At 42.1% G+C, this 59,057-nt stretch overlaps 2 protein-coding genes across 4 annotated transcripts; one reads left to right on the top strand and one right to left on the bottom strand.

Moving 5' to 3' along the window:
- The first annotated feature begins 1,040 nt into the window (after nucleotides 1-1,040).
- On the top strand, nucleotides 1,041-13,132 carry klhl40 (kelch like family member 40). Its single transcript, XM_062984166.1, has 6 exons — nucleotides 1,041-2,583; nucleotides 4,870-5,030; nucleotides 8,103-8,210; nucleotides 9,465-9,650; nucleotides 10,690-10,836; nucleotides 12,883-13,132. The coding sequence occupies exons 1-6, from the start codon at nucleotides 1,426-1,428 to the stop codon at nucleotides 12,992-12,994; spliced, it is 1,872 nt and encodes a 623-aa protein (XP_062840236.1). The 5' UTR covers nucleotides 1,041-1,425; the 3' UTR covers nucleotides 12,995-13,132.
- Nucleotides 13,133-16,775: 3,643 nt separating this feature from the next.
- zbtb47 (zinc finger and BTB domain containing 47) lies at nucleotides 16,776-55,590 on the bottom strand. 3 transcript variants are annotated; one of them, XR_010007182.1, is made up of 7 exons: nucleotides 55,236-55,590; nucleotides 29,670-31,127; nucleotides 27,253-27,400; nucleotides 25,519-25,634; nucleotides 24,069-24,213; nucleotides 17,297-22,342; nucleotides 16,776-17,163 (listed from the first exon to the last, which is right to left on the bottom strand). XR_010007182.1 is itself a non-coding variant. In XM_008112235.3 (6 exons), exons 1-6 carry the CDS (start codon nucleotides 55,236-55,238, stop codon nucleotides 21,933-21,935), a joined length of 2,280 nt encoding a protein of 759 aa, XP_008110442.2. In that variant the 5' UTR covers nucleotides 55,239-55,590; the 3' UTR covers nucleotides 16,776-21,932. The 3 variants fall into 3 exon arrangements, 2 of the variants coding, with proteins under 2 accessions (XP_008110442.2, XP_062840235.1); XM_008112235.3 differs by having other exon boundaries at nucleotides 16,776-22,342; XM_062984165.1 differs by lacking the exon at nucleotides 55,236-55,590 and adding an exon at nucleotides 34,277-34,793 and having other exon boundaries at nucleotides 16,776-22,342.
- Nucleotides 55,591-59,057: the final 3,467 nt, after the last annotated feature.

The raw sequence follows: 59,057 nt of genomic DNA, 5'->3' as shown, positions 1-59,057 counted from the left end.
TCTGGCCCAGGTGTTTATGGCCTTGATGGTGTTGCCTCCATTGAGCTTGCTTTTGAGAATTTTTCTGACCCTTTGTGTGTATTCTTTGCTGACCACAGTTTTCACAGGTTCATGCTTGATGTTGTCCAGCTGTAATATGCCCAGATATTTATAGGCCTCTGGCTGGTGACACTTTATTGTTTGGCCATTAGGCATATTTATGCCCTCACTTTCAATGATTTTTCCCTTCTTCAAGGCCACTGTCAAACATTTGTCCAAACCAAACTCCATGCTGATATCAGTGCTAAAAATTCGGACAGTGTTAGTCAGAGAATGGATTTCAGTTTGCATTTTCCCATACAGCTTCAGGTCATCCATGTACATCAGATGTGAAATTTTGTGAGATTTCTTAGATTTTTGATAGCCGAGATTTGTCTTTTGTAAGATTGTTGACAGAGGGATTATGGCAATAATGAAATTATTATTATTATTATTATTATTATTATTATTATTATTATTATTATTATTATTATTAAATAGTTGTGGTGGAGTACCGAGCAATTGTTAGTGAGAACTTCTCTCTATGAATCTCTAGGTCTAATGTGAAGGTCTGACTGTAAAAAGTTGATTACACATGGCATCTTTACTCTACTTGTACCTTGTGGCATTGAATATAACTGTTCTTCTGAAACTTCAGGATACTTGGAACAGCCATTTGCATATATATATATATATATATATGGCAATGAATCAAATTTATGATCAATAGTCTCCGCAACTTGGAAAAGAGAGAGATGTCCTCATGCCACAACAAATAATCAGAGGCATTTCTTCCCTGTTTATTCAACTCTGACTTTGCAGTATATTTTTAGCACATTAAGCCTTGCGCTGGATTTAGAAGGCGAGAGCAGGGATGTGGCATCTGTGGGAATGCACCAATGTGTGCGTATGTGCTGAAGAGGGGGGGATCGAAGGATACAAACTCATCAACGGATCCCATAACTGATTTCAGGGCTTTCGTTGCTGTGATTTACTCCAAGGTGTAAGATGTTACTAGAAGGGCTACTCAGGAGTCTTGGGGTGGGGGCGAAGGGCCTTCAGGAAAAAGAAACCTACCTCTCCGCAGTGAATCATGGTGACAGCGTCTGTCATAGATCTAGAATTACACTTACAGCTGTTGCTCCGTGTGCCGTCCCCTCCCTGGTGGGCCAGTTTGTCATATTAAAAGGTGATCGGCTTACACATGCTCCCGAATGGATTCCCTAAGCTTTGGCTATATATATAAAAACCCCATGCGCTGTGGAAACTGAGCCACACAGCCAGCTGGACCAGCAGCCAGGCTCATATTCTTGGTCAGCGCTCCATCCTGAATCGAGAGAGAGTTCTCCTGGGTTCAAAAGAGCTGGAAGACGGGGTCAACGGAGAAGACTGGACGAATTTCCAACCATGACCGTCTCCTTAGAACAAGCGGAAGAGTTGCGTCTCTACCAGCAAACGCTTCTCCAAGACGGTCTCAAGGACTTGCTGGACCACAACAAGTTCTTGGATTGTGTCCTGAAGGTGAAAGGGAAGGAGTTTCCATGTCACCGCTTGGTCCTGGCAGCTTGCAGTCCTTACTTCAGGGCCATGTTCCTCTCGGATATGGAAGAGAGTAAGAAAAGGGAAATCAGCCTAGAAGATGTGGATCCAGAAGTCATGGGCAAGATCCTTCATTACATCTACACCTCAGAGTTGGAGATCACGGAGCAGAACGTCCAAGATATCTTCTCCGTGGCCAACATGTTCCAGATCCCTTCCATTTTCACGGTCTGCGTCTCTTTCCTTCAGAAGCGGCTTTGTCTCAGCAACTGCTTGGCCATTTTCAGGCTGGGTTTGATGTTGGACTGTGCTCGCTTGGCAGTCGCCGCCCGGGATTTCATCTGCGACCGCTTTGCCTTGATCTCCCGGGACGAGGAGTTCTTCCAGATGTCCCCTGATGAGCTCATTGCCATCATCTCCAGCGATTCCCTGAACATCGAGAAGGAAGAGTCCGTCTTCGAGGTGGTGATGAAATGGGCCACAGCCAAGGACCGGGAGAGCCGCGTGAAGGCCTTGCCGGTGGTCTTTGAGAGCATCCGCTTCCGCCTCATGGAGAAGGATTACTTCAGGGACCACGTGGAGAAGCATCCTTTGGTCAAGTCCAGTCCAGAGCTTCTCAAGAAGTTGCAGATAGTGAAGGACGCCCATGAAGGGAAATTTGCGGTGGTCAAAAGAGTGAAGAAAAAGGGGGAGAAGAAGACCGGGGACAATGTCATCAATGGAGGAGTAGAGGAAGAAGGTGTTGAGAAAGAGGAGGAGGAGGAAGCAGAGGAAGGTCTTCCAGGAATCTTGAATGACACCATGCGGTTTGGGATGTTCCTTCAAGATCTCATTTTCATGGTCAGTGACTCGGGGGCCGTGGCCTATGACCCGTCAGCCAATGAGTGCTATTACGCCTCGCTTTCCGCTCAGATCCCAAAGAACCACGTCAGCCTGGTCACCCGGGAGAACCAGGTCTTCATAGCAGGGGGGCTTTACTACAACGAGGACAATAAAGAAGACCCAATGAACTCCTATTTCTTGCAGGTAATGGATAACTCTCCCCAATGTACATGTTTCTGCTTCTGAGCCAAGAGCTGTATTGGTCTCTTGTTAGAATGGGGAGTCAACCCCATGTGATTTCAACTTTTATGGCATGGCTTTAGTTTGACTCTCTCTTTTATGTATCATATTGGGAGGAAGGGGATGACTCTGATGAATATCTATATATTGCATATATTCCAACATTTTACAAATGAAAACCAGGTTGCATATAACACAAGTGATATAAGAATGCAGTCAAGTTGGGAAAACTTTATAATGAAGAAGAATGCATTAGCACTGCAGTTTGCTTTTGCCAGATCCTACTGGGAAGGGCAAGATGATTCCCTCTTCTCCTCATCTGAAAGCTACATCCATACCTTGAATTCAGGGCCCTTCCACACAGCCAGAATATTAAGGCAGATAATCCACAATATCTGTTTTAAACTGGGTTATCTTGGGTCTACACTGCCATATAATCCAGTTCAATGTGGATTTTATACAGCTGTGTGGAAGGGGCCTCCGTTTGCAGGAATGGACAAAAGTTAGGGGAAAGTGGGAAAATGAAAGATAAACTTGGACATTTCGGAAAAACAGATGAGAAAATGGGATGACAGGATCAATCAGGATTGTGCCTCCCAAATTGGGATGGTTTGATAGTGTAATTAGTTGGTTAAAAATGGAACAAATCCCTTTCCAGATTGGAGAAAAGGATTCTCTAGCCCAGCATCCTGTTTACAATGAGAGACAAATGACTTTGGAAACTGATGTGCTCCCCAGCATATGGTGTTTAGAGAGATTTTCTGGTTTCAAAAGACCTAAATATCAAATAGGTTCGACTGGCCATAAACACTAGTGGGCTGTGGCTTGATCTGACCAAGGAGCCCAGTATCTCGATTTTAAAAGTGCTTGATTTTGACTCTTTTTCTGGAGGTATTTAAGCAGAGTCTGTCTGGGTAGCCATGTAACTGACATGCTGTGCAAACACTCTGCGTTGAGAAGGCATTTCAACTTCCAAAGAAGTCTTTAATACTTCATGATCCCAGGAACCCCATAATGTTTTAAACTAGGGTTAGCAAATCTGTATTTTGGGGAACATGGGACGGACTATCCCAGAGGGCAATGGACTCTCCTTTATTCGTGGTTTTTAAACAGGACTCTGATGACCAACTCTTGGAAGTGTTTTATCTGAGCTCTCTTCATTATATATATTTCAGCATAAGCTTTACTAGTTATGCAACTCATTCAATGACACTAGGTAACAAAATTTGAAAAATGTTCTGTTCCGCATTTGAAAGTGTTATTTCCTGTTTAATTGTGTGGTACTTACTTTGAAAGTAGTTGTTCTACTCCTGAACCTTTCAATGTGCCATTTTTAACCTTTTGTACAGACCACAAAGACAGAGTTTTTGCAGTTTAATAAACTTTTCCCATGTTTTTATGATAGAACCAATTAGGAAATGACATTGATAACCCAGGAACAAAAACAAAGTTACATAGTGTAAGCTTTGAAAGATTATAATCAGGCACAAGAAATATTGTTAATTGCTATCAAGTTGGCTTTGATTTATATGATTGAGACATCTCAAAGGTCATCTCGGACCTAGAAAATACTTGGAGAAACCATGGAAAGCAGTCCCACAGATATGGGGGTTATATTGTTTTATTAAAAATGCCACTTGGTACTGGTGGAATCCCAATTTCAAAGTTTGGGTCGTCCAAACTTGTAGATGAAAACCAAATGGAAAGATGATTTAAATCTCTCCCATTTGGACATATTCCAGCCTGGATCAGGGTTCCACAAAGAGAAGGAAAAGGAGCAGTGTTTAACCTAATCCCACATCCTCAAAATTATAAGGTTTAGGTACAACCTGGTGGCACAGTGCGTTAAAGTGCTGAGCTGCTGAACTTGTGGACCAAAAAGGTCCCAGGTTCAAATCCCGGGAGCGGAATGCGCACCGCTGTTAGCTCCAGCTCCTGTCAACCTAGCAGTTCGAAAACATGCCAATGTGAGTAGATCAATAGGTACCGCTCCGGCGGGAAGGTAACAGCGCTCCATGCAGTCATGCCGGCCACATGACCTAGGAGACGTCTATGGACAACGCCGGCTCTTCGGCTTAGAAATGGAGATGAGCACCAACCCCCAGAGTCGGTCACGACTGGACTTAACATCAGGGGAAACCTTTACTACCTAAACACCTTCCATGTTCCACCGTTGGGATTTTGGTCGTTCTCCTCTCCCATCTGGTGTGGATGGTACTATGGTTGCCTTCTTCTTCTTCTTCTTTGCAGTACGATCACTTGGATTCAGACTGGCTTGGGATGCCACCTCTCCCATCGCCGCGCTGTCTCTTCGGCCTCGGTGAGGCAGAAAACTCCATCTTTGTGGTGGGAGGAAAGGAGCTGAAGGAAGGCGAGCAAACGCTGGATTCGGTCATGTGCTACGACCGACTGTGAGTACCAAACAAAGTCAATGATAGCACCAAAATACATTTTGTATGGTCCAAAGTGATCACTCTCCCAAGCTGTGTCACATCATGGCTTAGGCTCTGACTGACAGTGGCTTTTGACTCCAATATCAGTGGAGTGATGGATCTACTTTGGATTTTAGTCTGAACTTTAAAGGATAGGTCTTGAACATCTCTTGGGGCATTCCATTGGGTTAGCATCTTCAATTTGTTGTTGTTGCAGGCATTCAAGTCTTATCTGGCTTGTAGTGACCCCATAGGGTAGGGGTTTCTTGGTCATTACTCTCCTGAAGAGTTATGAGACTGTGACTTGCCTAAGTTGGGTTTCCATAGCCAAACAGGGACTTGAACTCTGGCCTCTAGAGTCTTAGTCCAATACTCATGCCATTACAACATAGTTCATGCTAAAACTCAGACTGTAATCTGATTGTTTGTCCCAGTTCTAGTAGACCAGTAGTTCTCAACCGGTGGGTCCCCAGATGTTGTGGCCTTCTACTCCCAGAAATCCTGATAAACTGATTTCTGGGAGTTGTGGGCCAAAACACCTGGGGACCCACAGGTTGAGAACCACTGCGGTGACCCATTGAGTTGATGATGTTCACATAATTATTGACTTACTGTCAATAGATATGCTTTAGCCAAAAAGGATTCACCATTCCACCAGTATTGGAGGCACCATTTCACATTGACCAACAAAGCCAGCCATGGCAAGTGCTAAAAATAAATGGAATGAGTCCCTGCTAGAGTAGACCCATTGGATGCATGGCATTTACCTATATGCTGCTTTAACATTGAACTGTTGACTTTCCCATTCATTAGTCCCAACCTGAGTAGACTTATAAACTAGTAGTGCCCGGCCACGCATTGCTGTGGTATCGTCCTAACTGGGATTACTAGGGGAATCCTTTTTTGGGAGGTGATAGCTGGCCCTGATTGTTTCCTGTCTGGAATTCCCCTGTTTTCAGAGTGTTGTTCTTTATTTACTGTCCTGATTTTAGAGATTATATTGTTCTGTATTATTATACTACAGTAATTATTATATATTATATTTATAATCCTATAATATCTGCTTAGAACTTGATTATACTATGAGGCTGCTTCTACACAGCTGTATAAAATCCACACTGAACTGGATTATATGGCAGTGTGGGCTCAAGATAATCCAGTTCAAAGCAGATACTGTGGATTATCTGCCTTGACATTCTGGGTTATATAGGTGTGTGGAAGGGCCTTGAGTCTACACTGCCATATAATCCAGTTCAAATCAGATAATCTGTATTTTATAGGCATTGTGGAAGAGGCCTAACTGAACCCTGGCTGTTCCTTGGCGCCAATGTGGCCGAGGGGGTTGCTAGGAGATGAAGTGGGTGGGGCTTAAAGGGGGCAGGGCCTACCCTTCAGACCAGCAGCCAGGGTGAAAACGGCTCTTCCTCATCATCTAATTTGGACTTTATTTTTCTAGGTTTTTTTGTTTGAAAGACATAGAGTGGATGACTATGTCTTTTGTGACCAAATTTGGTGTGATTTGGTTCATTGGTTTTGTTGTTTGCTCATTCCTACAAACGTACATTACATTTATATATATATACTAGCTGTGCCCGGCCACGCGTTGTTGTGGCATTGTCTGGTGTTGTTGGTGAGAATTTGTTGAGGTAGTGGTGGTATTGAATGTCTGTTGTATGGTTGTCTTTATGTTGAGTATGCATTTGGTTGTTTGTGTACTGTGAAAGTGGTGAGGATAGAGGACACTGTTTATGTTGGATTAGTGAGACTCTACTTTATATTTGTAATCTTACATTATCTGCCTAGAACTGCCCCTTCTACACAGCTGTATAAAATGCACACTGAAGTGAATTATCTGGCAGTGTGGAGTCAAGATAATCCAGTTCAAAGCAGATAAATAAGATTATAAATGGGTAATATAGCTGTGTGGAAGGGCCTTGAGTCTATACTGCCATATAATCCAGTTAAAATCAGATAATCTGTATCTTATAGGCAGTGTGGAAGAGGCCTGAGGCCTAACTGTGCCTGTCCCCTGGACTGAGTAGGTTGCTAGGAGACCAAGTGGGTGGAGCTTAGCCCTCTAACTGGCAGCAATTGGATAAAAACAATAATTCCTTTCCCTCTAATTAGGACTTTATTTTTCTTTTCTTTTTGTTGTATCAACCTAGAGGCGTGGATGATGGGTTGTGTTGTCAAATTTCGAGGTTGGGGGGCCTGTAGTTTTGTTGTTTTGTCCGCTGCCCTGATGCCATCACTCTTTTATATATATAGATAGATAGTTAAGGCAACACATACGTAACTTCCATTTATCCCATGGGTCTACTCCAATCAGACCATTTGAAGCAGATCCCTTCAACATGATCTCCTTCACACATCTTGGACTATAATCCAATCATTCTGGGGATAATGGGTGTGGTAGACCAATGCCTCTGGAGGATATCAGATTGAAGGAGACTGGCTTGAATGATTCATTTCAAATTGCACCATACAAACGCCGACTTCAAGAGCATGCTTTCACCTTCAGCGTTGGTCCCGGGTGCTGTTTGAAACATTACTATAATCCCCTTTAATTAAAACGAAATGCCAAGTGATCCCAGAGCAGATTCCAGCAGCTCAAGGAGCACACAGCAAATAGCGATAATCAAGAAAACGTTAATGACTGTAAAAAGCAGCCTAGAAAAGCAATCACAACATGGTTTTTAAAATACATAAAAAGGGGACATCTGAAATTAAGAGCCTGGGATCAAAATAACGCTTGGCGTCCAGATGCAGAGCTTGGAAACGTTACTTTTGGAGCATGCTGGTTGGGGATACTGGAGGCTGTGGTCCAAAAAAGTAACTTTTCCAAGCTTTTCCTAGAATATGTAAGGAAAGATAGAAAAGAAATATGCCCAAAAGATGACCAATGTCATCTAGCATTTTTGGATTGAGAGAACTATTGGAAAACTAGTGCAGGGACCATAATCCAGATTGAGAGTGTGGTGCTGACCGAATTGAGAAGGATCTCCTTTCCTGTCTAAATTAAGGAAATCATACGGTCTTTCTTTCTTCCAGGTCCTTCAAATGGGGAGAATCGGACTCCCTTCCTTACCCGGTCTACGGCCACGGCGTGGTGTCCCACAATGATCTTATCTACGTCATAGGAGGCAAAGGAACGGATAAGTAAGTGCCAGGGAAATGGAATAACATTGACAACAAAAACAGAGGCTGAGATTCTGCTGGAGACCTGCACTTGAGTAGCACTTCATCAAGAAGTCCAGTCTCTGTACAGTGGTGGATCCACTTTGGGTTTTAGTCCAAACTTTAAGGGTCTTGAGCATATTTTAGGAAACAGCTCAGCATCTTGAATTTGTTGTTGTGTGCCTTCAAGTCATTTCCAACTTATGGTGAACCTAAGGTCACCATAAGTTATCTTGGCAATATATTTTTGGCCATTGCCCTTTTTGAAGAAATGACTTTCCAAGGTTAGTTTATGTGGCCAAACAGGGTTTCAAATCCTATTCTCCAGAGTCTTTGTCCAATGTTCAAATCATTACGTGTTAAAACCAAGACTGGTCTCCTATTGTTAGACCAGTTCCAATATACCTATTGAGTTGATGAAGTTTACCTACTGACTCAATATTTAACAACTGCTAATTGGGTCTAGTCTACTTGGTCTAGAGCAGAGGTTCTCAACCTGTGGGTACCCAAATGTTTTGGCCTTCAACTCCCAGAAGTTCTATCAGCTGGTAAACTAGCTGGGATTTCTGGGCAGTGTAAATCAAAACACCTGGGGACCCACAGGTTAAGAACCACTGGTCCAGAGAGTGGTTCCCAACCTTTGGTTCTCCAGGTGTTTTGGTCTTCAGATCCCATAATTCCTAACAGCTGGTAAGCTAGTTGGGATTTCTGGGAGTTGAAGTCCAAAACAACTGGAGTACCAATGGTTGGGAACCACCAGTCTAGACAAATAAGATTGAATTCATCATTTCACCTGGTACTGTAGGTATAAGACACCACTGGAGAGGAGAAGGCACAAGAGATACCCAAAGTTCTGAACCTATTTGGAAGACAGATTCATATAGGAAGCTCATTTGGAAGGTATAGACTCATAGCACCATGGATAACTCTTTAAATCCAGGCTAACAGCTATACAAGATTCATAGAATAGAATCACAGAGTTGGGAGGGACGTCATGGACCAACAAGTGCAGCTAAAGTATCTGCAGCAGATTCACTCCTTTACAACTGTTGGAGATACCACCCATCATTGCATTGAGTGAGATCAAAAATTGTTGGAAAAAGTCAAGATTTTGCTGATAGAGAGTAAGCTTTGGGATGGTTCTGAGGTTGAGGGATGAATGACCGAGAAGGTCCACATCCTGATCTTAGAACATCAGTGGTTGACTAATGGTCCCTATCTTTTTCTCTCCTTTAGAAAGTGCCTGAACACTCTGCTGGTCTATAACCCAAAGAAGTTTGAGTGGAAGGAGTTGGCACCCATGACAACCGCCCGTTCGCTCTTTGGGGCCACCATCCACAACGACAAGATCTACGTGGCTGCAGGAGTGACCGACTCGGGGCTGACGAATGCAGTGGAAGTTTATGACATTGCGGCTGACAAGTATGTATTGTGCCCATCCTGGAAGGAGAGCCAGAGCTCATGGGTTCATAGTGCTGGGGTTTTTTGATAGGCAAGGACAATGATGCCACCTGCCACTCTCCACAGTTGTGCCTCTGTGGGTATTTCCAGGCAGTGTTTCACCATTCTTTATGATCTCAACTACTATGCAAATAATTTTGGGGTAGCAAATACACTATAGATGGGACTCAACTCAGCTATACCAGCAATTACTCTTTGAAAGATAACACGATTTTTGTTCCTGGGTTATAAATGTCATTTCCTAATTGGGTCCATCATAAAACACGGGGAAAGTTTATTAAACTGCAACAACTTTGTTTGTTTGTTTTTTGCGGTCTGCACAAAAGGTTAAAAATGGCACATTGAAAGGTTAAAAATGTCAGCCACAAAAACAAGTACAGTAGAGTCTCACTTATCCAAGCAAAACGGGCCAGCAGAACTTTGGATAAGTGAATATCTTGGATAATAAGGAGGGATTAAGGAAAAGCCTAGTAAACATCAAATTAGGTTATGATTTTACAAATTAAGCACCAAAACATCATGTCATACAACAAATTTGACAGAAAAAGTAGTTAAATACGCAGTAATGTTATGTTGTAATTACTGTATTTACAAATTTAACATCAAAATATCATGATATATTGAAAACATTGACTACAAAAATGCCTTGGATAATCCAGAACCTTGGATAAGTGAGACTCTACTGTACTTTCAAAGCTATTGCTGCACAATTACACAAAAATTACTTTCAAACCAGGAACAGGAAACTTTTGAAATGTTGTCACATAGTGGGCTTAATTATGGAGTGGATAGACTACAGCTCCCATCAATTTAGATGTACTGAGATGTCTACTATGGAGTAGGATTATAGATTCATAGCATTGGAAGTGGTCTCATGGTCCACCAGTCCAGCCCCTTGTTCAGGATCTCTAAGCTAAAGTGTGTCCGGCAAGTAGTATGGATTATGAACTATGGCTTAAGCTTTCTTTCCTGAAACTCCCTCTCTCCTCTGCTTTGATAGATGGGAAGCCTTCACCGAATTCCCCCAGGAGCGCAGTTCTGTCAGCCTGGTCAGCCTGTCTGGGACCCTCTTCCTCATCGGAGGCTTTGCCACCGTGGAGACGGAGTCCGGAGAACTGGTGCCAACGGAGCTCAATGACGTCTGGAGGTGAGGAATGTTCAGTGTTGGCCTTTGCTGGCACTCAGAGCACCAAAGTGAAAGCCTTACATACTTTTTAATAAATGGCACTGGCATTATCATTGAAGAACTCATAACTGGCCCAGCAAAAGGCCAGGTTCACTTGGGGATTCTGGGAGCCAAAAGGAACCCTTTCCAAACTCTCTGTGTCCAAAGTGGCTAGCTGGAATGCACTGGAAACAGAGAAGTGGGTTATGTTCCATTGACCTTTAGCAAGTATGGTAGTACAGTAGAGTCTCACTTATCCAAGATAAACGGGCCAGAAGAACATTGGATAAGCGAAAATGTTGGATAATAAGGAGGGATTAGGAAAAAAGCCTATTAAAGATAAAAATACGTTTTGATTTTACAAATTAAGCATCAAAACATCATGTTGACAGAAAAAGCAGTTCAATACATAGCTGCTGGACTTGCGGACTGAAAGGTGCCAGGTTCAAATCCCGGGAGCGCTATGAGCACCTGCTGTTAAGCTCCAGCTCCTGCCAACCTAGCAGTTTGAACACATGGCAATGTGAGTAGATCAATAGGTACCGCTCCGGCAGGAAGGTAACGGCGCTCCATGCAGTCATGCCAGCCACATGACCTGGAGGTATCTATGGACAGCGCCGGCTCTTCGGCTCAGAAATGGAGATGAGCACCAACCCCCAGAGTTGGACACGACTGGACTTAACGTCAGGGGAAACCTTTACCTTTTACTACGAATTTAGCACCAAAACATTGCAACATTTACTACAAAAACATTGACTACTAAAAGGCAGACTGCCTCGGATAATACAGAACATTGGATAAGTGAAGCTTGGATAAGTGAGACTCTACTGTATATTGCCTCTGTAGTAGTGATTCTCAAGTTTGGTTCTCCAGATATTTAGGACTTTAACTTCCAGAATCCCTTTCCAATGGCTGTGGTGGTCATGGCTTCTGGGAGTTGAAGTGGAAGGCATCTGAAGAGCCAATGGCAGAGAGCCATTAACCTAGATACACTCCAGGTATTCATCATATCGGATAGCCATTCATAGACTTCTCATGAATCTCCATGAATCTCATTCTCCACTGGGCATAGTTTTATACATCTCTAATTTGACACTAGGAGCCTCCAGTGGCTCAGTGTGTTAGAGCGCTGAGCTGCTGAACTTGCAGACCAAAAGGTCTCAGGTTCAAACCCGGGGAGCGGAGTGAGCACCCGCTGTTAGCTCCAGATTCTGCCAACCTAGCAGTTCAAAAACATGCAAATGTGAGTAGATCAATAGATACCGCTCCGGCGGGAAGGTAACGGCGTTCCATGCAGTCATGCTGGCCACATGACCTTGGAGGTGTCTGTGGACAACGGCGGCTCTTTGGCTTAGAAATGGAGATGTGCACCAATCCCCAGAGTCGGATATGATAGGACTTAACGCCAGGGGAAAACCTTTACCTTTACTAATTTGACACTCTCTCCACCCTACTCATTTTCCTTCTACTAGTCTGTCACTAGAATCAGCATCTACCTCGCCCTAATTTTTACCAACTCAATTTTGGACATTCCACTGTTTTGATAGATCAAAATTACGGTCACTTTTGGTCCCTAGCCTTCTTTTTCATCCACTGCAACGACTTAATATTTTTGTCAGTTAACTTGGCCCCACCTAGTGTTTAGTCTTGCAATTACAAGTTTAAATAGCCCGAGTTTCACTTTTCAACCCATTCCATTTTCTGACAGTGGTCCCGTCCTTAATCCATCAGTAAGTGGTGTAGTTAGCTATGTAACAGAGACACAAAAAAACCTATCAGTGAACTGTGAAGATAATAAGACAGTAGGAAGAGCACATGATGTGCATGAGTGCAGTGTGCACATTGGGATTAATGTGATGTACTTTTAGGTAGATGTGCATTGATCTTGTGGTGCATCCGTCCCATTTGTCCCTCTTTGTGGCTCTGCTATATAACAGCAGCCGTCTGCTGGATACAGACATTATGAAACCGTAGGATAAAATGAGAGGACTTGCCCATCTCTTACCTGAGTGTTTTCTGTCCTTTCAGGTATGAGGAGGAAGGGAAGAAGTGGGAAGGCGTCCTCCGAGAGATCCAGTTTGCATCAGGCGCTACATTTCTCCCAGTGCGCCTCAATGTTTTGAGACTAACCAAGATGTGATCCTGTCGGGACATCTGTCTTCTGCTCCTCTTTCCCCCCCAGAAACTTCCCTTCACTTACTTTTATATGTTTGCGTTCAAACGTTTCATGGTGCAGTGCCATTTCTTTTGTTAGATAAAACCAGAAAACGATACTATATCTGCTGTTTCCTGCCTCTTGACTTAGATTGAAGATCAAACTGAGAGAGAGATAAATGGGATTTTTTTAAAAAAGGAAAATTCTAACCGTACAGGCAGTCCCCAAGTTACGCACAGGATAGGCTATTTACGTTTCTTCTTAAGTTGAATTTGTTTGAAAATCGGAACAGATACTTTTTTAAAGTGTAAAACCAGCCATATCTGTGTGTTTTTGTATATACACTTTGGATAGCACAAGGAAGGGTTAACACCCCGTAGTATTTCTTTTGCTGCCTGTGCCTCTGTTCAGAAGATTTCACCTCACTTTGAGTCCCTGTGAGAATTGGATTTTGGAAAAATTGGCTTGTTGGAGATAAAGCTTCAGTGGAGACCCTTTTTCCCCAGGAGAGGATTTCTCTTCCAAAAGGGTAGATTTCTCTATTTTCTGTTGCCTCACCCCAGTTCTTAACTATGCATCATTTTTAATTTGGTGACTGCCTGTATGTTATGTAGCACCTGCATGACTTTTTCTGGCCATAGTTTTGCTGGCCAAAACGGTGGCGAGCATTGGTGATCATGACTATCCCATGTTCCAAGATCTGGAGATGAGCCTTGTGATGTCACAGGACATGGGCTCTGGTGATGTTGTTCTTCCGGAAATTGACTAGAAGGTGACACAAGAGATTACATAAAGGGCTTCCTGTACATCTAAGTAGCAATCAATGAATCAACTGGGCTGCTGTGAGTTTTATGGGCTGCATGGCCAGAAGCATTCTCTCCTGACATTTCTCCCACATCTAAGGCAGGCCTGGAAATAGGGGAATTCCAGACATGAAAGAATGAAACAATCAGGGCCAGCTAACACCTTCCAACAAAGGATCCCCCCAGGCAGGAATCTGCCAAGCCTTGAAGCTGCAAGGCTATTCAATGCTAATCAAGGTGATTAACTGCAACATTCATATCTGCTTCAGTGAGACAACAGACTGACAAGAGTTCTTTCTCCCACCCTGGACCTTTCACAAGTATATAGACCCCACTTGCCTAGTTTCCAACAGACCTCCCAACCTCTGAGAATGCTTGCCATAGATGTGGGCAAAACGACAGGAGAGAATGCCTCTGGAACATGGCCATCGCCTGGAAAACTCACAGCACCCCAGTGATTCCAGCCATGAAAGCCTTTGACAACACAATCAAACTTTATTACCACCAAAGACCCAATTTGTTCAGCTGAGAAAGTGCACAGCAGATTCATAACCTGATAAGACCACTTAAAAGCAAGAAGTGTGAAATGCTAGGTGCATATGAACAATGGTAAAAACACTACAAATACTACAAGGCAAGTTTCAACCTGAGTCTAATACAGGAAGTTGTATTACAGAAAAACTTGGCAACAGCTAGGGTCACCTGGGAGAACCCGTCACCTAGTAAAAACTTTACATGGAATTGGGCTGATCTACCAGGTAGGTTGCTCGGTTGTGGGTTAATAATATGTAGCTGAGCCTGCTTATAAAAACTGCAGGACAATAAGATGTGATACATACATTCAACATCCTGGTTATTGCATGGGCAAAATCTTGCATTGTATGGGACTCCTGCAAATCTTCATCGAAGCACTTTGGATGGGAACACATTGCACCTTGCCTTGGAGACTAGGCGGCAATATTTGGCCACAGTTAAGAGTCAAGTTCTTAAGATAATTTGCTTCAAGGAGAGGCTCAGCATCCCTTCTTGGCCTTTGGGTTCAAATCAAGTGTAGTATCATCTAAGTACTTATGCTAGTCTTATATGCTAGCATAAGGGACCCACAGATTCCCAATCCAAACTTTAGCATAGTGTCATCTATAGTGGGATCAAAGAGCAAACAAAAGCACAACTTCCATATCCAGCCAGCTATCTATCTATCTATCTATCTATCTATCTATCTATCTATCTATCTATCTATCTATCTATCTATCTATCTATCTAAATGTAATGTGTGTTTTTCCCATGGAGTAAACAACAAAACCATTGAACTAAATCACACCAAATTTGGCCACAAAAGACATAGTCATCCAATCTATGTCTTTCAATAAAAAAGCCTAGAAAAATAAAGTCCAAATTACAGAGGACGAGGAAGAGCCTTTCTCCCCCTGTCTGCCAGTCAGAAGGGTAGGCTCCACCCCCTTTAGGCCTCACTCACTTCGTGTCCTAGCAAACCACTCAGCGCCGAGGGTTCACTTAGGCCTCTTCCACACTGCCTATAAAACACAGATTATCTGATTTGAACTGGAATATATGGCAGTGTGGATTCAAGACTCTTCCACACAGCTATATAACCCAGAATGCCAAGGCACATAGTCCACAGTATCTGCTTTGAACTGGATTATCTTGAGTCCACACTGCCATATAATCCAGTTCAATGTGGATTTTATACAATTGTGTAGAAGGGGCCTCATATAACCCAGTTCAAAGCAAATAATATAAGATTATAAATATAATATGTAAAAATTACTGTGGTATAATAAAACAGAACAATATAATCTCTAAAATCAGGACAGTAAATAAAGAACAACACTCTGAAAACAGGGGAATTCCAGACAGGAAACAATCAGAGCCAGATAACACCTCCCAACAAAAGATTCCCCCAGGGAGGAAGCAGCCAGGCTTTGAAGCTGAAAGGCCATTACATGCTAATCATTCTGGCTAACTGCAGCATTCATACTTGCCTCCAACAGACAAAAAAAAAGGATTCAGAAATATTGCATATTCACAAGCTTTAGGAAATAACATATACTAACTACAGTAGAGTCTCACTTATCCAACACTCACTTATCCAACATTCTGTATTATCCAACACATTTTTGTAGTCAATGTTTTCAATACATCGTGATATTTTGGTGCTAAATTCGTAAATACAGTAATTACTACATAGCATTACTGCATATTGAACTACTTTTTCTGTCAAATTTGTTGCATAACATGATGTTTTGGTGCTTAATTTGTAAAATCATAACCTAATTTGATGTTTAATAGGCTTTTCCTTAATGCCTCCTTATTATCCAAGATATTCACTTAACCAAGGTTCTGCCGGCCCGTTTAGCTTGGATAAGTGACACTCTACTGTATGTCTTACGGTGCAAATACACTATAGAATGAATGCAGTTTGGCACTACTTTAATGGCCATGGTTCAATGCTTTGGAACCATGGGATGTAGTTCTACAGGCTCTTTAGCCTTCTCTGCAAAAATCCCTCATTATCATCCAACCTATTCGCTTATCCGACATTATGCCGGCCCGTTTATGTTGGATAAGTGAGACTGTTCTGTGCCACCAATTCCTCAATACAGTACTTTATTTCCCATACTACCACCTTTACCACAGCGACACGTGGCTGGGCACAGCTAGTTTTGTACATAAATGTTGGGATAGGAATCATGTGGCCTCATGGATCTTGGGTACCAATGCTCTGCATCATAAATCAGATGGGATCTGGTGCACTGAGTGCAATTTGTACCTGATGTGGAATAGGAAACATCAGGGAACATCTCCAACAGTGGCACAGATGGGGTCCCATTGAGCAATAGAAAAACACAGCCTGTAAATGAGAGGGTCCAATGAAGAGTCCAACAAAGTGGGTCTCTGCAAACCAATGCAAACACAACAGGAACCAAACACACAAATGGGTCTGAAGTTATTTAAACCAACTTTAATTTTTAAAAGAAAAAAAAGAAGAAGCAAAGCACCATTTCTGAGAAAGGTTTGTAATATCTCACCGAGCAAGAGGGATGCCGATCGTCATCTTATTTTGCCTGCGCATGCAAGAAGGAGACGTTTTGGAAAACTCTCCTGGGTGAGAGGATGAGAATTTTGGTATGTTTTTGCACTTTTGGGATTGAGTCTTTAGTGAAGATTTCAGTTTTGGGGTGTAAAAAATAAATTTTTCTCTCTCCCCGCTGAACATCTATGTGAGTGACATGCATGCCCGTTAAGTGTGGTTTGCTATTGCTGTGTGCCTGCAAGTCTTTATTATTATTGTTATATTTATATGGAGACCCTATGGCAGGCCTGGGCAAACTTGGGCCCTCCCGGTGTTTTGGACTTCAACTCCCACCATTCCTAACAGCCGGTAGGCTGTTAGGAATGGTGGGAGTTGAAGTCCAAAACACCGGGAGGGCCCAAGTTTGCCCAGGCCTGCCCTAAGGCAAACCTTGCAAAGGTTTCACAGTGGATTTGCAATTACTTTCCTCTGAGGCTGAGAGAGTGTGACTTGTCCATCATCTCCCAGGATCCTAACCCAGCACTCAAATCACAACAAACTGGTAGACAAGACATGTATGTTTCCACATGTCTATACTGTCCGACGTTTCATAGATAAAAACCAAGATATGTGGCAAAACAAACCCACAGTGAGTTTAAGATGGCTAAATTCATTTCAGAAGTTATTTAAGCGATGACAGTCATTTAAGGGAGGCAGCAGCTTGCTTTTGCCTTAGCCTAATGAGAATGGCAAACGTTCAGCCTTCTCAAGTTAACCGAGAGTAGTTTGGACTCAATTTGCAACAATTGATAAAAGCGGAGGACCTAGGCTGTAGAACAGTGGTTCCCAACCTTTTTTTGACCAGGGACCACTCTCCAACATTAGTACCAAAAGGGTTATGAATCAGTTTTTGGTCAACTTTAGATTCAGTTTGGTTATTTGGAGTGCCAGTTCAGAAAATTGCACTGGATAGACCACATCAGCTCTAGTTTCTGATACAGAACATATGCCATCCAGTAGACGCCATCTAGTCTCACACAGAAAACCATATTGAATAATTTAGAGCGGATGTGGTCTATCCAATGCAATTTTCTGAATCAGCACCCCAAATAACCCCAGGAACAGGCCTAAAAATGATGGCACCAAGGCAGTCGCCACATGGAATGGCTCCGCTCAGGGAGGGAGGAGGAGAAGCAGCAGTCAGGAGGCTTGTTGTCACACATTTGGTGCATAGTCAGCCTCTGCCCTCCCAACATCACCGTTGCCTCCGCACTAGAAGAGGATTTCGCGAGACTAGTCACTCTCATTGCAAGGATGTAGCAATGGTGAGGCCACGGACCATATTTTAGTTCTTGGGACCACTGGTGGTCCACGGACTACAGGTTGGAGCCACTGCTGTAGAATGAATGCAGTTTGACACTGCCTTGGTTGAATGCTGTGAAATCCTGGGATTTGTAGTTTGGGGAGGCACCAGCACTCTGGGGCAGAGGAGGCGAGGCGCCTTGCCAAACTACAACTCCTACGATTGCGTGATATCGAGCCATGGCAGTTCAAGTGGTGCCAAAATACATTTGTTTGACAGTGGAGAGAGGATGGAGCAAACAAACCAAACAAGTATTCTCTGTGTTCCAAAAAAATGTAGGAATAGGGAGCATCTGAAACCTTTGAGTTTCAGAAGTAATATCCCAAAGCTTTGTTTCCAGCCAATGGGGCAGAGAGTAAATCTATTTTTGCATACTTTGAAACTTTTGGAGGGTTTTGGGAGCAACACTACCATGGGTTGCTGTGAGTTTTCCAGGCTGTATGGTCATGTTCCAGAAGCATTCTCTCCTGATGTTTCGCACATATCTATGGTAGGCATCCTCAGAGGTTGTGAGGTATATTTATATATGTAAACCTCATTAGCCTAGTTTCCAACAAACTGCACAACCTCTGAGGATGCCTGCCATAGATGTGGGTGAAACGTCAGGAGAGAATGCTTCTGGAACATGGAAAACTCACAGCAACCCAGTGACTCCGGCCATGAAAGCCTTCGACAACACACAAAACAACCATGTTTTCCAGCTGTTTTGTGGGGACATTGCGGGGAAAATATGACGTCGGAGGTTCGGGGACGTAAAGAGCAGCACCTTCTCCATCTCTAATGTCCTATCATCAGGAAGTCACTCGTAGTGGTTGGAAACCAGATTGCACAACCACATTGGAACAATTTCTCACTTTGCTTTGAGCAGAATACAAAAGGAGCAGATCCCAATCGTTTGCAGCGATGTCCTATTTCTCTCGCTAATAAAAATCGTACGCCAGTTATACAGGGGAGTGTTAAAAACCAAAGCCGCAACCTATCTCCCGAAACATCTCTCAAGCTGCTTCTTTAAGTAAAAAAAAAAAAGTATTCGGATTTCAATCCACCCCGCTCCCTTGTCTATATCCCAAATCCCGCCCGTTCTGTACAGAATAAAGTGCTTTATTATAGATACGTTTTCTTTTTCGCGCTAAAGGAGAATCACCGATACAAGCCGGTTCTTTCGCTTCTCGGCAAGAGGTGCCGAATGCCGCAGCATCATCCAAAGCCCGAAGATGAGCATTCGTTAAATCAGTTTGGATGCGAAGTAAAGTTGCTTTCCTTACCCCTGACATCTTCCTTCCGATACCGAAGTCTTTCGATAGGAAAGTATACTTGTTGACCACTGTAAGGCTTATCAGATACAAGCCAACATTGAAACAAGTCAATACTTCTTCCCAACGGGTTCGATACTGTGCCGTTTGTCCCAACGTCCCGCTTCTTTGCGACTATTGCACTGCCGTGACGTTTTCCGTGGAGCCACAACCTTGGTGTCTTCCTCGCCCGCTCGTGTGTTATGGCTCTTGTTCCAGGGGCCAGCCCTGCTGTAGTTCACACACAAATACACACAATACAAAATAAGGAAAGCATGGGAAAAATCCCCTCCGTTTCGGAGGTGGCGGGAGGCATGAAGCGGGTGAAAACGAGCCCAATGGCGGTGAGACATCGGTGCCCCGACATCTCGTTTTGCTCGCAAAAGAGTCTGGAATAACGTGCAAGTGCCCTACGGAGAAAAGAGCTAGTCTAATGGATTAATAAAGTGCAAAAATGGTAAATCAATAAGTCGATTTAAAAAGAAGAGCTAGATTTCTTTTGTCAAGCTGCTTCCAAAGCAGCTGACAGATGAGATCCTAGGAAAGGTCCATTCCTAGAGGAGTTTGCCTTAGTGCATTAACTCGCTAAAGTTGAGTATCTCTATAATGGGATGTAGGAAGGATGTAGACCAAGCGTTGGCGGTTTGTTTTTGCATAATGTTTCTATCATATGGAGCTTGGAAAGTTGCTTTCTAGAAATAATTTGCTACTGATTTGCTGTGAATTTTACGGGCTGTCTGGCTATGTTCTAGAAGCATCCTCTCCTGATGTTTCGCCTACATCTATGGCAGGCATCCTCAGAGGTTGTGAGGTGTTGGAAACTAGGCAAATGGGGTTTATATATACAGTAGAGTCTCACTTATCCAAGCCTCGCTTATCCAAGCCTCTGGATAATCCAAGCCATTTCTGTAGTCAATGTTTTCAATATATCGTGATATTTTGGTGCTAATTTCATAAATACAGTAATTACAACATAACATTACTGCATATTGAACTACGTCTTCTGTCAAATTTGTTGTATAACATGATGTTTTGGTGCTTAATTTGTAAAATCATAACCTAATTTGATGTTTAATAGGCTTTTCCTTAATGCTTCCTTATTATCCAAGATATTTGCTTATCCAAGCTTCTGCTGGCCCGTTTAGCTTGGATAAGTGAGACTCTACTGTATATCTGTGGAATGATGTCCAGGGTGGGAGAAAGAACTCTTGTCTCCCTGAGGCAAGTTTGAATGTTGCAATTGGACACCTCAATTAGCACTGAAAAGCCTTGCAGCTTCAAAGCCTGGCTGCTTCCTGCCTGTGGGGAATCCTTTGTTGGGAGGTGTTAGCTGGCCCTGATTGTTTCTTGTCTGGAATTCCCCTGTCTTCTGGGTATTGTTCTCTATTTACTGTCCTGATTTTAGAGTTTGGGCCACTCTAGCAACCATCATGCCAGACTACACAGAGAAGCCATTGAAATCCACAAATATGTGGACAATTTCAACATAAAGGAGGAAACCATGAAAATGAACAAAATCTGGTTACCAGCATTCAAAAAAACTCTGCATAATGTTTTCAAGCACTGCATTCTATGGAGCTTGGAAAGTTGCTTTCTAGGAATAATTTGCTCCTGTTCTTTGTTACAGAGCTTGGGAAGAGAATGGCTGTAGTTCCAAGTTACAAGAGTCGAGGACAACATTCTTGGATTCAATAAAACAATGGTATAAATCCTGTTACACTCATGGAGCCCCACTCTTGCTTACTACGCTGCTTTTGAAATGTAAATTCTTTCCACTTGTTACCGAAGGAATAACAAGTGGACGAGCACCGGCTTTGCTTATAGAGCTGGTCCTCCACACTTGAGAGGATTGAGTTTTGTGGATTTGATTAATATGACCTTTCCGTAGAAGTTCACCCACTGGGGGACTTGATTCCTAGAGCCATATTCTCTCAGATTTTTTGTGTGGTTTTTCTACTCTCATGGAAGACTGACTATGATACACTATGAAACCATGAATGGCAATGATTTTCTTCCAAACTTTTTGGCTCCAACAGAAATGCATTCCCCTTCTATCTATCCCTGGAACATTTAGCAAGACAGGTTCAGAAACAGTTTGGATCTATGTGAAGACAAACAAGCCATGTGATAGATCTTGCACCACTTGGTCTACACCCTTCTATGTGTGAACAGAGCAATAGCTTAGTTTTATGTCCTAGGTATTTTGAGCATGAAAGGTGACCGGTGGGCTCAGGCTGCTCCCACTCAGGCCTGGAAACGTCCAGCCCTTCAAGCAGAAATCAAGCGACTAAGCGCATTAAAAAGAAACACATACCAGAATCTAAGCGACTTCCCTTCTAGCTGTCAGTAATGTCCTTGACTGACACCTACTGGGCACTTATTGGATTACAGGTGGGTTTCTTGTGCACCCAGAATAAAACGGTACAGGGCCCTAGTTATCCAAGTTTGCTCTGCTGCCCGGAAAGAGAGGCGGTGGTGGTGGTAAGAGGGGCGGAGGAGGGACACTCTGCGCATGAGCATGCATGAGTGGCAAAGGGAGCGTGTGGGAATGTGGTGTTGCGTGGGGAGGAGCTCCGGCCAGCAAGTGCACCGGATTGGCACTCTCGGGAGCACCGAGGACCATGGAGTCGCTGTTGTTGGCGCCGGGGTCCGAGGACAGAGGGGTGCTGACCCGGAAGCACTTCTCCTTGTGGGCCTTGAGCATGTTGGAGAACCGGAAGCGCTGGCCGCAGACGTCGCACGGATAGGGCTTCTCCCCCGTGTGGGTCCGGCGGTGGCGCTTCATGTTGGGGCGGCTGGTGAAGCTCTTCCCACAGATCTCGCAGATGTATGGCTTTTCACCTGGAGGATGAAAACAAGAGGACAACAATGATATCCGAGTCCCCCAGTTGCAAAACCCAAGAGTCAAGGTGGCTTCCAGAAGTTGAGATGAAGGTTGGATGGTTATCTGTCAGGAGGGTTTGGATTGTGCCTTTCTGTGAAGCTGAAGTAGCAAAATGGGGTTGGATTGGATGGCCCTTAGAGTCCCTGACAGCTTTAAGGTCCTATGATTCTATCCTTTACAAATGTTTAAAGGCATTTAAAAGAGAAAAAGGTTGAACACTGTGAAAGCCACCCACTGCATGGCTACCAGTCTCCTCCCAGTAGACTCAAATCAAGGAAAAGCTTCACAAGAACCACCACTCCTCTTAACTTTCCTCCAGCAACAGCAAGGGTGTCCCTCTGGGCAGCTAAACCTGGCAATCCCAACTGGATGGCCCCCCACGAGGGTCTTCCTTCCTCCAGGGACAAACCATGAATGGGCAACTTGGAAGTCCCTGAACAGACTCAGAAGCGGAGTGGGAAGAACAAAAGACAACCTGGCAAAATGACATGACCTAGAAGAACCCCCCACCTTGTGTGACTGTGTGATTGTGGAGCAGAACAATAACTCCGCATCTGTATGCTTGCCCACAATGCCCTGCCTCATGCACAAAGGAAGAACTATTTAAAGCTACAGACAATGCGGTCACTGTTGCCCATTTTTGGTCAAAAATTATTTAATTGCTTGTGTTCCCTTTAATTTTATCAGATTTATGCAATGCTTTTGATACGAAATAAATAAATTCTATTCCAAAAGCAACATAAACAAATACCCCCTCGATGGATTGTCACCTTGTCCAACTCCCATAGCTGCAGAAGATCTAACAGTGGAAAATAGTACGGAATGACTTGAAACAAATTACATTTTGCCCAAGGATATCATAGAATTGCACTGGAGAACCTAGAAAAAGCCTAGAAAGGGCTGTCAGACATGTATAAATGAAATGGCAGATACCGGCCCTGCATTTAAAGTGGTGGAGCCTCCAGTGGTGCAATAGGTTAAACTCTTGTGCCGGCAGGACTGCTGACCGACAGGTCGGTGGTTCGAATCCGAGCAGGGTGGTGAGCTCCTTCTGTCAGCTCCAGCTCCCCATGTGGGGACATGAGAGACACCTCCCACAAGGATGGTAAAAACATTAAACATCCGGGCATCCCCTGGGCAACGTCCTTGCAGACAGCCAATTCAGACTCCAGAAGCGACTTGCACTTTCTCAAGTCGTTCCTGACACACACAATCTTTTTCAAATGGCTTGTATAGCAGGTTGACGATGTTATGATGCCCCTTGAAGTTGTTTCTGGCTGATGGCACCCCTAGGGCAAATCTGTCATGGGGTTTTCTTGCCAATTTTTGTTTCAAAAGATTTACCTTTGCAAATATACAGAAAGCCAGCATGGTGCAGTGGTCTGAGCATTGGACTATGATTCTGGAGAGCAGGGTTGGAAGCTCGGCTTGGTCAGGAAACGCATTGGGTGACCCTGAGAAAGTCTCACTCTTTCGCCCTCAGAGAACAAATCCTGCCAAGAAAACCTTGCTTTGAGGTCTCCATGGGTGGGAAAACACCTTGAAGGCACATAACAATAATGCATTGCCTTCTGTGTCTCTTCTTAAGAGGCAAATCTCGATCAGGGGAATGGGTTGGACCCCAATGTAAATCCTTTGGGAACCGTCACATTTCAAGCGGAAGAACTAATGGCAATGCCATACCTGTGTGTGTTTTCATGTGTTCGTCAAAGTACTGCTTCATGTTGAAGTCCTTCCCGCACCACTGGCACATGAACTGCTTGTGGCCAATGTGGATGCTCATGTGAGAGCGGAGCTGGTACTTGTACTGGAACCTCTCGTTGCAGTTCTGGAACAAAAAAAGACAAATTTGGAAAAATTGAAAGGTAGAAAGAAGCATACATAGGAGACTATCATGAATCCTAACAGTGCAAATGCAGAAAATAATAGTAGTAGTAGTAGTAGTAGTAGTAATAATAATACTTTATTTATACCCCGCCGCCACCTCCCATAAGGACTCGTGGTGGCTTACAAAATAGCACACAAAGATGCCATAAATAAAATACATAATATATAAAATAAAATACATCAACATGAAAACAATACTAACATTGCATAAACCAGATATACAAATTGGATAAAACGAATAGAATCAGTTAAAAGGTCAATGAAATCAATATGCAGCCCAAACTCTTCCTTGGTTCACAGAAGGATTGGTTAATCCTTTAGACCAGCATTTCCCAAACTATATTCTAGGGTTCCACAAAAGCATCATAGGGGCTCCGTGAAAAAAAATTAAAATCAAATTTAGAATAGATTTTAAAATAAAGCCATCCAAAGCCAACTATTTGGTTTCAAGTCTCCATAATAGTTAATTTGTGCTCCAACTATTACTATCAAGTATGTAGTTATTGGTTGCACATTTCAACATTTTACAACAAGAGTGATTCAAACGCGGGTGATTTTTCATGTTGATACTGTGGGATTTGTGTATTGATAGTGTTTAAATGCAATTTGTGCCATGCTTATATTGCAACTGGTTGCATCATCCAGAATGTACCACAGTGTGGAAAGAGTTAATTGCCAAGAAGCTGTGATGACCTTGATGTGTGGCTGGAACTAGGGAGTATCCAGACACAAGTGTTTGTGCTTAACGATGGCATCAGTTCAGTTCTGTTCAGTTGAGTTCTGTCTGCCTAGAGTTTGAGTCAAGTTCTGTTGGAGAACAGAACAGTCCTGTGTTCATCTGTCGTCTGCAAGTTTGTTTGTGCTGATTACTGCTGCATATAGTAAAACTTTGAAAATAGTTTTACCAATGTCTCTGAGTGTCTCTTCGTTCTGCGTTCCACTGCTTCCATCCAACTACTGCTGTGCTGCAAATACTCTGATAGATACTCCATCCTCCATAATCATAGGATATGTAATTTGGGGAGGTGCACACCCTTCCCTAATGCACTCTGCAGAACTAAACTTTAGAACTCCCTGGCAGAGAAATCCTACAATCCCACAGTAGCCAATGTGGCACCTCAGTGCTGTAACTGCACTGGCTTATCCTGCCACGCTGAGATTGCCTCTCTGGAACAAAGTCTCAGCATTGTGTGAGCAAATTCAGACCTCGTCCAACCCTTGGGAACATAAGGATGCTCCGTCTCACCTCACATTTAAACGGCTTCTCCCCCGAGTGCTGGAGAGAGTGCACCTTCAGCGACATGCTCCGCTTGAACGACTTCCCACACGTCTCGCAGGTGAAGGGCATGTCCTTGGTATGCGCTGGAGAGCAAAAGAGAGGCAATGCGGTTATTGTGCAAAGCTGATCGCAAAATACTCAAGCAAACCAAGAGTGCGTCTACATTGCTGAATTAATGCAGCCTGATCCCACTTGAACTGCGATGGCAGAGAAGGCTAAAGACCTTGTTAAGATTGGAAATAGCAATCTCCAAACTTTTCACTATTTGTTAATGTATATATTTGCTAGCCTATATTCTATGTGTATATTGATTTGCCAGTTTGATTTGACCTCTTTGGTGTGGGAAGGATAATAGACATCTGATTGTACTGAGCACGTTCAGACTCAGGACTCCGTTTTGTATTCAGTATGTGTTTGGTCTTCAATGAAAACAGGTGTATGTGTCCAGACTTCAGTAGAGGAGGATGCATGCTGTTGTTTAGACACTTCAATAGAGAAGCATGATTATGGACTTCAGTGAGTACAACTATATTTAAAGACTATGGATTATTGATTAAGAATGATACCCTGTGTAGTCAACACAAAGAAGCTACATCCTATCTGTAACTGAACTTCAATAAGAAATGTACCTGCATGCTGAATTAATACAAGATGTTTATGAGTAAACAAGATATGTTATTTTTCAAAGAAGACTTTTTTTATCTCTGAGTGCATATTTTGAACTAAGAGGTTTCAAGGGAGTGTATATCTTTGGGGCAATTACAACTGCAAATAAACAACCATCCTCTGCTAACCAAATATATATTTTTGTTGTGGCATGCCTTTGGCCTTGGCAGTTCAAAGACATGGTTCTTCAATCTAACAGCTGAGTAACCTGTGTGCCATTACATGAATGCTTGTGAATATCTCTTGTTCAAAGAGTTGACTTCTAACAAGGTCATGCTTTTCTTGACTAGTGATTTTCCAAAGGTGGTCTCCACATATTCATGGAGATTCACATTTGCCAAAAGGATATGTCCCCAGAGACTGGGTACAGTTATTTTCCAGTAGTAAAACTACAATTCCCAGGACTCCGCAGCATAGAGTCATGGCAATTCATGTGGTGCCAAACTGTACTGATTCTACAGAGCAGAAGCACCCAAGCCACATATTTTATGACTCTCTTATCTGGAGACGCAATATCCATCATTTTCCTTATCCATGCTTCAAAATGCATCCCCCACAAGTGTTTGTGGACCATTTTAGGTCTTCCAGTATGACTGTATGGTATTCTTCCAGCCCAAGTATAGTCAAAATGCAGATTTTACTATTATCTGCTATTCCAGGTATCTAAGCTGGGTCCTGGGATATATCCGAGGTCGTACTATAATCAGGAGATTCATATGCCATTGCTCCTGCTAGAACATACTGTTTCCGACCGTATTTGCAAGAGAACATACATTTTGAACACTCTCCCACGGAATACATTTGACTAATAGGAAGAAGGACATGCAAGGACAGTTATCTGAAATTTAAATATGGGCAACTAGTCAAGACCATTCATTTTGCAGATTGAAACAGGATGACTCGCACAAGCCCTGAAACCTAGCTCTGGGGGAGATTTAGGGTGAAGATCAATTGCACGTTTGCAAGGTTTGGATTAACCTTCCTGAACCAGCAACGTCCAGGATACCCACCACTGCACGTTCCCCTCCGACTCACCAACCATGTGTTTCCGCACATGCGCCATGGTGTAGAACTTCTTTTCGCAGATCTCGCAGGAGAACTTCTTCTCCGCATAGCCGTGGACGATCTTGTTGTGTTCGTGGAGGGACCAGAGCTTCTTAAAGGCTTTCCCGCATGTTGTGCACTGCAAGGATAAAGGACCGAGGGATCATTACAAGGAAAACGTGGTTTACTGTGATCCCATACAAATAATCTGGTATGTGCCCAGGAATAGTTGTTGAAAACTTGACATTGTGATCCCATACAAGCAATCTGATGCATCTCCGGGAACTGTTGTTGGTGTCCATGAGACATGTTGCAAGTAGATACAGGTTGAGTCTCCCTTACCTGAAATTCAAAATCTTAAATACTCTCAACATTTCCAACTTTTTGCTGTCAGCCGCCCACTTCCACGTTTGGGGAAAGAGGGCTAGTCTAGCATCCACTGAGTTTTTCCTTTTTGATGAAAGAAAGAAGAGAGGAGAAAGAGATGATGATTGCTTACATGAAGCTGCTATTGAAAGCAGATGTTGCAGATGTTTTCACCTTTGGTGGTTAGAAAGACTTTGCTAAAAGATACCTCTTTACATATACATATGTTTTATCTCCGGTGATGCATTGCATGACATGCTTCCTGGATTCAGGTCCCAAAGGTCAAGCATAGAGCAATCCCACCAATCACCAATTATATCCACCACAAAGTGTGATAAATATGAGTGGTTTGAATGAAATTTTATGAAAGGTGCATGTAGTTATATAAAGTCTGTGTGTGACTACTTTCTTTCTCTGTATTGCTCTTTGATATATTCTGCCTCACTGAAAACTGAATATAAGAAACTTTTTAATGTTTAAAAAAGCATACATAACAAAAAAGAATGAAAAGGACTCAGAATAGCTACTTTCCTAAAAAGGATAGAAAGTGTCCTAGGAGTGAAGAAGATACACTCCCTGGTGGAAAAACTTTATGAATGCTGAATGTGTGACTAGCCCCCTTTCCTACTTATCCCTCATTCACTATGTATATGTAAAGCAGTGGTTCCCAACCTTTTTTTGACCAGGGACCACTTGATTAGGGACCACTTTGACCAGGTACCACTTCAACCAGGGACTACTCTCAAACAATAGTACCAAAAGGGTTACAAATTAGTTTTTGGTCAATTTTAGATTCGGTTTGATTATTTGGGATGCTGATTCAGAAAATTGCATTGGATAAACCACATCAGTTCTAGTTTCTGATAGAGAACATATGCCATCCAGTAGTCGACATCTCCTCACCCACAGAAAACCATATTTAATAATCTAGAGCTGATGTGGTCTATCCAATGCAATTTGCTGAATAAGCACCCCAAATAAGGCCCAAAAACAAAAACACCAGGGTGCCCCCACTTCCAGACACCACATGGAATGGCTCCACTCAGGGGGAGGGGGGAAGAGGAGAAGCAGCAGTCAGGAGGCTTGTTGTTGCATCTTTTATGGGTAGTCAGTCTCTCCCCTCCCGACATCCCCGTTGCCTCACTACTATAAGAGGTTTTCACGAGACCAGCTGCTCTCATTGTAATGGTGAGGACAATATTTTAGTCCTTGGGGACCACAGACTAGGAAAAACTGGTGTAAAGAGATATCTCAAAATCTGAAAAAGGTTTCCTCCCACTAAGCATCCACTAAGTTTAGCAAAGTTGCTAAGTCTTTTCCACCACCGAAGGTGAAAACATCTAGGATATCTGCTTTCAACAGCAGCTTAGTACAAGCGGTCATCATACCTTCTTCCTTTTCTCTCATCGAGGCTTCTTGGGGAGAAAGCTCAGAGGTTGCCAGACTAGCCCCCTTTCCCCAAATGTGAAAGTGGAAAGCTGGCAGCAAAAGGTTTAGAGTATTTCAGAGTCTGAATTCCCAGACAAGAGAGACTCAACCTGAATTTTCTTACTACATGTCTCATGGACACCAACAACATTTCCCGGAAACGCATCAGATTGCTTGTATGGGATTACAATAAGTCAAGTTTTCATTTTAAACCTGAAATTATATGTATTACCTTTTCTTAAACAGTGTTATGGCATACACCAATGCTTTCTTGCTATGCTCCGAACACACATCACATGCACATTTTTATGCTCTTTTAATCTGGCTAGCCATTTGGGGAAATGGATTACTGGGTAAGATGTATTTTTATTCTAATGCCGCCTTGAGGGCTAGAAAATGGCTTTGTTAAACAAGAACCAAAGTTCTTTGCTCAAAACAATAACGATATGGTTGCAGCCAGTACTAAAGTCCATGCCTACGTTAAGTAAATTGCACCCTGGTCTCCATCCCGCCCTGTTTACAAAGCACCATAATGAATCTTAGTGGAGAGTGGCAGAGTCCCATTGGGAAACCATGAAAGACAGAGAGGCCATAATGTGAAGAGGAGGTCTCACCTGAATGTTCTTCTCACAGTCTGTCTGGCGATGCAACAGCAGCTCGCTCTCCAACAGAAACCTCTTGCCACACTTGTCACAGATCTGCATGCGGCTGTGTGTGACATTCATGTGTTTTTCCAGGTACCAGCGGTTGTTGAAGACCCGGGGACACTTCTCACAAGGGTAGTGCTGCTTCTCTTCCAACTTGACCTTCTGGCCAAGACTGTCCTGCTCCTTCTTCTTCTTGCCTCTTTGATCTTCTCCTTCCTCCTCAGTTTCTTCCTCTTCCTCCTCCTCCTCTTCGTCCTCTTCCAGGGTCACTGAAATGGTGGCCACCTCCTGGGACCCAGTGGACACGGACATCTTGGTGGCCTTGGCTGCCTTGCTACTGGGCCTGTGAGTGGCCCCTGACTTCTCCATTTTGATCTCAGTCATCATCTCCTCCCCTTCCTCATCCACTTCTCCTTCTTCCTCCTCCTCAGTAGTCTCTTCCACATCCTCTTCTTCCGTGTGCTCTTCCTCTTCCTCCTCCTCCCCTGCTTCAACGTCCTCCTCCTCCTCTTCCTCCTCTCCTTCTCCGTTTTCTTTCTCTCCATTCCCCTCAGTGGCAGGTCCTTCCCCTTTAGACTGCCCAATCACTGTGGCAACAGTTGCTGCTTGGTTGACACTGGCAGGTTTCCCCTCTGTCCCCTTTGAGACATTGAGGGTCTGGTTGTTGAGGTTGACTTCTACAATGATTTGTTCCCCACGGTTGTAAGATCCCCGATCAACTAGGACCTCTTCAGATTGTTCACCTTCCATCTTACAAACGGGAGGGCCAGCTCCTTCCCCCTCTTTATAGTACTTCCTCCCGGCTACAGCCGAGGTGTTCTGGTTGCCTTCCCGTGTGGTGTTGTCCTCCACCCGCACCGAAAACGAGTCATTCCCTTCCCGGGAGTAGATCTTGGGATTTGAGGAATCCAGCTCTTGCTTTATCTCACAGTAATATTGAGATGGGGCATTTTTCCCACAATTATCTGGTGGCAATGCCATATTGCTCGCCATGGCCAAACTGAGAGACCGGGTGTTGATGAGCTCCTGGCAGGAGGAAGCAATGTTGCTCATCTGCAGGACTCCTGCGGCGCTCAGGACGTCCTGGACGTTCAAGACGCTCACCAAGAGCTTGGAGGTGTAGATGAAGTTCAGGATCTGTTGGAGGCCTTGGGAGGTCAGGGTCTCCAAGGAAAGCTCTACTCGCTGGAGCTGCTTGTTCCGGGTGAAGAGGGAATGGAAGAACGGGCTGTAGGCAGCGAGGACGCCCTTGTGGGCCGGGAAGACGCTCTTCTGTTGCCCCAGCACAATGTCGACGTCACACAGGTCTGGCTGAAAGAGGCGCTGCTCGTTCAGTCTGTCCATCAAACAGGTGAAGTGGAGAGCTACATCCTCCACCAAAGAGTACTCAGCCGTTGGGTAGTCAGTTGTCTTTTCAACTATCAGCTATAGGGTGGGGAGGAAAGAAAGACAGATGAAGAATAGCTCAACCATTGTCTCCTTCATCCTCAAATCATCTAAGTTTGGCAGAGTTAAAGCTCTGCTTCCATCCTATGTCCAACCATGCCCATGAAGATCAAATAAGAAAGACTTCAATTGGAGGGGAGTCCCAAACACTCTGAGGATTCCTGTAGTTTCCTTCACATTTGCTGAGGTTGGCTTTTTTCAACTTGAGAGAACATCCTTCTAGGAGTCTCTAGATCCTCCAGCACAACTCTTTAGTCAACTTCCAGCAAAAGCGTACCATAGAATTGTGCTGGAAGAAAGAAAGGGCATTGTTTGCCAAATGCGAGTAGAGCAAACCACAGGTAATGGTTGTACTGTAAAAGTTGTACTGTACAATAATTTTTAAACATAAGAATATGGAGGCCCAGGTGGCCCTTCATATTTGGTGTTGGGATGCAGGACATTGAAGCTAAGATAACACCTCTGTAAGAATCTCTAGGTCCTCCTCTGCCAAAAGTTGGCCACAGAATTGCTTTGGAGGACTTCCAAATGCCCATGGTCAGCTTCCAGAAGAAGTTGACCATACAGTCACACCGGAGAACTTTGAGAAAGACCTAGAAAGACCATCTTAATCAAATCCACAAAAGTTATACGTGCTTTGGAGGACATCCAAATGTTCATGGTCAGCTTCCAGAAGAAGTTGACCATACAGTTGCACCTGAGAACCTTGAGAAAGACCTAGAAAGACCATCTTAATCAAATCCACAAAGTTAAACCTGGCTGTATATGAGTTTGCATAACAGGGAAAAGCTGCTTCAAACATATCTAACATTTATCTGGTGTAAGGCAAGGAACAGTCACAGCCGAGGTGTTACATGAAAGAAAAAAGAGAACAAAAAGCCACTTGACCTTCACACAGGAATTCTGGTCGCTTACGCTCGAAAGATCCTTGCACATCTTCAGCAAGGTAATTGCAACCCATTAAAATTGTGACTCATTTGCTGCTTTAAGAGATCTCATTAAGATGAGTTAAGGCACACTTGCAATAGCTGCGTCCCTCTTGTTTTTCACTTTTTCAAAACTGCCAGGGGCAAAGCATCACCTCCACAACTTTAAGAGTCACCTTTGAAGAGGCTTTCTAGGAGCAACCTGGCCACTGGGAAGATCAGCTAATGACTCTTACGAGAGAGACATGAAAAGGCCCTTTGATGGAGCAGAAGGAATTGGCTCCAGAAAGAAGGAAGGAAACTCGTTGGGGTTTCCAAAAAAGTAATAACAATGCTGCCAGAAAAAGTGAAGGAGGACTCATGCACGTCTTCATTTCAGACAGCACGGTCGGTCCTTCGTATCCTTAGATTCTGCATCCAAGAATTCAACCATCCTTGGTTTACAACTATTATCCCTCAAACCATGTTATACTACGAGACTCGAGCATCCACAGATTTTTTATATCTATGGAGGGACCTGGAACCAAACCACCGTAGATACTATCTCTTATTTGAAATGGTCATGAGTTCGAAGCCAGCCCGGGTCAGGGTAAGCTCCTGACCATTAATAGACCAGCTTGCTGTTGACCTATACAGCCGAAAGACAGTTGCATCTGTCAAGTAGGAATTTAGGTACTGCTTATGTGGGGAGGCTAATTTAACTAATTTACGACGCCATAAAATCTCCAGCAGTGTGCGGAAGATGAAGAAGTACTCCATCAAGGCCTCGGTATCACAGTGGATGATGAAGCAGCAGCTCCCCCTGTGGCCGGAATCGAGCATACCCTCATGAAGCCAGAAGCTGGAATGTTAAATTGCCTCTGTGTCTGTCTATATGTGGTTGCCTATATATGTCGTTGGTCTAATGGCAATGAATGTTTGCCATGCATGTGTACATTGTGATCCGCCCTGAGTTCCCTTCGGGGTGAGAAGGGCAGAATATAAATACTGTAAATAAATAAAATAAATAAATTGTGTTTCAGACACAACTTAAACACATAGCCTAAAGATCATTTCCAGCCTTCTGCAGCCCTTCCAAGACCCTCTACCCTTCCATAGTTGCCCATTCCTGTTGTCCATTCTCTGGCAGACAAGTCACAAAACTGCAAATCCCAAGAGCCTTAGTAGTGAAAGCTTTTCAAAGTCCAATAATTGCAAAGTGCAAAACAAATCCAGGATTGGCAAGCGTGAGAGCTGGTTAAAAGGCATGCCAACAACCAAGCACAACCTGCCTATTTTCCCCAAACATTTGCGCTTCTTCTAGTCTTTCCGGCTGGTGATGGAAGCCTTTATTCTCCTCTGCAAAGGAGTGCAGGTGCCTCACCAAACTACAGCTTCCAGGACTCCATAGCATTGAGCCATAGCAGTTAAAAGTGGTGCAAAATTGCATTAATTTTACAGTGCAGATGCACCTGTCGAAACGGCTAGAAACATATGTATAATGCTTTTTCTCCAACAGCCCACTACATTTCAGGAGGTTAAATGTTGCGCACGGGATCACGTTCCATACTTCAAGAAGGCAACCAAAACCAGTGGCAAACGAGGAGGTCCCTGAAACTCAACCCAGCATTGCTCTGCATGTGTTTCTCCAGAGAACGGTTTTACGAAAACAATATTGGAACGATAACGGCAGAGTCTTAATTACAGAGATAAGCTGCTCTCTGAATTTAGTCCTTGAGGAATCAATGGTGGAACAATTCCGAACGGGTGGGTTTGAGCTTCCTTTCCTTGCCAGCGACTGCTCTCAAAAGATCATGATGGTGGTTCTCTCCCTCAATTGCCAAGCCATGCCTATTCCTCCCTTCTTAAAATATCTCATTTCTATCCAATTTGCTGCATCAGCCAACATTTTGGGCTGACCTCTATGAGGACAAGAGCGAGAGAAAATTCAACAACTCATTTTAAAGGTTGGCAACTAGATTTCCCTTTAAAATGTTTTGCGGATTGGAACAGGGACAGATGGGAGGTGGGATGGGGGGAGAACAGAGAAACCCGATTACACCAGATTGGGATGGGGGAGAAAACCGGAGCTGTTAAAGCTGTTTGCTGAAAGCGCAGTTGGCTGTGAGTACATATTATGAAACGTGGCACGTTCATAAAAGACCAGCCCAATGGCTCGTAAAAGCCAACTTGAGTGAGTAAATATGCCTGCAAAGCGTTTACCTGACAATATCAGGTGGCAGCAGTCACAATGGAAGACTTCTGCTCTGTTCTAGGTGCCTCAACTCAGATGTTCTAGGTGTTTTTAAAAAACCAGCACAATGGTTCATAAAAGCCAACTTGAGTGAGTAAATATGCTTGCAAAGCATTTACCTGACAATATCAGGTGGCAGTGGTCACAATGGAAGACCTCTGCTCTGTTCTAGGTTGCTCAACTCAGATGTTCTAGGTGTTTTTAAAAGACCAGCACAATGGTTCATAAAAGCCAACTTGAGTGAGTAAATATGCTAGCAAAGTGTTTACCAGACAACATCAGGAGGCAGCGGTCACAATGGAAGACCCCTGCTCTGTTCTAGGTGCCTCAACTCAGATGTTCTAGGTGTTCTTAAAAGACCAGCCCAATGGCTCGTAAAAGCCAACGAGTGAGTGAATATGCTTGCAAAGCATTTACCTGACAATATCAGGTGGCAGCGGTCACAATGGAAGACCTCTGCTCTGTTCTAGGTGCCTCAACTCAGGTGTTCTAGGTGTTCTTAAAAGACCAGCCCAATGGCTTGTAAAAGCCAACGAGTGAGTAAATATGCTGGCAAAGCATTTACCTGACAATATCAGGAGGCAGCGGTCACAATGGAAGACCTCTGCTCTGTTCTAGGTGCCTCAACTCAGGTGTTCTAGGTGTTCTTAAAAGACCAGCCCAATGGCTCGTAAATGCCAACTTGAGTGAGTAAATATGCCTGAAAAGCGTTTACCTGACAATATCAGGTGGCAGCGGTCACAATGGAAGACCTCTGCTCTGTTCTAGGTGCCTCAACTCAGGTGTTCTAGGTGTTCTTAAAAGACCAGCACAATGGCTCATAAAAGCCAACTTGAGTCAGTAAATATGCCTGCAAAGCATTTACCTGACAATATCAGGTGGCAGTGGTCACAATGGAAGACCTCTGCTCTGTTCTAGGTTGCTCAACTCAGATGTTCTAGGTGTTTTTAAAAGTCCAGCACAATGGTTCATAAAAGCCAACTTGAGTGAGTAAATATGCTAGCAAAGTGTTTACCAGACAACATCAGGAGGCAGCGGTCACAATGGAAGACCCCTGCTCTGTTCTAGGTGCCTCAACTCAGATGTTCTAGGTGTTCTTAAAAGACCAGCCCAATGGCTCGTAAAAGCCAACGAGTGAGTGAATATGCTTGCAAAGCATTTACCTGACAATATCAGGTGGCAGCGGTCACAATGGAAGACCTCTGCTCTGTTCTAGGTGCCTCAACTCAGGTGTTCTAGGTGTTCTTAAAAGACCAGCCCAATGGCTTGTAAAAGCCAACGAGTGAGTAAATATGCTGGCAAAGCATTTACCTGACAATATCAGGAGGCAGCGGTCACAATGGAAGACCTCTGCTCTGTTCTAGGTGCCTCAACTCAGGTGTTCTAGGTGTTCTTAAAAGACCAGCCCAATGGCTCGTAAATGCCAACTTGAGTGAGTAAATATGCCTGAAAAGCGTTTACCTGACAATATCAGGTGGCAGCGGTCACAATGGAAGACCTCTGCTCTGTTCTAGGTGCCTCAACTCAGGTGTTCTAGGTGTTCTTAAAAGACCAGCACAATGGCTCATAAAAGCCAACTTGAGTCAGTAAATATGCCTGCAAAGCATTTACCTGACAATATCAGGTGGCAGTGGTCACAATGGAAGACCTCTGCTCTGTTCTAGGTTGCTCAACTCAGATGTTCTAGGTGTTTTTAAAAGACCAGCACAATGGTTCATAAAAGCCAACTTGAGTGAGTAAATATGCTAGCAAAGTGTTTACCAGACAACATCAGGAGGCAGCGGTCACAATGGAAGACCCCTGCTCTGTTCTAGGTGCCTCAACTCAGATGTTCTAGGTGTTCTTAAAAGACCAGCCCAATGGCTCGTAAAAGCCAACGAGTGAGTGAATATGCTTGCAAAGCATTTACCTGACAATATCAGGTGGCAGCGGTCACAATGGAAGTCCTCTGCTCTGTTCTAGGTGCCTCAACTCAGGTGTTCTAGGTGTTCTTAAAAGACCAGCCCAATGGCTCGTAAAAGCCAACGAGTGAGTGAATATGCTGGCAAAGCATTTACCTGACAATATCAGGAGGCAGCGGTCATAATGGAAGACCTCTGCTCTGTTCTAGGTGCCTCAACTCAGGTGTTCTAGGTGTTCTTAAAAGACCAGCCCAATGGCTCGTAAATGCCAACTTGAGTGAGTAAATATGCCTGAAAAGCGTTTACCTGACAATATCAGGTGGCAGCGGTCACAATGGAAGACCTCTGTTCTGTTCTAGGTGCCTCAACTCAGGTGTTCTAGGTGTTCTTAAAAGACCAGCACAATGGCTCATAAAAGCCAACTTGAGTCAGTAAATATGCCTGCAAAGCATTTACCTGACAATATCAGGTGGCAGTGGTCACAATGGAAGACCCCTGCTCTGTTCTAGGTGCCTCAACTCAGATATTCTAGGTGTTGCAACTCTCCTCTAAGAAATAGGTCCCACAGTGGGGAATAAAGTGAATACATGAATGCAGTTAAGAGCCACCTTGGTCCAGTTCTATGAATTCCTCTGCTTTGTCCTTGGCTAAGTGTAGAAAATCATAAAATCTACCGAAGTTTAGGTCATGAGAACAGAAGTCTAAAATACTGCTCTCCCCAAGAATTACCTTACAATCTAGTTTTGCACCTAAAAACTGAACTAGTACCATGTGTTTCATGGCCAGAATCACTGGGTTGCTGTGAGTTTTCCAGGCTGAATGGCCATGTTCCAGCAGCATTCTCTCATGACGTTTTGCCCACATCTATGGCAGGCATCCTCCGAGGTTGTGAGGTCTGTTGGAAACTAGGCATGTGGGGTTTATATATCTGTGGAATGATGTCCAGGGTGGGAGAAAGAACTCTTTGTTTGTTGGAGGCAAGTGTGAATGTTGCAATTGGCCACCTTGATTAGGATTTAATGGCCTTGCAACTTCAAAGCCTGGCTGCTTCCTGCCTGGGGGACTTGTCCACAGCTGCATGGTCTATGGTAGACTCCTGTAGAAGTGAGAGGATCCCTTTTGTCCAGTGGTTCTCATCCTGTGGATCCCCAGGTGTTTTGTCCTACAACTCCCAGAAATTCCAGCCAATTTACCAGCTATTAGGATTTCTGGGAGTTGAAGGCCAAAACATCTGGAGACCCACAGGTTGAGAAGCACTTCTCTTGTCCTTTGCTGAATGTAGCATTTGTTGGATTTTCTTAGTAGGTCTGTGTATAGTTTGTAGGTTGTTTTTCCTCATCAGCTTCTGGAACATGGCCATACAGCCTGGAAAACTCACAGCAACCCAGTGAACTAGTACAGATTGAGTATCTCTTCTCCAGGCTATATACAGTAGAGTCTCACTTATCCAAGCCTCACTTATCCAAGCTTCTGGATAATCCAAGCCATTTTTGTAGTCAATGTTTTCAATATATTGTGATATTTTGGTGCTAAATTCATAAATACAGTAATTACAACATAACATTACTGTGTATTGAACTACTTTTTCTGTCAAATTTGTTGTATAACATGATGTTTTGGTGCTTAGTTTGTAAAATCATAACCTAATTTGATGTTTAATAGGCTTTTCCTTAATCCCTCCTTATTATCCAAGATATCCGCTTATCCAAGCTTCTGCCGGCCCGTTTAGCTTGGATAAGTGAGACTCCACTGTATTTCTGGTTTTTCCCCCCTCCATATTTGCATTTTCATACATAATCTTGGAGATAAGACTCAAGTCTAAACACAAAATTCATTGGTTTTTCTTGTACACCTTACACAGAAAGCCTGCAGGTACTTTTCTATACAATACGTATCTCTGGAGCAGCTGCAGAGCTAAATCGAGCAATGGAATCTCCTCCTCTGCCTCTTTCCCTTAATCTAATTGTTCTTCCAAAAAATAAAATAAAATCCCTGGAGGAATCAGTTCTTACTGAGGCAGGACATCTGGAAACATGTGAAGAAAAAAGCTTGCCAGTCAATTTCCGAAGAAATTTTCCAGCTCAGCAAAAACAATTGCAACCCACTGCATTCTGCAAGACATGAATCCAAAACAGAGTTTGGAAAATGTTGATTTTTTTCCCCAGATTAAATTCTAATTTGAGGAATTTTGGGATTTCTAATGTACTAGGTGTTTTTTTCCCTAGATGTGATCTGGAAAAATGGATGTTCTCAAAATGTTATTTCTCATCCTTATTCTGGTCCTAGATGTTTTATTGCTCAAAGCTGATACTACTAAGAATATATCCAATAGAGGAAAAGAAACAGGAGGCTGGCCACACATAAAAGTTCTTTTTTCAGAGATGCATCTACACTGCAAAATTAATTACAACACTTTAATTGCTATGGCTCAATGCTAGAGTCCTGGGACTTGTAGTTCCACAAAGATCTTTAGCCTTCTTTGCCCAAGAAGGATGGTGCCTCACCCAAACTACAACTCCCAAGAATCCATAGCAATGAGTGACAGCAAGTGGTATCAAACTGCATTAAAATCTACAGTGTAGATGTACCCCTAGATTTGTTTGAGCATGTATTGAGGACTAGGAACTTGCTTTGTGCTTTTCTGATTGTATTCCCAAATACTTTTGGTTCCAAGTACAGTAGTCTCACTTATCCAACATAAACGGGCCGGCAATTCCACATGTTTTTCTAATGTGGAATTTTTATTATAATGTGTATGTTATTGTCATTTTATACTTTTGATATTAATGAAGAAATTGTGGCATTGAATGTTTGCTGTTTATATGTATCTTAACCACCCTGAGTCCCTCTGGGGAGAGAGGGCGGTCTAGAAATAAAGTTTTTATTGTTGTTGTTGTTGTTGTTATTATAATTACAGTATTACAAAAATGAAGTTTCTGGAGTATAATAACTACAGTAGAGTCTCACTTATCCAACATAAACGGGCCGGCAATTCCACTTGTTTTTCTAATGTGGAATTTTTATTATAATGTGTATGTTATTGTCATTTAATACTTTTGATATTAATGAAGAAATTCTGGCATTGAATGTTTGCTGTTTATATGTATGTTAACCGCCCTGAGTCCCTCTGGGGAGAGGGCGGTCTAGAAATACAGTTATTATTATTATTATTATTATTATTATTATTATTATTGTTATTATTATTTTATTATGACACAGCAAACAAGATAGATATGCTGGATTTCATATCACAAAATCACAAGTCGAACACTTCCCAAGTGTCTAGGACTGTGTGATGTATTTTTGGATGATGCGCGCAGATTAGGGTTATTATTATTATTATTATTATTATTATTATTATTATTATTATTACTACACTATTACAAAAATGAAGTTTCTGGAGTATAATAACTACAGTAGAGTTTCGCTTATCCAACATAAACGGGCCGGCAGAACGTTGGATTAGTGAAGATGTTGAATAATCAGGAGGGATTAAGGAAAAGCCTATTAAATGTCAAATTACATTATGATTTTACAGATTAAGCACCAAAACATCATGTTTTACAACAAATCAACAGAAAAAGCAGTTAAATATACGGTAAACGTTATGTAGTAATTACTGTATTTACGAATTTAGCACTAAAACATCGCAATGTATTGAAAACATTGACTACAAAAAATTGACTACTAAAGGGAAGACTGCATTGGATAATACAGAACGTTGGATAAGTGAAGGTTGGATAAGCATGTGCCCCAAACTCTGCAAAAAGTGAGCTTGGAAACACGGCTGGACGTCCTCCGCTTGGCTTTTCCCCAAGGCTGAGAGGCCTTTAAGGGGTTTTTTGGAGGCACGGCAGCCAGATTTGCTTATCCTTCGTGGGCCGCTGTCCAGGCTTTCGGCTGAGGCCGGGACAAGGTCAACGTGATGAGAATTTCGAAGCAGGCTCCCCGGTCTAGTGCCTTCTTTTATGGGGACGAAAATAGGGTTTAACAAGCTCAGTTTGTCCATAAAGTAGAGGATTTTCCCCCTATAAAAACTCCAAGCAAGGAAAGGAGAGGAAAGAAACCCAGACAGGAAGAAAGATGCATCTACATTGTAGAATTAATGCGGTTTCCTACCACTTTAACTGCAATGGCTCAGTGCGATGGAATCTTGGTGAAAACCAGAACCTTTAGCAGAGAAGGTGAAAGACCCAGTAAAGCTACAACTACCATGATTGGGCCATGGAAGTTCAAAGTGGTGTCAAATTGCATTAATTCTACAGTGCAGATGCACCCAGGGTTGCCATTCCTGAATCTGCCGACTCAAATATCCCAAACTAGAAGCATGCCAAAAGCCTTGGAGAAAGAAACCCACCAAGGTGCTCTCCTAAGTTATTAATTCCCATAATTAGTCCATTATTCAATCCAGTATACCAAGGTGAACATCATAATAACCTTCTAGTGTTTAGGATCACAACTCCCATTATCCCCAAACAATGGCCATAAGGATTGCTATCGATGAAAGCTGCATTTTCTAAACAGGTGGAAAGTCCAGTCTGATACAAGTTTATCACCATTCCCATAATGTTAGATTACTATCTAACACTATTTTTGTTCCTGGGTTATAAATGTCCTTTCTTAATAGGCTCCATTAAAAATTATATGGGAAAAGTTTATCAAACAGCAAAAACTTTGTTTTTGCACTCTGCACAAAAGGTTAAAAATGGCACACTGAAAGGTTAAAAATGGCACATTGAAAGGTTAGAAATGGCACAGCAAAAGGTTAAAAATGGCAGCCGCAAGAATGAAGTTTCTGGAGCAATAATAGTAATAATAAATTTTATTTCTACCTCGCCACCATCTCCATCTCATCAAAGGGATTCGGGCCGGCTAACAAAATACGGTGAAGTGCCGCATGTAGACAATACATAAATTTAAAACAATAAAGCTGTAAAATTACAATCACGCACACCCATAATTACAATGCGAAATATAAAAAGTCATAGTTGTGGATGGAAACAAGTTGTTTCCAATTCACACATATCCAGTGCCAATGTGACGCCAACAGTAAGTGCTCGGACTAACCCTTAAGAATCTACATAAGATCAAAGGCATGTTTTTAAACTGGAACGGAAGGCTTGAAGCGAGAGGGCTAGCCTGATCTCTCTAGGAAGAGCATTCCAGAGCCGGGGTGCCACCACCGAGAAGGCCCTGTCTCATCCCAACCAACCGTATTTGGGACAGTAGTGGGACCGAGAGAAGGGCCTCCCTGGCAGATCTCAGAGCTCGCGCTGGCTCATAGAAAGAGATGCGGTCTCGAAGACAGGTTGGACCAAGCATATAGGGCATTAAAGATAATCACCTGCACTTGGAAACTTATCGGAAGCCAGTGGAGCTGCTTTAACAGGGGCATAGTATGCTCCCTGAAGTTAGCCCCAGTTAGTAATCTGTCTGCCGATCGTTGCACTAATTGCAGCTTCTGAACCGTCTTCAAAGGCAGCCCCACGTAAAGTGCATTACAGTAGTCCAATCTGGATGTATCTAAGGTGTGGACCACCATGGCCAAATCAGGCTTCTCGAGGTACGGTTGCAGCTGGTGCACCCGTTTCAACTGTGCAAACTGTTTCAACCGTCGACACCTGTGCTTCAAGCGTCAGCCCCGAATCCAGGAGGACACCCAGATTGCGGATCTGTGTCCTCAGGGGGAGTGTAAACCCACTGAGCACAGGTTGCCACCCTATATCCTGATCGGCCTCACAAGGGACTAGGAGGACCTCTGTGTCTTGTCTGGATAAGCCTCAGCTTGTTGGCCCTCATCCAGTCCATCAACTCCGGATGACCTCAACCAACGGTTGCTTGTAGGTGTTGAAAAGCATAGGGGAAAGAATAGGACCTTGTGGGACCCCACAGGTCAATGGCCAGGGGTCTGAGAAAGTGTCCCCCACTTTCAAAGTAAGTACAGTAGAGTCTCGCTTATCCAAGCCTCGCTCATCCAAGTTTCTGGATTATCCAAGCCATTTTTGTAGTCAATGTTTTCGATACATTGTGATATTTTGGTGCTAAATTCTTAAATAAAGTAATTACTACATAGAACTACTTTTTCTGTCAAATTTGTTGTATAACATGATGTTTTGGTGCTTAATTTGTAAAATCATAACCTAATTTGATGTTTCATAGGCTTTTCCTTAATCCCTCCTTATTATCCAAGATAATTGCTTATCCAAGCTTGTGCCGGCCTGTTTAGCTTGGATAAGTGAGACTCTACTGTAACACACAATTAAACAGGAAATAACCATTTCAAACCAGGCACAGAAAAATTTTCAAATGGATGTTGGAAATATCAGCCTCCCAAGCCTGTCACTATTTAATACAGTAGTCTTGCTTATTCAACCTTCGCTTATCCAACGTTCTGTATTATCCAACACAGTCTGCCTCCTGCCCGGATCCACAGCTGTTTCTCTAGGTAGCAACGCGCAACAGGCCAACACACCCAGCAACAACACAAGTGCAGCCACATTCCCAAACAAGTGGCAGACTTGCTGAAAAACATGATGTTTTGGTGCTCAATTTGTAAAATCTTAACATAATTCAACGTTTAATAGGCTTTTCCTTAATCCCTCCTTATTATCCAACATTTTTGCTTATTTGCCAGCCTGTTTATGTTGGGATAAGCGAGACTCTACTGTATATATATTTGCTAACCTGTATTCTATGTGTATGTTGATTTGTCGGTTTGACTGTACCTCTTTGGTGCAGGAGGGGTTTGACAAGTGATTGTACTGAGCATGTTCAGACTCAGGACTCTATTTTGTATTCAGTTGCTGCTTCAGACCTCAGTGGAGGTGGATGCATGCATGTTGCTGTTTGGAATTCAATACAGAAGTATGCTCATGGACTTCAGTAAGTACCAGCATACTTAAAGAGTATGGACTATTGATTAAGAATGATTCCCTAGAAGTAAGAGGAAAAATTAAAACTCTTTCTTTTTTCTTTTTTTCTCTTTCTCGCTCTTCTCGTTCTTCTCTTCTATCTTGCAACACTACTTTTTCATTACTACTATTCTTTAAAAGAAATGTTCACCAAGTGTAATTGTAAAGGAACCAAACACTTGGATATATGTTGTTTTTTATTTTAAGATTGTCAACAAAAATGAATTTTTATAATTTTTTTGTAGTGCCTTGTCTTTATCCTTGGTAGTTCAAAGACATGGTTCTTCAGTCTAACAACTGAGTTATCTGTGTGCCATTACATAAATACTTGTGAATATCACTTGTTCAAAAAGTTAACTTCCAACAAGGTCATGCTTTTCTTGACTAGTGGTCTTCAAGAGGTGGTCTCTCCACATATTCATGGAGATTCACATTTGTCAAAACAGATATGTGTCCAGAGACTGGGTACAGCTATTTTCCAATAATGGAGTTGTACTGGAAGACCTATAAAGTCCCAGATAAGTGTTTTCTCATTTCCAAAACACTTGAACTGGGTCTACTCGACGTTGGCTCTTTGCCCAGCAGAGTGAGGCTTTTCATTCTAAATCCTGGCTCTTCTTTGCTCTTATCTACAATGCACTTCAAGCCGTATTTGGGGAGAGATACCTATCAACTGAGAAGTCTAAGCACAAAGCAGCCTTTTCTTTTCCGCCGCAGACTCATCCAGACTGAAAACATGACAGTTCCTTCCATCCTTCAGAGCGGCGCAGAGAAATTGCGGCGACACATTTCGTGCTAAAACGTTTTGACGAATGTCTCGTGTTTTGACACATTGAGTTCACAGACAAAGAGGTTTTTACCTTACCTCCCCTTACAGAGATCTACGGCATGCAAAAAGACTGACTTACATGCAAAATAGTATCTTGGTGACAGGCTTTTTTTTTTTTGCTTTCGTAAAGCACCCAATTTTAAATGAAGGAGGTTATATTTTGGCCCACCAGAAATCTATTCTTTAAACTTGCCAAAAGTTTGCCATCCTATCAGGTAGAATATGTTAATGTGGGATTTGTGTGTTGATAGTGTTTAAATGCAATTTGTGCCATGCTTGTATTGCAACTGATTGCATCATCCAGATTGTATCATAATGTGGAAAGAGTTAATTGCCAAGAAGCTATTATGACCTTGATGTGTGGCTGGAACTAGGGAGTATCCAGACACAAGTGTTTGTGCATAACGATTGCATCAGTTCAATTGAGTTCTGTCTGCCTAGAGTTCGAGTCAAGTTCTGTTGGAGAACAGAGCAGTCCTGTGTTCGTCTGTCGTCTGCAAGTCTGTTTGTGTTGATTATTGCTGCATACAAGAAAACTTTGTAAATAGTTTTACCAACATCTCTAAGTGTCTCTTCGTTCTGCGTTCCACTGCTTCCATCCAACTACTGCTGCGCTGCAAATACTCTGACAGAATAATGTAATCCCCTTATTGGTGCTATGGCATCCCGGGAGCTGTAGTTTTGCATGATTTTTAGTTTCCCTGCCAAAGAATGCTGAAACTTCACTATATGCAACTCCACAATTCCATAGCATTGAGCCACAACAGGTGAAGTAGTGCCAAATTGCATTATATGGTGTAAATGCATCCTACTCTGTACAAAAGCCTATATATACCTCTATCTATGTACAATTATCTGTCTTGTCACATAAATGGCATTGAATGCTTATCATATAAGTATGTTCTGTGATTCGCCCTGAGTCCCCTTTGGGGTGAGAAGGGTGGAATATAAATACTGTAAACAACAAATAAAAAATATATAATGTAGGAACTGCATTATATGTCTATGCTGGCCATATAATGCAATTACAAACCACATTATAAGGAAGTATAGATGAAGCCCAGGCAATGCTTCGTTCTCTGGGTGATTTTTAAAAGAACTAACCATAAGGAATCCAAAAACCCATAAACTCTGACTTGAATTTGTAATCTTTGGAGGAAAAAAAGGAACGAAGAAGGAGGGGGCAATACAGTAGAATCTCACTTATCCAACATAAACAGGCCAGCATAAGCGGAAAAGTTGGATAATAAGGAGGGATTAAGGAAAAGCCTATTAAACATCAAATCATGTTATGATTTTACAAATTAAGCACCTAAACATCATGTTTTACAACAAACGGACAGCAAAAGCAGTTCAATACACAGTAACGTTATCTAGTAATTACTGTATTTACAAATTTAGCACCAAAACATATATTGAAAATATTGACTACAAAAACAATGACTGCTAAAAGGCAGACTGCATTGGATAATACAGAACATTGGATAAGTGAAGGTTGGATAAGTGAGACTCTACTGTACCTTTAAGACTAAATGGTGTTTATTTTAGTATGAGATTTGTGGATGTTTTTAAAAAATCACACATTCTGCCTCTGAGCATGTGCAAAGCATTTCCTTTGAGAGACAAATAGTGGTTGGAACAGTGCGGACTTTAGAAATACAAGCCCAGAAAGTTGCTAAAGAATACCAAATGCTGTAGCTTCTATTTTAGAATAACAGAGTTGGAAGGGACCCCAAGGGCCATCTAGTCCAACCCCATTGCACCATGCAGGAAAAACACAATCAAAGCACCCCTGGGAGATGGCCATCCAGCCTCTGTTTAAAAGCTTGAACCACAGTATGCTCACATGTCCCAGCTCTGCTCCACGTTAATTCAAGCAAAATAACAATTGCGCTTCCTTCGGCCGTTTTCCGAAAAGCACTCCGAATTAATAGTGTTATTAAATGTACCGCACCACGTCTCTGACAATTGTGTTAATGGCACTATTTATTTATTTAAGAGGGAGAGTTTCAGAGGCTCTGCATTGTCCTTAGATTCAGGGATTAGCTTTTGCATTCAGAGCAGCTTTCCTAGAGAGTCAGCTGACGACTTTAAGAAATACATACATACATATATATATATATATATATATATATATATATATATATATTGCACTTGCTTTTACATAACAGGAGTTTGCACACACAGCAAAACTGCGGCCATTCTGCGACGGCTGCCAATCCCACAGCCTGCGCTGGAAAGTATGTCAGACTCACAGAGCCGGTCTTTGCAACGAAGGCCTGGCAAAAACTAAAACTCCCACCGGCCGGAGAGGAGAGCCAGCCAGCGCTATGCTCGGAATGCAAGAATGCAGAGAAGGAAAAAAAAAACATTACTACTTCTTTTCCAATCTTGCAAAGAAGCGTTTCCAAGCCAGAACAAGCATTAGGAGTGAAGGTCTCAATTTGAACCTACATCGGCATCTGCTATAATCTATATATATAAAAATGTAATGTGCGTAATTAGGACCGAGTTAACAACAAAACCACTGGGCCAAATCACACCAAATTTGGCCACAATACTCATCACTTTCCAAGGAGTGACCATAAAAAAAACAGAAAGAAAACAGAGACAAGGCCAGAAAAATCCTCCAAAATAAATAAATAACACTATGTGCATGCGCAAAAAATCTCCCCTTCATACCTAAGGGACTCAATTGTTATCCAACTAGAAAACAATTGAATATCCCTGCAGCTTCAAAGCCTGGCTGCTTTATACCTAGGAGACTCCATTGTTGGCCAACTTGAATACCATTGAGTAGACTTGCACCTTCAAAGCCTGGCTGCTTCATGCCTAGGGGAATCCTTTCTAGGCCACCTTGAATGCCACAAAGAAAACCCCACTTAGGACTACACCACAGCAACGCGTGGCCGGGCACAGCTAGTATTTTATAATGCTACTAGCTGTGCCCGGCCACACGTTGCTGTGGCAAAGTCTGGTGGTATAGTAAATAAAATATTGAGGAATTGGTGGTAGTTAAGGTAAAGGGTAAAGGTTTTCCCCTGACATTAAGTCCATTATAAATGGGTTATATAGCTGTGTGGAAGGGCCTTGAGTCTACACTGCCATATAATCCAGTTAAAATCAGATAATCTGTATTTTATAGGCAGTGTGGAAGAGGCCTAAGTGAGGCCTAACTCTGCCTGTCCCCTGGGCTGAGTGGATTGCTAGGAGACCAAGTGGGCGGAGCTTAACCTTCTAACTGTCAGCAATTGGATAAAAACAATTATTCCTCTCCCTCTAATTAGGACTTTATTTTTCTTTTCTTTTTGTTGTATGAACATAGAGGCATGGATGAGGGGTTGTGCTGCCAAGTTTAGTTTTTCTGGAATGTGTAGTTTTGTTGTTTTGTCCTAGGCTGAAATTTCATTACCCTTTTATATATACGTATATAGATAATATTTTGGGGAAATGGCCTTCATGCAAGGCAATTAGGTTTCTCAGCTGTTAAACTGATGAACCTAGACATCTCTTTGAACTGTTGACAAAGATATGCCAATGCACTTTTCTTGCCTTGTTAACTTGACATAGACACAGGGTCCATTCCCATCCCAAGTTGCTCTCTCACGAATTTGCAGCACTTTATCAGCTACCTTGTATTTACAAAAATTCACATGGTGCACTTTACCCAGTCTGTTTTTATAACCCTTCTGTGTTTAAATATGTTTTATTAAGTTTGTTATTTTATCTTCATATGTTAATGTTCAAATTTTATAATTGTGCATGTCTTTTCTGTCAGAGTATTTGCAGCGCAGCAGTAGTTGGATGGAAGCAGTGGAACGCAGAACGAAGAGACACTCAGAGACGTTGGTAAAACTATTTACAAAGCTTTACTGTATGCAGCAATAATCAACACAAACAGACTTGCAGACAACAGACGAACACAGGGCTGTTCTGTTCTCCAACAGAACTTGACTCGAACTCTAGGCAGACAGAACTCAACTGAACTGACGCAATCGGTCAGTTCGGTCACAAACACTTGTGTCTGGATACTCCCTAGTTCCAGCCACACATCAAGGTCATCATAGTTTCTTGGCAATTAACTCTTTCCACATTATGGTACATTCTGGATGATGCAATCAGTTGCAATACAAGCATGGCACAAATTGCATTTAAACACTATCAATATACAAATCCCACATTAACATTTTCTCCATATGATGTGTTTTATATTGTTATTGTTTTTATCTGGGCTTGACCCCATGTAAGCCGCTCCGTGTCCCTTCGGGGAGATGGAGGTGGGTATAAAAATAAAGTAGTAGTAGTAATAGTAGTAGTAGTTGTTGTTGTTGTTATTATCTTCAATGGCATGGCATGCATCAAGACCACAAGAGGAATAGGAGTCCACAGTGCGATGCAGCAGCTAAAAAAGCCAATGCAATTCTAGGCTGCATCAATGGAGTATAGTGTCAACATCGAGGGAAGTCATAATCCCCTTCCGTTTGGCGTTGGTGAGATCTCATCTCGAGGACAATGTCAAGTTCTGGGCAACACAACTCAAGGAGGAGATTGATTGAGAAGCTCGGCCAAAGTGACCAAAGGATTGGAAGTCAAGTCTTCTGAGGAACAGCTTAGGGAGCTGCTGATGTTTAGCTTGGAGAAACAAAGGCTGAGAGAAGGGAATATGATAGCCCTGTTTAAATATTTGAAAGGTTGTCACATTGAGGAGGGAGCAGGCTTGTTTCCTGCTGCTCCTGCGACTAGGACTCAACGGAGAAATGGATTCAAATTGCAGGAAAAACAATTTCACCTAAACGTTAGGAAGAACTTCCTGACGTTATGAGTTATTGGACAGTGAAAATCTGGGAGAGCCTCCTTCTCTAGGGGGTTTTAAGCACAGGCTGGATGGCCATCTGTCGGGAGTGCTTTGATTGTGTCTTCCTGCATGGCAGAAAGACAGTTGGATTGGATGCGCTTTGAGGCCTCTTCCAATTGTAGGATTCCATGATTCTGTGGTGACCTCCACACCCAAAACTAAATATATTCATAGAATCCTAGTCCTGGAAGGAACCCCAAAGGTCATCCAGTCGAACCCTCTGTCACGCAGGAATTCATAATAAAATCATTCTTCCATCACTGGACACAAGGATACACAGTCTCATAACTTCAAAAAAACAAAAACAAAAACTGAAGACTTGGATGTTTCGGCAGGCCTTTGGAGATACAGTCATTAATTAATCAGCCCCAGAGGGTTTTTAATCATCTCTCCTGTATTTATTACGATTTTACCATTTATGTGTTTTAAATGTAATTTTTGATCCTGTATTTTTGTTTTAATTGATATATTGTATTACTGTTTGATCTTTTTATAGTGTGATTTCTATTATGTTGCCTATATTTTGTCTTATGTTGTTTGGGCCTCTGCCCCATGTAAGCCATCCCGAGTCCCCATGGGGAGATGTTGGCGGGGTATAAATAAAGTTTAATTATTATTATTATTATTACTAAAAACACCAAATTTTATTGTGTGTGCATTGTCTTTGTTCCCATTATGTTTATAGCCATGGCATAGCTCACTTTTCATCATTATATTATATTTTACATGTAATATTACTAATAATATTACAATATATTGATACAGTACAATACAGTAATTTATTACCAGTATTGTACTATGCTAATATAATATTGTATGTAAATTTAATTTGTAAACCGCTCTGAGTCCCCTTCGGGGTGAGAAGGGTGGCATATAAATGTAGCTAATAAATAAATAAAATAAATAAAGTTCCTATAACATTGAAACCAGATTGTAGACGTTCATCCAAAGCACCACTGTCCCTCCTGATACATTGTATTGTATTGTATTGTATTGTATTGTATTAATGTATTATTATTATTACCCCGCCTGGTGAAGAAACCTGCGATAGGGTTGCTGTGAGTTTTCTGGGCTGTATGGCCATGTTCCAGAAACATTCTCTCCTGACATTTCACCCACATCTGTGGCAGGCATCCTCAGAGGTTGTGAGGTATATTGGAAACTAGGCGAGTGGGGTTTATATATCTGTGGAATTTTTATTTTTTTCCGTGTCAGGAGCAACTTGAGAAACTGTGGAATGATGTCCAGGGTGGGAGAAAGAACTCTTGTCTGTTTGAGTTAGGTGTGAATGTTGCAATTGGCAAGCTTGATTAGCACTGAATAGCCTTGCACCTTCAAAGCCTGGCTGCTTCCTGCCTGGGGGAATCCTTTGTTGGAACGTGTTAGCTGGCCCTGATTGTTTCCTGTCTGGAATTCCTTTGTTTTCTAAGTGTTGTTCTTTATTTACTGTCCTGATTTTAGACTTTTTAAAATACTGGTAGCCAGATATTGTTCATTTTCATGGTTTCCTCCTTTCTGTTGAAATTGTCCACCTGCTTGTGGATCTCAATGGCTTCTCTGTGTAGTCTGACATGGTGGTTGTTAGAGTGGTCCAGTATTTCTGTGTTCTCAAATAAGATGCTGTGACCGGGTTGGTTCATCAGGTGCTCTGCTATGGCTGACTTCTCTGGTTGAATCAGTCTGCAGTGCCTTTTGTGTTCCTTGATTCGTGTTTGGGCAATGCTGCTGCATTTGGTGGACCCTCTGTAGACTTGTCCACAGCTGCATGGTATCCGGTAGACTCCTGCAGAGATGAGAAGATCCCAACAAAGGATTCTCCCAGCCAGGGAGCAGCCAGGCTTTGAAGCTGCAAGGCTTTCCGATGCTAATCAAGGTGATCAATTGCAACATTCACACTTGCCTCCAAAAGACAAGAGTTCTTTCTCCCACCCTGGACATTATTCCACAGATACATATATAAGCCTCACTTGCCTAGTTTCCAACAGACCTCACAACCTCTGAGGATGCCTGCCATAGATGTGGGCAAAACGTCAGGAGAGAATGCTTCTGGAAAATGGCCAGACAGCTCGGAAAACTCACAGCAAACCAGTAATTCCAGCCATGAAAGCTTTTGACAACACAAGCCTGTGATATATGCATTCTGGTTGGCTCAATAAATGTACTATATTGCCGTATGAATTATTTTACGACCAACATACAGCTCACTCTACAACTTTCATACCCTATACCATTTCCCAGGATATATAGTGAATCCTCTCCATTTCTTAAGGCAGAATCCTGGCCAAATTTGCCAATAATAGTAGTAGTAGTTGTAATAATAATAATAATAATAATAATAAATTTATTTATATACTGATCTATCTCCTCAAGAGGACTAAGAGCAGTTTCCATCATGTGTGCAAAACAGTTGCACCGGAGAACCTGGAAATTCCTAGAAATAAGCATTTTCTTCAAGTACCAAAAACCAGATGTACAATTTTATTTTGCTTTGCACGAGGGCCAAGCTCAATAGACATCAAGTTAAAACTCCTACACTTTCTGTCACAAGATTCCTGGGGAGGGAGGGAAGTCAGAACCACATATTTGCACATTTTTAAGGTGGGTTCATCTGGGGACAAAGTGGGGCAGAACATACCTTGATCAAACAATAACAACAATAATGTATTCAAGGGTTGAGGGGGTACAACATGGTTAAAATGCATAGATAAAAGCAATGAAGTTTTGAAGAACTTTGCAACACAAGCTTCAAAAAAGGCACAGGCTTGCCATATCTATATATATAAAAAAGTGATGGAATCCTGGCGACCGACAAAACAGCAAAACTAAACACCCCACAACCTCGAAAATTGACAGCACAACCCCTCATCCACGCCTCTAGGTTGATACAACAAAAAGAAAAGAAAAATAAAGTCCTAATTAGAGGGGGAGGAATAATTGTGTTTATCCAATTGCTGCCAGTTAGAAGGCTAAGCTCTGCCCACTTGGTCTCCTAGCTACCCACTCAGCCCAGGGGACAGGCAGAGTTAGGCCTCACTTAGGCCTCTTCCACACTGCCTATAAAATACAGATACCACTAGACAATGCCACAGCAACACGTGGCCAGGCACAGCTAGTGTGTGTGTGTGTGTGTGTGTATATATATATATATATATATATATACATACACACATACTGTATATACCCGAGTAATAAGCCTAGTTTTTCAGCCCTTTTTAAGACTGAAAAAGCCCCCCTCGGCTTATACTCGGGTGAGGGTCCTGGTTGACTTATATTTGGGTCAGATTATACTCAAGAATATATGGTACATTTATTATTTTTCTCTATTATTATTGGTATTATTACATTTATTATTTTTCTCTATTATTGTTGCTACTATTACATTTATTTTACTCTATTTTTATTTTTATTATTAATACATTTATTATTTCACTCTGATATTATTATATTTATTATGTTACTCTATTTATTACTACATGTATTATTTTCCTGTATTATTTATTATTATTATTATTATTATTACATGTATTATTTTACTCTATTATTATTAAAAGGATACATAAGCACATTTACATTGAAGAAGATGGGAATAATGATTTAACCGAAGTTGGACAATCTTATCTTAAATTAGAGCTTTATGTAAATTTTCAAAAACGTTTAACCTACTGCTGCCTCAATTAATGTAATTTTATTGGTATCTGTTTTTATTTCTGAAATTTACCACCCTCGGCTTATACTGGAGTCAATGTTTTCCCAGTTTTCTTGTGGTAAAATTAGGTGCCTCTGCTTATATTCGGGTCGGCTTATACTCGAGTATATATATATGAATGAATCAAGGTGTCCAAGTAGTTTGGGGAGGGGGATGTATCCGAAAGACCCCCTTACGCTGCCCTGTTGAGACTTCTCTGGGCGCATGGGTGCAATGTCACCCAAGTAAAGGCAAAATGCAATAGAAAGACCCTCTTTATGGAGGAGGAACTGCATGCGCACAGCGCCCAACGTGTCAGGGTGGCATGAGGGGTGAGCTAATGCTTTGCAATGGCACCAGCTGAGAGGCAACGGGAGGTTAACCCTTTGGGTGCAACAAGACAGCTATTGTTGCTCTGGCATCTCAGCATCATACGTTTCATCTCAAAGGAGAAAAAGGAAGTTCTCCCATGCACAAACGCACATACAGTACGCATATATATATATATATATATATACACACACACACATACATATATACACAAATCAATACACACATACATATGTATGTATATAAATATGCACATATATATATATATTATATTAAATGTAATATTACTAATAATATTACAATATAATGATATAGTACAATATAGTAATTTAATGCTTATATTGTGCTATACTAATAATATATTGTTTGTACATTTGATTTGTAAGCCGCTCTGAGTCCCCTCTGGGGTGAGAAGAGCGGGATGTAAATGTAGTTATATATATATATGCGCACACACACATACATACATACATACATACACATATACACAAAAAGCACACACATATACACAAATCAATGCACACACACACACATATATGGACATAAATACATATACATACATATATACACACATATACACAAATACACACACACATACATATGCATACATACATATACACATGCATATATATGCACACATATGGACACACACATTTTATATACACAAATAAACAAATACATATATATATATATACATATATACACACATAAACACACACATATATATGTATACACAAACTCATAAGCACACACATATACATATACACACACAAATATTTATATATACAGTACTATATACCATATATATACACTCATGTAAATACACATATCTACACACAAATAAACAAATATGTATACATATGCAAATATACACACACATATATAGACATATAAACAAACACACATATAAGCATATCACACACAAACATATAAGCACGCATATACATATAAACATATATATACACACAAATAAACAAATATGTATATATACGTAAACATACACACACACACACACACACATATGAATATTACATACACAAACACATAAGCACACACATATACATATAAACATATATAGTAAGGGTAAAGGTTTCCCCTGACGTTAAGTCCAGTCATGTCTGACTCTGGGGGTTGGTGCTCATCTCCATTTCTAAGCCGAAGAGCCGGCGTTGTCCGTAGACACCTCCAAAGTCATGTGGCCGGCATGACTGCATGGAGCGCCGTTACCTTCCCTCTGGAGCGGTACCTATTGATCTACTCACATTTGCATGTTTTCAAACTGCTAGGTTGGCAGAAGCTGGAGCTAACAGCGGGCGCTCACTCCGCTCCCGGGATTTGAACCTGGGACCTTTTGGTCTGCAAGTTCAGCAGTTCAGTGCTTTAACACACTGCGCCACCGGGGCTCCCAATAAACATATATATATATACACACACATATTTATATACACACACAAGTATATATACATTTATAAAGGCACACACACATACATATATACCCAGTCACATACAGATATATGAAGATCAATTAGGCCAATGCACAGACTCATGCCTATATTTATATATGTGCCTAAGTTTATGATGCATATCTGTATCTATATTTTCGTGCATACAGTGGACTCTTGGTATCCACTAGGGTTTGGCCTAGGACCCTGTGGATAACAAAATCTGTGGATTCCGACGTGCTATTTATTAATATAATGGCCTATTAAAAAGGGCCTACCTTATACAAAATTGCTGTTTGGAATGTTGAAAAAGTATTTTCCATCAGTGGATAATGGAATCGGAAGAGCTTGATACGAGGGTCACTGTTTTATTAAGCCATTGCATATATTGGGACTTGGAGTATCCACAGATGTTGGTATCCACTGGATACCAAATAATGCATCTACATTGTAGAATTAATGCAGTTTGATCTCAGTTTAACTGTCATGGCTTAATGCTACAGAATTTGGTGAGGCACTAGCTCCCTTTGACAGCAAAGGCTGAAGGCCTTGTCAAATTACAACTCCCATGACTCCATATCTATGTAAATAAATACACAACCATGGCAGTTAAAGTGGAGCTAAACTGGATTAATTCTACAGTGTAGATGCACTCCTATCTATCTGTTTATCTCTCTGTCTCTCCAGATATAAATATAAATGCAAGAGAGCATTTGCCTTGCTTCCCAACTCCCCTTCCCACACCTGGATTTTGCAATATGTTCCAGAAATTAAATATAACTTAATATAATATATAGAAATGTACTTTTATTTAAATATAGATATAAAAATATCAATGCAAAAGGCCTAAAAGGGAAGGGGAAGGAACTATAAGGAACTTTCCAACGCCAGTGTTCCAGATTTGCAAGAAAGAAAAAAGAAACCAAGCGGAAAGGGAAAAATAAATATAAATAGAGGATATAGGAGACTCTTTACCATTTTGATGCAATGCTTCCAGGTCGCATGAGCCTCAGTGCGCTTCTTCTCCTTGCGATCTCCATGAAAAGGTTAGGAAGGGAGAGACCGAGGCTTTCCTTTTACTAAAAAAATAAATAAAATTAAATGGAATTTTGTTTTTACAAAATATTGCAATGCCTTCGCCTCCTCCCAGCTTCTTTTTCTCTGCTGCTCCTTGTGCCCCGGGCCTTGGGGGATGATGGGCTTGGTTGCTCTTGCTGCATTTGTACAAAAAACCCTCCTCGATGGCGGTTTCATTGGATGCCCCCCCCCCTTGCAAAAAAGTGGGACGCGGCTGGGCTGCAAATGCCCGGGCCCAGCTGATTGCAGACGTCGCTTCCACTGCGCATGCGCCGGGGGGACTTTTAAAGGGACAGTGCAGCTCTGTCAATTCAGCAGAGGAATTGAGAGCTTGCTTTGCAGGCAGAAAGTAGGTGATTTAGTCCAATACCTTGAAAAGTTCCTTTTTGGAGAGTATATCATTCTTTGTGTTGTCGGAGGATTTCATGGCAGGACTCACGGGGTTGCTGTGAGTTTTCCGGGCTGTATTGCCATGTTCCAGAAGCATTCTCTCCTGACGTTTCGCCCACATTTCTGGCAGGCATCCTCAGAGGCTGTGAGGTCTGTTGGAAACTAGGCAAGTGGGGTTTATATATCTATCCAGGGTGGGAGAAGGAACTGTTGGAAGCAAGTGTGAATGTTGCCATTGGCCACCTTGATTTACATTGAGTAGCCTTACAGCTTCCTGCCTGGGGGAATCCTTTGTTGGGAGGTGTTAACTGGCCCTGATTGTTTCCTGTTTGGAATTCCTGTTTTCTGAGTGTTGTTCTTTATTTACTGTTCTGATTTTAGTGTTCTTTTTTAATACTGGTAGCCAGATTTTGTTCATTTTCATGGCTTCCCCCTTTCTGTTGAAATTGTTCACATTCAGTGGCTTCTCTATGTACCCTGACATGGAAGTTGTGAGAGTGGTTGAGCATTTCTTTGTTCTCAAATAATATGCTGTGTCCAGGTTGGTCCATCAAGTGCTCTGCTTTGGCTGACCTCTCAGCTAATATCTCCCAACAAAGGATTTCCCCAGGCAGGAAGCAGCCAGGCTTTGTAGCTACAAGGCCATTAAATGTTAATCAAGCTGGCCAATTGCAATTCACACCTGCCTCAAACAGACAAGAGTTCTTTCTCCCACCCTGGACATTATTCCACAGATATATAAACCCCACTTGCCTAGTTTCCAACAGACCTCACAACCTCCGAAGATGCCTGCCATAGATGTGGGTGAAATGTCAGGAGAGAATGCTTCTGGGACATGGCCATACAGCCTGGGAAACTCACAGCAAGCCAGTGATTCCCGTCATGAAAGCCTTCATCAACACGTTGAACAATTAGAACCTTCCCAAATTTATTTTGTTTTTGGCTTATAGCAACCTTTTTTAAGGTTCCAAAAATGGGAACTTTCTCAAATCCATATTTTTATTTTTGGCCTACATCACATTATTATTATTATTATTATTATTATTATTATTATTATTATTATTATTATTATTATTCAAATCAGGATTCAAATCAGCTTAACATAAAAGCATCAGCACTCTGTTCTATCACATCCCTTTTTTAAGGTTCCAAAAACCTGAAACTTTCCCAAGCTCACTTTTTTACTACAAAGTCCAATATTTTCAAAGTTCCAAAGCCTGAACTTTCCTTATTTGGATTACAAAGTCCAATTTATTTTGCAAAAATCCCCCAAGTTTGAACTTTCTTAATCTCTCTTATTGTTTTCATTACAAGGTCCATTATTTTTAAACAAAAAAGGGGAACTTTCCCACACTTAATGCTTACATCTTTTTTGTTGTCTTAATGCTTTTTGTTTTATCTTGTTTGACCCATCTTGTTTGAGCTTGGAGGTTAAAGTGGTTTCAAACTGCATTTATTCCACAGTGTAGATACACCCTTTAACTAAGAGAGAGAGAAGGGGAACTTGGGGGGAGTAAAGTCTTCTGTCTGAGATATCGGGATACTTGCAAACAGATTTCCAAGGGCTCATCCTTGGCCTCTTTGTGCTAGAAATCCCTCTGCAAAATAGGACCAGTGCCGCTGCATCTGGGACTCATCTTGATTGTCTTTGGCAGTAACTCCTTCCAGATGTCCCTTTTGCTTTGCAAAGCCAGTCCAAACAAGCCCTTTTATTCCAGCTCCACCTCCGACTTATAAGGTTCATTATTTCTTTTTTAAAGTCTTAACATCTTGAACGTCCCCAACTAACGAAAAGCACAGTCGGCTTTTTGGATGGATGTTTTCTTAACGTTTTCTCCTACCCACATGAATATTTGGCAAAAAGAAAGCAAGAAACCCACATAATAGGTCTGTCAATACATCCAAATGTAAAAATGACCCACTAAGTAGGATGTAGAAGCATCAGAGAGGCGAGGTTTCTCTTTTGAAGCTTTTCAAATACAAAAAACAATCAGCATTTTGGGAAATCAGGACACTTTTGAAGATGTATAGATGCACTTAATTGTCGCCTTCGTCAATCCGGTGACTTAAAGTGTACTGCAGCTCTCGTGATAATCTTTACCCTGTCAAGTTTTAGGGTGCATCTCCACTGTAGAATTAATGCACTTTGACTCCACTTTTAACTGCCATGGCTCAATGCGATGGAAACATGGGAGTTGTGATTTGGAGAGGCACCAGCACTCTTTGGCACAAGAAGGCTGAAGGCTTTGAAAATCTGCAACTCCCCAGACTCCCTGGCATTGAGCCATCACAGTTAAAAATGGTGTCAAACTGCATTCATTTTGCACTGACTTTTTACCTGTAGCTGCATATACGTGGAGCCAAATCTGACGTAGTGATTTGTTTGTTGGATTGCAATTCGGAACACAGGAATCCGCTCTGCAATGTTGGGTGAGTCACTCTCTCAGCCTCAGAGAGTAAAACTTTTGCAAAGAAAACAGCACAACCTTAGTATACACCTAAATGAGCTTTTCAGAATTTAAAACACAATTGAAACATAAATAGGAGTCTAGTGTCTACATCCAGGGAAGTCATGCTCTATATTGCCTTGGTCAGACCACACCTGGAATATTGTGTCCAATTCTGGGGACCGCAATTGAAGGGAGACGTTGGAATGTGTCCAGAGAAGGGCGACTAAAATGACCAAGGGTCTGGAGAACAAGCCATATGAGGAGCGGCTGAAAGAGCTGGGCATGTTTAGCCTGCAGAAGAGAAGGCTGAGAGGAGACATGATAGCCGTGTATAAATACGAGTGGGGAAGTCACAGAGAGGAGGGAGCTAGTTTGTTTTCTGCTGCTCTGGAGACTAGGACGCAATGGAACAATGGCTTCAAACTACAGGAAAGGAGATTCCACCTGAACATCAAGAGGAACTTCCTCACTGTGAGAGCTGTTCAGCAGTGGAACTCTCTGCTCCAGAGTGTGGTAGAGGCTCCTTCTTTGGAGGCTTTGAAACAGAGGCTGGATGGCCATCTGTTGGGGTGCTTTGAATTGGGATTTTCCTGCTTCTTGGCAGGGGGCTGGACTGGATGGCCCATGAGGTCTTTTCCAACTCTATGATTCTATGATCTACGTCAATGTTTACAAAATGTCACTTTGGCCCCATATCCCCAACTCCGCTAAATTTAATAAAGTTATATTTTAAAAAACGTTGCTAATTGGATTGGGAGATACACATACCTTCCTGGCATTCAATGGTTACTGAAGGCTGCAGAGGCAAAACACATTCCTACTTCTTATCCATAATCTTGAACATGAACAGATGCAATGCATACTTAGCTGACTCAATCTA

Source organism: Anolis carolinensis, chromosome 6 (assembly GCF_035594765.1).
Source record: "Anolis carolinensis isolate JA03-04 chromosome 6, rAnoCar3.1.pri, whole genome shotgun sequence".
Classification (NCBI taxonomy): Eukaryota; Metazoa; Chordata; class Lepidosauria; order Squamata; family Dactyloidae; genus Anolis; species Anolis carolinensis.
Note: the sequence above shows the minus strand (reverse complement) of the source record. Positions and strands in the feature narration are given on the sequence as shown.

What these genes read in the sequence shown, in the direction of transcription:
- klhl40 (XM_062984166.1), top strand. Translation starts at nt 1,426, where the DNA reads ATGACCGTCTCCTTAGAACAAGCGGAAGAGTTGCGTCTCTACCAGCAA. An exon ending in GTCATGTGCTACGACCGACT is followed by an intron (nt 5,031 to 8,102) that starts GTGAGTACCAAA and finishes TCTTTCTTCCAG; the next exon opens with GTCCTTCAAATGGGGAGAAT. An exon ending in TATGACATTGCGGCTGACAA is followed by an intron (nt 9,651 to 10,689) that starts GTATGTATTGTG and finishes CTGCTTTGATAG; the next exon opens with ATGGGAAGCCTTCACCGAAT.
- zbtb47 (XM_008112235.3), bottom strand. An exon ending in TGTGCGGAAACACATGGTTG is followed by an intron (nt 25,635 to 27,252) that starts GTGAGTCGGAGG and finishes TTTGCTCTCCAG; the next exon opens with CGCATACCAAGGACATGCCC. An exon ending in ACACATGAAAACACACACAG is followed by an intron (nt 22,343 to 24,068) that starts GTATGGCATTGC and finishes TTCATCCTCCAG; the next exon opens with GTGAAAAGCCATACATCTGC.